Source organism: Corvus moneduloides, chromosome 2 (genome assembly GCF_009650955.1).
Source record: "Corvus moneduloides isolate bCorMon1 chromosome 2, bCorMon1.pri, whole genome shotgun sequence".
Taxonomy (NCBI): Eukaryota; Metazoa; Chordata; class Aves; order Passeriformes; family Corvidae; genus Corvus; species Corvus moneduloides.
Genome location: NC_045477.1, coordinates 122,216,024 through 122,269,065, shown reverse-complemented (window position 1 = coordinate 122,269,065; position 53,042 = coordinate 122,216,024). Strand labels below are relative to the sequence as shown.

The 53,042-nt window shown below is 45.8% G+C and overlaps 1 protein-coding gene and 1 long non-coding RNA gene across 3 annotated transcripts; both read left to right on the top strand.

The window, feature by feature from the left end:
• The first annotated feature begins 6,741 nt into the window (after nt 1-6,741).
• On the top strand, nt 6,742-41,087 carry RCAN1 (regulator of calcineurin 1). 2 transcript variants are annotated; one of them, XM_032101163.1, is made up of 4 exons: nt 6,742-7,004; nt 35,164-35,337; nt 36,108-36,267; nt 38,383-41,087. In XM_032101163.1, the coding sequence occupies exons 1-4, from the start codon at nt 6,819-6,821 to the stop codon at nt 38,544-38,546; spliced, it is 684 nt and encodes a 227-aa protein (XP_031957054.1). In that variant the 5' UTR covers nt 6,742-6,818; the 3' UTR covers nt 38,547-41,087. The 2 variants fall into 2 exon arrangements, with proteins under 2 accessions (XP_031957054.1, XP_031957055.1); XM_032101164.1 differs by lacking the exon at nt 6,742-7,004 and adding an exon at nt 33,214-33,537.
• Nucleotides 41,088-42,473: 1,386 nt separating this feature from the next.
• Nucleotides 42,474-44,168, top strand: LOC116436792. The gene is made up of 3 exons (XR_004237070.1): nt 42,474-42,893; nt 43,454-43,487; nt 43,784-44,168. It is a non-coding gene; the product is annotated as an uncharacterized LOC116436792 (long non-coding RNA).
• The last annotated feature ends 8,874 nt before the right edge of the window (nt 44,169-53,042 follow it).

The following is a 53,042-nucleotide window of genomic DNA, read 5'->3' as shown; positions in this document are numbered from 1 at the left end:
AAATGAGGCTGAACAAGCAGAGAGAAGAAGGAGATGCACCTTCATGCCGAATCCTACCGGTCCCTCTGTTCCCTCTGCTTTTATGCAGTTCCCGAATTCCCAGCATCCCACAGGGACCGAAGCCGCCCGGACTTAAATTCTGAACGAATCGTTCCAGAGTGTGTTAAAAAAACACGAGAAAAACAGCAACAAAGCTTGCAAAAAACCCCCCCCCAAAATTCTGTATTTTTCGCTATTTTAAAAGTCCTTTAAACCTGCTCATTGCCCGAAAGAATCTTTGATTTTCCTTTTATTTTGGTCAAGCAGCACTATTCTAATGAAGCAATAGAATAACGGAGCAGGCAAGGTAACAAACAGATGTGATATGCAGTTTTTTATTGTCAAGTATCATATCGAATTCGGAAGCAGCAAAGTCCTGGGATCTCTGGTGACTGCCCTGGAACCTCGTATTGGCTCATTTTGGACAACTCCAGGCTTTTGATTCTGCTTGGGAAATCCCTGTCGAGCTCCCTGCACGGAATTCCCTCCTCTCCATCGCTTCCAGAGGCTTTTCCAAGCATTCCTGAGCCCTCCCCGCGCCTTAGCAAAGGGACCCCCCCCTCGTTTAAAGACCCATCTTGCTCTGGCGGATTACTGCAGTGTTTAAAGCTAAGAGCCTTTGCAGGGCTGCGGGGCTCATTAAGGAACTGTGATTTCATTATTGCCATCTCCTCCCTCTCCCTCTGCTCCTGGCACATCCCGCGGCACGGAATTTGGGAGGTGAGTGGAAAACTGCTCCGACTTCAGCTGGATTTCACCTGCTCGAGGCAAAGAAAAGGCAGTCCTTAAAACCGAAACCCACGCCCCGAGTCGTTCTGCCGAGCGCCCAGGGCATCTTCACACTCAGCATTAAACAAATAAACTCCGTGCTCGATGTTTTCTGGGCTATAAACGCTGCTTTTCTCACATTGCTCTACGAAATGGTATAGCAAGCCTTAATTAGATCCATCAGAGCATTTTACTGGGGAGCCTGGAAATAACTCAAAACTTTTTGAAGCTCTAAGAGATTTGCTTCACTTTAAATAAAGTATCCAGATTGTTTTGAACTCTTTTTAACTCCTCCTACATCAAACTGTCAATTACTTTAAATGTTTCCTGGTTTACTGTGCCTGTTGCTTCTTGAAATAATTTCTTGGAATATAATCCCTAATCACAGCTCATTTGATTTTTTTTAGTAGTCTTACATTTCATTTCACCTTTCATAGCTTTTAATTCCCCCCCTCCTCCCCCATTCTGCACCATTCCCACTTGATCTTGGCTTTTATTCCAATTCTTTGGAAAACTCAGAGAACTTTTAAATTTAATATGGCTTTTAAAATAACTACTTCGGGATGTGGTTCAGGGGTGATGCTGGTGGTGCTGGGGTGACAGTGGGGCTGGATCATCCTGAAGGGCTCTTCCCACCTTGGTGAATTTATGATAATTATGGGTTTTGGGAATAAAACCTAGAATATTTCAAAGCAGTAACAAAATGATTTGAGTTGCTGATATAGAAGTAAGTTACATGAACAATTAAGAGTTACAATGATAATTTGTCTTTTTTACTAATGTCCATTTTATTTTATTTGCAGGCAGGTTATGCCACAATCTTCTCATTTTTCCTTCTCTGTTTCGTTTTCTTTTTCCCTTTTTCGTTCTTTTCTTTTCTTTTCTTTTCTTTTCTTTTCTTTTCTTTTCTTTTCTTTTCTTTTCTTTTCTTTTCTTTTCTTTTCTTTTCTTTTCTTTTCTTTTCTTTTCTTTCCTTCTCTGTTTCGTTTTCTTTTTCCCTTTTTCGTTCTTTTCTTTTCTTTTCTTTTCTTTTCTTTTCTTTTCTTTTCTTTTCTTTTCTTTCTCCTCTTTCTATTTCTTTCTCTTTTTGTTTCTTTCCTTTTCCTTTCTTTTTATTTTTCCTCTTTCTCATTCTTTTTAATATTTTTCTTTCCCATGTTTCCCTTTTCCTTTCCCTTTTCCTTTTTCCTTTTCTCAGAATTAGAACCCCAACCTTCCTCTTTCTCCTAACAGCTTTGACAGAGATTTTATTGAAATTTTGTTGCATTTATTTTATTATTTCCTTTCAGCAGCTCTGCCTGACAAACCCGTTTGTTCCGCAGCACTCGTGACCGAGCCGTGCTGTAAATCAGTAACCAGGGCTGTTACTGATTGCTCTGAAACCAATGGCTTTTACCTCTCCTGTTATTTCTCTTTCCTGCCTCATTTAGGAGTCGACTTACCGGGGCATAGTTGGAAAATCGGGAAGAGGAACGGGGTAACCTGGAATGAAAACAGATCCCGGAGATCTGGGGTGGCATCCAAGAGTGGCAGCGACCTCGGGAGTGCAGCGTGTCCCGGCACAATGGGAACAGAGGGAAAGGCATTCCAGAGCTGCTTCTCAGCTCCCCGGGAATGGGAAGGAGCAGAGAGAGCCACGGGAGGAGGGAGATGCCGGTGAAAGAGAAGAGATTGTACTGATAACACCGAACAAAGCCACTGATCTGCATCAGGGACAGGAGCTTCCTGCGTTCTGCCTCTTCCAACCCTCCCTAGCAGCCTCAGCTTCAGCGCTTTTCCAGCCTCCTACCAGCACCAGCGTAGGGAAAACTGAACTCCACTGTGCTGGTTTTGTTTAATGGCATTTTATTTCCATGCTTCATTAGAAGTGGCCCACAGGACCTCACAGAGTTCCACAAGTGCCGGTGCCAGGGGCTGCTCCTGGGTCGGGGCAATCCCGGACACGAGCACAGACTGGGAGCAGCCCTGTGGGGAAGGACCTGGGGGTTCTGATCTGCAGTTGTGTCCTGCATCACCAGAACTGTGGGCAGCAGGAAATGGATTGGGATGGTGCCCCTGTGCCCCTGTGCCCAGGTGAGAGCCCACCTGCAGAGCTGCCCCAGCCCTGGGCCCAGCACAGGGAGGACGTGGAGCTGCTGGAGAGAGGCCAGAGGAGGCACCAGGATGAGCAGAGGGATGGAGCAGCTCTGCTGGGAGGAAAGGCTGCGAGAGCTGGGATTGTTCAGCCTGGAGAGGAGAAGCTTTGGGCTGAGCTCAGTGTGGCCTTGCAGGGCCTGAAGGAGCTGCAGGAAAGCTGGAGAGAGACAATTCCCAAGGCATGGAGGGCCAGGAGCCAGGGAATGGCTTCCCAGTGCCAGAGGGCAGGGCTGGATGGGAGATTGGGCAGGAATTGTTCCCTGGGAGGGTGGGCAGGCCCTGGCACAGGGTGCCCAGAGCAGCTGGGGCTGCCCCTGGATCCCTGGCAGTGTCCAAGGCCAGGCTGGACACTGGGGCTTGGAGCAGCCTGGGACAGTGGGAGGTGTCCCTGCCATGGCAGGGGTGGGATGAGATGAATTTTAAGGTCCCTCCAACCCAAATCATTCCAAGATTCTGTGATTCTTCCCTGCCCTGGGACAACTCCTGCTTTTCCCAAATGCAGTTTGACCCTTCCAGTCAGTGGCTCCTTCCCAGGTTGCCCAAAGGGCTTTGCCTCCTGTTTGCTGCATCCCTCCTGAGAGCCTCCTTTTCTGGGATAGTTCACAAAAAATCCTATTCAGTAAAGTCTCCCATTTACCTCTTTGAGGTGCTTTTTATGTGCCAAGCAGCCCCTCTGTGCTCATTTCTCTCAGATGTTCCCCTTAAAAGAGTCTCCCACAGACAGAAGTCTGAGCCTCTCTAACACTAGCCAGACATTTAAAGTGAGTTTATAAAGTACCCAAAATCTCACTATTTTAATTTAACCTTACTTTGAGCAAAGCACCTGCCCTCCAAAGGAAAACAGACGTAAGGGAAATCCCCAGCCCCATTTAACAGTTAAAATGTTGTTAAAGTTATGTTGTATTTCTCGCTTAAATCTGCCTGGGTCTCACTGGGGCCATTTGTTCATGTTCTGTAACAAAAACTCTCCCAGTGTTCCATGTTTTATGCTGGAGCCTCTCCTCACTATTCTTTTTGCTCAGCTAAGCAGATCCAGCCCTGCAAACATCTCAGGACTGTTTCTTTTTTTTCTCTTAGAGCTGCTAAAGGTGGTTTCACACCTGCTCCAAACTTCTCCCCAAGAAAAATGCTCATCTTAAAACACCACAGGTTTCATTTTTTTGTTGGCTTTTTTTTTTAATACATCACTTTTTAACATTTGTTGGCGTTTTTATCAACAGCATTCAAGGAATTCACCATTTACATTCACTATTTCCAGCTGTATTGGCTGAAAACATCTCATGACTCTGGCTCTCAAAGCAAAATGTCTGTAGCAGCACAACCTAAAGGTTCAGACTGGATTTTAGAAAAAAAAAATTATGGAATGAGCTGCCCAGGGAGTGCTGGAGTCGCTGTCTCTGGGAGTAGTCAGGAGGAGTCTGGATGTGGCCCTTGGGGACAGGCTTTGGGGTGCTGCTGGTGCTGCTGGGCTGATCTTAAAGGCCTCTTCCCACTTCGACAATTCTGGGATTCTGTGATGCTTATTCTTTCTCCAAACATTTTCCATTTAGTTACAGCCAATTTTTATTTTATTTTATTTTATTTTATTTTATTTTATTTTATTTTATTTTATTTTATATTTTATTTTACCTTTTTTTTTTTTCCCCCCTTCCTGGCCAGCTACTTTTCCCTTGAGAAATGGGGATTTTTTTTGAGGCGGATCCCTGCAATCAAAGCAGCCCTTTGGGGATCCCTGGAGGTTTCATTGTGCCGCTAGATGGTGGTGTCCGTGTTGGGAACGCTTCCCCGGCTCTGTTCCAGGGAGCACTTAGCGATCCAGCTTTTCCTGCGGGTAAATCATTAGCGTTAATCACTGTCACTTACATTGAACGATTGGCCCCAAACATTGCGGGGAAGATCCATTTTTTTTTTCCTGTCTCGCCACCTCTTCCAGTCAAAAGCGTCCGGCGCGTTCCCTTCCTATGCAACAAGAAAGGATGAACAATTAAACCCTAAGATTAGGGAGATTCAGGTTTATTTATTTTTTTTTCTGACGTCTGTGACTGAATTAAGGCTTACACTTTTAAGCTCTTAGGGCAGGGAGGTCCTTTGGCTCTGGAGTCCTGCAGGGCTTGGTGAGCATGATCTCAGTTGACCTTTAGCCTCAATTAATAGCAAAATAGAAATAATGACGTCTTTTCACCTTCAAATCTGACACCTGAATTGCAATAAGCAGCTTGTGCCATTAGAGCAGCAGCAGGTAATGAATATTTCACGGTGGTTTTCCTACCAGGGAGATGCCAGGCTGCAGTGACAGGAATTTATTGCTGGCAGGTTTTGCTTCTTGATTTTTTTAATTATTTGTAACAGGAGATTTCCATTTGGATTCCTCAGGTGGAATTTATACAGGGGGTTGGAGCTCCTGATGCAGAGAATCCAGAGAGATGCTCCTCAGAGAGGAAAGTGTCACCACTGCTGTGAGGAAGCAGCTCTGACGTCAAAGAATGTGGTTAAAAATGGCCTTAGTTTGGCTGGATTTAGCATTAAACAGTTTGGGCTTGTTCACTGAAGTTACTTTTCTTTTAAGAGACCATTTGCCTGCATTTGAGAACATAAAGATTTCTGTCACTTAGCACAAGTGATCACAGAAGTACCCCGTGTTTATCTTATCCCTCTGAAAAAGACTTAAATGGTTCAAAACTGATTAGAGAGTCTGAAGAAATTTGGTCCAGGATGTTTGGAGATGTGCGAATGTCACAATAACTCCATAAAAAACCCCTGTGACCTTTGAAGCTCATTCTTGGGCCTCCCCCCTGGAAGGTGGTGCTACATAGATGTAATAAGAAATATACAAATATACACATAATATTTTATTTTTTTAATATAGACATGTGCATGTATAGCATTAGATATAAAAACATAATAAATATATAATAAAAATGTTTGTCTAGGTCACTTAGGTCAGACTAACCAGCCAAGCACATTTGCAGAATACCAAGGGTAGGACAAGTTGCCCTTAGGGCAGGTAAGAGAATTACAACACACACAGTGGCAATTTTCAGCTGACTTGTTAGTCTTTGAGTAAGGAATTTTTATATTCATCCGGTATTTTTATATAAGTATTTGATATTTATATTATAGACCAGGTTTCTCTGAGCTCCATCCAAGCTGGCCTTGAACACTTCCAGGGATGGGGCATGGAGTACATGTCTTTTTCTCTCTGGCAATAATATAGTATTATATATACAGTAGATTATATATATACACACATACAATATAACATTATACATAGCATATTTTACATGTATTATATATACACCATATATTGTATATATTGCCACATATATGTACATCGTTATAGAAAGCACCTTTTTATATACTATACACTGTATATTAGATATATACCACATAGGCACACAGCATATTAAACACTGAACATTTTTATACAGAGTATGTTACATATACTGTATAAATATACTATATATACAGTACAGACACTACAGGGTATATGTATTATATACGGCATATTATAGACGGTAAACTTTCGTATGTTATATGATATACAGTGCACACGTATAATACACATGCAATTTGTACTACATGCACAGCACAGATAACACGTACAGTATATTTTACACATATAGTTTATTCCGTAGGTTGCATCCGCGCCGCTCCCTCACGGCGCTGCCCTCACCCAACATGGCGGACGCGGCCTCGCTCGCCACCTGTTGCCGCGGCGATGGCGGCTTCCTATTGGCTCAAAAAGCGCGGGGGGCGCAGCGGCGGCTTCCGATTGGCTGATGCTGGGCGGGGGCACAGGAAACAAGATGGCGGGCGGGGGGTGAGAGAAGTCGCCTCCACGACGTCGCCGCGGCCGCCTCCGCTAGCTCCTGGCCATGGAGGAGCCGCCGCTCCGGCAGCCGCTGCCGCCCGGGGAAGGCGAGGAGGAAGGGGAGGAGGAGGAGGAGACGGACGCGGAGTGGAGCTTCGTTGACGGCGAGATGGAGGCGCTGCGGGACCTGCCCACCGCCACCATCGCCTGCAACCTGGACCCACGCGTCTTCCAGGACGGCCCGTACCGGGTGAGCCGGGCCGGGAGCTGTGAGGGGAGCGCGGTGTACGGGGCCGGGGCTGTCGCGGTTCTCTGTGGCCGTCTCCGCCGTCGGGGGAATGAGGGGGCGAGGCTGTGGCTGCGCGTCCCCGCCCGCCCCCTCGGTCCTGCCGGGACCCGGTGCCGGGAGTCCCGTCCCGAGTCCGGGATGAGCTGATCCCGCTCCGCAACTCCCGGGCCGGGGGGTGGAGCCAGGGGGGTCGGGCTCTGCTGCCAGGGAACAGGGACAGGAGGAGAGGGAACGGCCTCAGGCTGGGCCAGGGGAGGCTCAGGGTGGACTGCAGCAGGAATTTCCCCATGGAAAGGGAGCTCAGGCCTTGGCAGGGGCTGCCCAGGGAGGTTTGGAGTGCCCATCCCTGGAGGTGTCCCAGGAAGGGCTGGAGGTGGCACTCAGTGCTCTGGGCTGGGGACAAGGTGGGCATGGGGCACGGCTTGGACTCCGTGGCTTTGGAGCTCTTTTCCAACCTCGGTGATGCCGTGATTTTGCGACTTTCAACGCCAACAGCTATTTTGCTTTGGTTCCTTTAATTCCTGAACCTGTAGTTCAGGGTGAAGCTCTACATAAAGCAGAAGTGAAATAAAATATCGCTGGACCAGCGCTGAGCATTGTGGTTAAGGTTCTGTTTGGTGCACCCGATGTTGTGGTTTTGGTCTTTTTTTCTTGTTTTTATTGTTGGTTTTGCTATCAAACCCTTCCATACTGAAGGAGATGCTTAGCTTTTGAACAGATTCGAATTGAACGGAATGGACTTGAAAAATTAGGCAATAATGGTAGTGATTTCTAATCCTGTTAAAATAAATTGGCTGTCTCGTTGTGAAAAACAGCTTGGAGTTGTTGCAGTGTCACAGCTCAGCCCTCCTGGCAGTCACAGTGCCATGGGCAGGGACACCTTCCACTATCCCAGGGTGCTCCAATTCCCATCCAGCCTGGCCTTGGACTCTTCCAGGGATAGGGCTCTGAACACTTGAACCATTTTTCAGTCTTTTTCCTCAATATTCCAATGAATCTCTATCTCCACTTACTTAAATCAGGACAAAGTTTAATATTTCCTTAACAGTACAACAAAAATTGTATTATCTACTTTTTTTTTTTGTATTCTTGCTGAGAGCTGCAGCAGGAAGGAATTTAGGCTGATTGCTTAAAATAATAAATTAATTTGAGTTTCATAATCTCAGCATAAACAGTGTTATCTTCACCGTGGATGACAACATGTACAGATACTGCATAAATTACATTTTTAAGGTAAAGAATGGGGGAGAATTGTCTTGAACTTGAATAAATACCTGTCTCCAGGAGGGAAGAAAAGTCTCAAAGTTTTATAAATAACACAAAAAAAAAGAAAGGTGGAGGTGCTTGGAACTCGGTGATTTATAAATGTGGTAGGTGCACACAAATTTTTTTAATAGATGAAAAATCAGTTTCGGTGTCTGGTCACTGAATTTCAGCTACTGAAATACATAATTTAGCTTCAGTTAATACAGGCAGGGAGCTGGGAAGAGCTAATAACTCTTTAAAGCTGGAAATAAGTGACTTTTATAGGAACACACATGGACTGGCTGCGTTTTTAATTTATTCTGTTGGCCAAATGTCAGGAAGTTGCAGAGAGAGAAAGTGGGACGAGGCCCTAAGGCTGTATCCCAGATTTTGGAAATGTGAAAGGTGCCCTCAGCTTTAGGATGGTGTAAGAAAAACAAGGTTGTCTTAAAAATGAGGAAAATAATGCATTCTCCCGTGGTGTATCCAGTTTTCCTCAGCATTTGGTGGTTCTGGTGCCCAAGGAAATGCAGATGTTTGTCACTCAAATGTGTCAGGTGATGGTGGTCACACTAAAATGTCACTGTCTGGACCACCTGAGAAAGATTCCAAGATAACTTTAAAAGGCTGCACTTGGTTAGGGGGTGAATTTTAAGAAAATTCACTTAGTTTGGTGTAGAAGGTGCACAGAAAAGTCAAGCCTGTGCAGCAAACACTTGTGTGGAACTTGGTGCTGATGAAGGGGTGAGTAAAGGGGTTGTAAAACACAACCTCACAGGTAGTGTTTGTAAATACTCTGTGAATTTTGGTGTGATCAGTGGGTTTGTTCTGTTCTGTGAACTTCCTGCTTTTTCCAGCATATGTAACACTCCTGAAATACCTTTTCTTCGGAGTTAATTTTTTTTTTCCCCTTCAGTGGGCCCCTTAATAATCCTGGATTACCCTACTTGAGGAGGGTTGATCCAATCAAAGGTGAGACAGGACAGCTACTGACAACTATTTCTATTTTGCCCTTCTCAAATAATGATTTGTACTGGAAACACTGCTTGAAAATTCCTGTTCTTCCTCCTTTTAAATTTTTTAATATTTTCTTATTGAGGTGTTGATAATCTCAGTTGAGAAATCTGAAGTTTTAAATGGTTTATGATCAGTCTCTTAAAAACAGACCCTCCTATCAGGGTAGTAGTTCTGCTAAATGACAGTTTGTTCTCTGCTTTAATCCTCATAAGAAATAAAAATACCTCTGGAATATTTTTTGATATCAGTCCCAAAATCTTCCAGAGAACACCTAAATACTTGCTCTCAAGTTTTTTGTTAAAGCACAATTCAGGAATACCTTTAAATTCTGCTTTTTTTTTTTTAATTGAAGTACAAAAAATTATCTCAAATGAAAACCTTTTTTCCTGATCTTCAAGTTGTCAAATTACCTTGGAAAATTCAGTTTTGGTTTTCTGAACTTTTACCTGGGACCTGCAGCTTTTTTGGTAGTTTTAATGTTGATTGTGTGCTTGAGGAATTGTAATTCTTTCTTCATCCAACGCACAGATGAGTTTCATTTTTAAAACTGTGCTCCTGTGTACTCATTTATTTCAAAAAAGACGTCAGTAGCGGATTTCCAGAGGCAGCAATTAGGTTTTTCTGTACCTTTCCATCCTCCTCATGTGATACTCCCATTTTTAAGAGCCTTTTTATGTCAGTAGAGGACACTTTGGGGCTTTTTTTATGGAATTTGTGCTGTCAAATTCCAAGTGCAGCGGGTAAAACACTTCCGTGGCTCCTGTTATCCCGAAGGGATGTGGCACGCTTCCCTGCTGACTTTCAGAGTTCTGGGCACAGCCACAGGAGGGCTAAAGAACTTCATGGCATAACTTCATTTATGCCTCTTGCTAAGTGGGTTACCCAAGTGTGCTCTGCCAGTTTCCATTTCCCCTTCATTGTGGGCACCTCTCATTTGGGAAGTGGCAAAGAGGAGCACAAAGAGTTTCTACAAAGAATTTCATTGCTGGGAAAATAATTGGGTTTTAGGGCTAAGAGAGATTTTTGATGGAGACAGTTTTCCTTAGAATGTGTGGAGTTCCTTGAATTCCTTTAAAATATTTCGAAGATTTTGGGGTGAGTCAAAGAGTCTCCATCTCTGGAAGTGTTCCAGAGGTGTCTGGATGTGGCACTTGAGGACATTTTAGGGTGATGATGGTGCTGCTGGGAACATCACTTCCACCCTTACTGATTCTATGACAATTACCTTAATCTGCTAATTTTTACAAGTTGCTGCAAGTTAATGAACGTAGCAGAAAGTTTTGCATAATTAACAAAAGCTTAAATTCATAGATAAACTGAAAGCAGGTTGTTCTATCATGGTAACAGTTTTTGTCTGGGAAATCTTTGCTGGAAAACTGAATTATTAAAGAAATTCAGCTTGCTGGAAGTGCACTAAAAGTTGGAGTTGAGCCAGTCTGTGTCCTCACAGAACCCCCAGAACTGGCTGGGAAACAGTCTCTGCAATTGTTTATTTAAAAACAAAATATATATATTATATTTATGCTTGAAGATAAAGCCTAACAAGGTGAGAAATTCCTGCAGTTGTATAACCCAGGAAAAGCAGAGCTGCAGGTGAGCTGAATCCTGGGAATACTTGTCCAGCTGCCAAATTCTTCTTTTCCTTCAGCTTTGTGTGGTTTCACTGCAGAAAAGCCTTTTGTGAACTCATCTGAAAATAAAGCTGTTAAATGAGCCTTGCTTTTAGACATTTTTAATTGCCCTGCAGACCACTGAAATAATCATGAGGTGGATTTTGGGGTTTTTAGGTACTTAAGGAATTACTTGTGCTTTACAGGAAGTTTAGCAGATTTCACAGGAGTATTTACAAAACTTTCTTTACAAATAGTACTCGATTTTCTGGTAATCTCTTCCTGCCTCAGCCACATGCCTCATAATCCTTTTACTTCAAGTTTGTTAAGCCTCTTAGATCACATTAAAAAGAAAACATTTTAGAAGTAGATTTCCAAAAAGATGAGTGTTTTTACATGTTTATAGATTTTTGTGACCACAACTCTGGTTTTGGCAAAATATTCCCCAATGGGAATGTAAAACTTAATTATTGGCATCTGCATATATTTTGAAAGTTTTCATTCTTTCTCTGCCAAAAAATCTCTTTTTTTTTGTGACAGTGTTCCTAGTTTTCAATGCTTTGCTTTCCAAAAAAAGCCCAGGGTTAAGATTGTGGTTCAAAATCACATCTCAGTAATCTGGATTTACTTTGAATAGTAAAACCATTTAAAAAAATTGGAAATCTTCCATTATGAAAAGTTTTGCTATAGAACCTCTGGCAGTATGTAGTTAAGTGGAGGAATTTTGAGCAGCTTCAGGTTTGTATCACACTTGGACCTTCTGTAGGTCTCTAGATCTGGTGAAAATAGCAACATAATTATTTCTGTCTCAAAAATCCACTCATTTAAGTCCTTAAAGTGGGATGATCAGTCAATGATTCAAGCAAACAATACAAATACTTTTATAGGTAGAAATAAAACTGAAATATATAATACTAATATATTTATTTAAATATTAAAATAACTCTTGCTGCACAGGCTGATTGTTGGGTGCCTTAAAAATATCTAAACCTGAAAAGCAACGTTGTAAAGGTGTCATAAATAGTCTCAATGTTGGAGATATTAACAAAAATTACTTCCATAGGATCCAGTGCTCCAATCATTAGCTCAAAATCTGGAAAAAAGATCCCACACGAGGTCTGAGCCTACCCCAGGATTAAGAGTTTAATCTTCCTGGAGTGGAAATTTAGGAAAACATTGTCTGGTGAAATCCCTGGGCACACCAAATCTACATCACAGTGCTGTGGAGAGCTTTTCCTTATTTCCTTTGTTTCTGGCTTTTGTAGGAGCAAATTGAGCTTTGTTCCCATACTGCCCCATAATGTTCATAAATTAAACATGAAAACAAGTGCAGAGTTCTAGAGGTGAGACTGGCTTGAAACTCATCCCAAACATCCCTCAATACCATCAGCATTAATAAATTATTAATATCAGCAGTGACTGCACTGTCCCACTCAGAATAGGCTTAGAATTATAAAAAGAAAGTATTTCTAGCAGCGAAAGTTTAATTTTGTGATGGTTTATTGCTGAAGTTGTTTATTCAGTTGGGCAAGTTTCAATAAGCAGTGTTTATAAACTTATAGGTAATACTGGTTATAAATTAATAATGCTACTTGGTGTCATAACTGAAGGTCAGGAGAACTGAAAATGAGGAAAATAATTAAAAACCAATGATGCAAATTAATATATGTATATTAACCAGAAGTTCCAGTCAAGTCTGGGGTTTGTCCTTACATGTGAAAAAATGTAAAATCCCAGGATGGTTTGGGTTGGACGGGACCCCAAGGATGATCCAGCTTGAACCCTGCCTGGGCAGGGATACCTGACCTGGGTGTGTGGATTTGGTTTAATTTTGGGGTTTATTAATGGTATTTTAACACCTCCCTCAGTGGGCATTTTGGGTAGTTTTCATTGAGGCTGCTTTGGGGTTTTTATCTGTTGTTCTAAGTCTGACCAGCTGCTCTTTTTTTTCCTCCTAGAATATGGGAATATGCTGGGAATGATTGAAGCTGAAATACAGGCTGTGTTCAGTGACCCTGAAGTTGGGACTGAGGCCTAAATTAGGATTTTAAAAATTTTTGTGGGTGTAATGCATAATTAAACTATGGAAGTCATTGTCCTAGAACGTTTGGGAATCCTAATATTATAAACGGGGTGGGACTGGTTGATGAGTTGTATTTGCCAAGGACAGGGATTTAGGATATGACAATATCCTAAATAAAGTTTGTGGGGTTCTGTCAGCTTTAGACGGGAGAAGAGTAACCCATAAGTACCTGCTTTACACCTTTTGTCTCTTCCTCCCAGCATTTTTTACTGCCAGAGGTAGCCAGAATTAATTTCATGAATGATGGGAGTCATTATTTATTACTGGCCCCACTCATAAAAGCAGAGCTGTCAATACTCAGTGAATTTCTTTTATTAAAACGGAACCTCAGGGATGAACTTCCCTCTGCCCTGTGCAGATCTTCACATGGGTCACAAGTGAAGAGCTGGATTTGGTTTTGCTTTTTGAGGTTTTCTTTGGGGTTGTTTTCGTGCTGGCAAACACACTCTTGGTTATTGAGCTGAAAGTCCAAACCTCAGGAGTTGGATTTTAGTTCCTTTTTGTTGCTGAAATACAAAAGGCAGCAGGAAAATGCAACCCCCTGAGCTGTGAGAGAGCATCTCTGGTACAGCAGTGGTTTAGGTGTGGGAGTTCAGGGCTCTTTGATAAATGGGTTTATTGATAATGTCTGTATCACACAGCTTGGAAAAAAATAATCCTGCTATCATTAAAAAAAAAAAAAAGAAAAGAAAGTTTTTGCGTTTTAGATACAGCCAAGTAAACCAAAATCACTTGATTTTCTTGCATTGACTGAAAGTCTGTCTGGAAACTTCCCTGAAGGTTTGGGCCTGCTTTCAAAACAAGTGTCTGTTTGTATGGAGGCCTCTTAAAATTCAGGCTGTTTTCCAAGTAAGACCTGGCTGAAAGGCGAGGAGAGTTGTTCCTTTCTGTTCTGGAGATGCTGTTTCCTTTCTCTGCAGATAGGAAGCTGAGCTGCTGAACTGCCAGAAGAGGCAAGCTGTATTGTTATCATAAATTGATTTTTTTCCCTATTTCCATTTTTTTAGCCGTTCATAATTCATACAGTTAAACAAAACACTTCTGTGGGTTTGTAGTTAAAATATCCTCTCCCTTTCTGATAACCCAACGAGTGAGATAATATTATTAAATACCTTAAGAACGACTCCCATCTCTGATTATTTTAGGATAGAATTTTTGATAATTATTCAGAGCTGGCTCTGCTGAGAGCTGCAGTAGGAATATATCCATTACTATGGGGAAAAAAAGATGAAATAAGAACTAAAATGTCCATTTCTTGCAGGTTGTGATGTTCAATAGTAAGAGAGAGTTTCTTGTGGCAACCAGAACTTGAGGAGAGCGAATCAGTGGGAATTCCTGAGGTGTTTGCCCAGTTTCTGGGGTGTGTGGCCAGTGCTTTGCAGGATGCATTGGCCCTTGGGCCAGATCCCATCCAGCTGAGAGCCAGGATTGCCTGGCTCATGGAAACTCTGATTAAGGGCTTGAATTTTCCTGAGGCTCCAGGATGAAACAGCTGCTGGGGCAGGCGGTGGAAAGTATGAACAGCTCCTGCTGGGGTTGTGTAACCCAGAGAAAATTGGCTCAGAGCAGGTGAGATCAGTGGGGCCTCTCTAAATCCCTCTGGGTCCGTGTTCACACCTCATCACAGCACTGTGACCCCCCTAAAGGGAGCCCACCCCTACGGCAGGAGCAAAGCTTCCCATCTGCAGTGGGGTATGTTCCCCTTGGGAAAGGTTCACAATCTGTGTCAGGTATAGAGCAACTTTAAACGCATTTTACAAGTTTTTTCTGGGCTCTATCCCAACATAAAAGCTCTTTACCTCGCCCAGAGCAGCTGAAGTGCAGGAATTCTTCCCAGGAGGTGGTTTAAGGAGGGATTGTTCATGTTTCTTTCTTCCTAAGCTGCCAAAGTCGAATTCTCTTCTTATCTGCTACACTGCAATGATGTTTTCATCTCCCCTGGTGGAAAAAAGGCAAATCCAAGCATTTCTATAGCAGAAGTAGGAAGGAGATGCAGAACTGTGTTGGCTTTCAGCAAGTGTGAGTTCCTAACCCAAAACCCACTGTCTGGAATATTCAGGAATTTAAAATGTTTTCAGGACTTATTTTCTAATGCTGTTTTTTTTTGTCCCTTCAGTCAAAACAGGTGGGTTCTTGCCATATAAATAAATAAATTAAATGCATCCTCAAAGCTCTGTTGTTAAATACCTTAAAAGCTTTAAATGCCAGTGTGCTGCTGATGTGTCACTAATTAATGTATAAGAAAATTACAGTGTATCAGACATTAACCTCACCAAAAATGAAGGTTTTTTGGGATAAATTCCAGACTTTTCTGTGGCTCCTTTTATTATCTTTTATCATCTTACCGAAGCCTGGTTGGACAGGGCTTGGAGCAACCTGGGATAGTGGAAGGGGGGTTGGAATTAGATGATCTTCCAACCCAACCATTCCATGATCTTTATTAGTATTTTTTAAATGCTTTTGAAATTTCCAGGTGCACTTGATTTGTTCTTTGAAGTGCAGTAACTTGTAATTGCTTTGGGTTTTTTCCTACCCTCCCAGAACATTCTTAGAAAATATTTTTGAAATTTATCTTCCAGTCTTCCTTCTGTGACTGCAGTGGAAAATGTCATTCTTTAAAGATCACACAAATACCAGCCTGCTTCTGACCAGCTCCTGTGGTTTTCTAAAGCCTCCTGCATTTGTGTTTAATTTTTTATTTCCTTTTGTTTTTCCCTTAGTCACAGAGGATGTGTCAGAGGATGAACACGCAACTTTTGCTTGCCTGGGATGATATCTTTAATATTTGAATTAAACAAATCCTGCTGTCATGTTAGAAGGAGCTAGAAATTAAAACAGCCCCAAACACCTGCTGTTTTCATTCTTATCTTTGCTCTCCCTCAAGTTGTAGTTTTGGCATAAAGCAGCTGCATTTTTCATGATAATAAATTGTTAATTGCAGAAGTATTTTTCATCCTACTCCATCAGGATTATGGTCATATCTTCACTCAGTGGGACAGTTCTTGTACCTGTCACGGCTGAAAAAACACCATAAAAATGTAGAAAAATACTTTAGGGACAACTGCTGTACCTATTAGAATTTATTTATTATTTTTTTACTTTTCAGAAATGGCAGTTAAATGTGAAAAGAAAAAAAAAAATCCTAAACCGCTGACCCTGCAGATGATCCAGTCCTGAAGGTGTGTGGGAAAGCATGACATAGCTGCAAAGTGTTTGCCAATCAAAGGGAATTAACCAGTGTAAAATAATGTGCAGCTGGTTAATTCTTAGGCACTGCTGGGAGTCCATTTTCCCTTCCACAGTTCACAGGGGTGATTTTGGAGCTCTTTAGCTCTGGAAATGTTCAGAAAAATGTTTTTATTTAATGGAATCGTAGGATGGTGGGGTTGGAAGGGACATCATGTATGGTCTAATTCCCACCCCTGCCATGGCAGGGACACCTCCCACTGTGCCAGGCTGCTCCCAGCCCCAATGTCCAGCCTGGCCTTGGGCACTGCCAGGGATCCAGGGGCAGCCCCAGCTGCTCTGGGCACCCTGTGCCAGGGCCTGCCCACCCTGCCAGGGAACAATTCCTGCCCAATCTCCCATCCAGCCCTGCCCTCTGGCACTGGGAAGCCATTCCCTGGCTCCTGGCCCTCCAGCCCTTGTGGAATAGTGGACTTTGGTTAAATTAAGATTATTTTAGTGACTGTCTGTGGTAGATTCCCATGGATTCATCAGTGCAGGAAGTAAACAAAGAGTGAGATCAAGCCCATTGTACTTTGCAGTCTGGGGGGGATGAGGAGGAGTCTGGTGTGACACAGCTGGGACCTGGGTTGGTGCTATTTAGGGATCACTTTGGGCTGGGAAACAAATGCTGACAGTGGGGGCTATTTTTGAAAGGTGTTTATTTCTCACAGTTCATCAGCTACTGGAGTTATTTGTAGTAGATCCATCCTTTTCAGAGCCTTGGTGAGTAATGAAGCAGAAGGGATGGGATGCTTTAAAAGGTAAAATCTAACAAACTCCTGAAGAAATAAATTAAAAAAATCCTTGGTTCTAGGAGGAGCAGATGGAACGATGTGATTGAGTTGTTGATCACTCAGTGATTGCAAGTTGGAAAGCAGAGTTACTTAAATCTTCCTTCTGTGTCACCCTGTCCTGGACCAAATCTGGTTTAAACTCCCCCAGTTCAGTGTTTGGTGCTGATGGTTTAATCATCATTAGTAGGAGAGCAGTTCCCCCATCATTTTATCCTTAAAAACTGCCCAAGTGTAAACTCTAAGCACAAGGGAAAGGATCCTGTGAAAGCTGAGTGACAGGAGAACAAAATCCAGCTGCACCCATGAGGATCTGGGGAAAAAGATTGGATCAATAAATCTAAACCCAAACAATCACCATAAACAGAGAAGTGCTGAAAGACTTCAGTGTGTCAACCCAATGAGGTCGGCCTGAAAGTGAATAATCTTTATTTTTTTTAAAATAGATTGGATGTGGGACACCAAATTCACTAATGAGCAGAGATCTCTGACTGTATTTGTTTCATGAAATTGCAAATTATTGTTTAATCTCTCTTCCTCCCCAGTTATTTGGAGTCTCCCTTTCTTGCTGACTGTCCTGGTTAGGACTTTGCCTTGCAAATGGTCTGATTTGAAGACTCCCTAATTTGGCATTTCAATCTGTAAAGCCCTTGCAGTGGTGTTGAGGTTGCAAAGGTAGAACTGGAAATGCTGTTGTAAGCTCTTTTTTTGCTCTGCTGGACAAGTTGGAAATGTCAGCTGTAATTTTCTGCTTTGGATTTAGAAACAATCAAGGTGGAGGCTGTTGGATCAAGTGACTTTAAGAAGTGACCAGTTTGTGGTGGTTAAAGATATAAAATACAGTGTTTGTGAAACTCTGCCTCCTGAAAGGGTCTCTGTTAATCGTGCCCAGGCTGTTTTTATGGAGAACACTTGAGCACATTCATGTGCTTTCCTCCTAGTCCAGCTTGTGCAATTAAACACTCCAGGCTTTTTAGAGGAGTAGTTCAATCAAAACCCAGTCCATCTGGAAAAAATGATAAGCCTCAGCTGGTCACATGGGGATGGGCCTTATGTCAGTGTTTGCTGAAAAGCTGAGCACACAGTATGAGTTTTTCCTTTGACTGGGACATTGTTGTTGCAGGAGCTTAATGAGGTTCCTCAGAAATACCTTGGAGAGTGGCACCAACAGCAAACACACCAAGAATAGCTCAGGGCAGGGCCCTCATGGGAGCTTTGTACCTTTCTGCCTTCACTGGGGGAAAAGGATTGAGGGGGATTTTCCAAAACAGGGGTTGGGGGCTAAAAGAACCCGTAAACAAGAATTCTGAAAGCAGTCATGGGTCCCAGCACAGGGAGGACGTGGAGCTGCTGGAGAGAGGCCAGAGGAGGCACCAGGATGAGCAGAGGGATGGAGCAGCTCTGCTGGGAGGAAAGGCTGCGAGAGCTGGGATTGTTCAGCCTGGAGAGGAGAAGCTTTGGGGTGAGCTCAGTGTGGCCTTGCAGGGCCTGAAGGAGCTGCAGGAAACCTGGAGAGAGACAATTCCCAAGGGCTGGAGGGCCAGGAGCCAGGGAATGGCTTCCCAGTGCCAGAGGGCAGGGCTGGATGGGAGATTGGGCAGGAATTGTTCCCTGGGAGGGTGGGCAGGCCCTGGCACAGGGTGCCCAGAGCAGCTGGGGCTGCCCCTGGATCCCTGGCAGTGCCCAAGGCCAGGCTGGACATTGGGGCTGGGAGCAGCCTGGCACAGTGGGAGGTGTCCCTGCCATGGCAGGGGTGGCACTGGGTGGGCTTTGATGTCCCTTCCATCCCAAACCATTCCATGATTCATTTTAAGATCAAAACAGTTTTCCAGTGTTGTAAAATGTTCCAAGTGAAGGTTAAATAATAAATCTGATGGCGATAACACACTTGGATGGATTTTTTAAGGTTTCAAAGAATCCTTTTTTGGTTTGGGTTGGGAGGGACCTCAAAGCCCACCCAGTGCCACCCCTGCCATGGCAGGGACACCTCCCACTGTCCCAGGCTGCTCCAAGCCCCAATGTCCAGCCTGGCCTTGGGCACTGCCAGGGATCCAGGGGCAGCCACAGCCTCTCTGGGCAGTGATAGCAGAGGTTGTTTCCAGTGGAATTGCACAGAGGCAGCAACCCAGGTATAAATAATGTGGGAAATGTCCCAGAGAGCTTTAGTATCCCCATAACTGATCTGCATGGTAATCAAAGTGAGATTCCCTTGAATTTCTTTAGGAAAATGGGAGGAGATGAGGGGCCTGGGAACTACTTTGAAGACTTAATTTAAGTAGCACCCTCCAGACTCAGCTGAATCAGAGGCTGACCAGGACTTTGATCAGGTCTAAGTTGGTCTCACTGCTGTGTGTTGGGTTTAACTGGCACCTGAGGGATTTTAGAAACCAGTCAGGCAAGGAGTCTCAGGGAGCTTGTAATTATTTCACAGCCCCTCTATGTAAAAAAACTCTGTAATGTTGTGACTTCCAAGAAAATAATGACATTCAATAGGTGGTCCAAGTATTCAGGGAGGCTTCTTCTGAATTTCCTTTAAATAAAAGTAAAATTAAAAAAACCCTGGTTTTTAGGCTTCTAAGGCTGGAGTTCTAATAAATCAGGATATGTAGGGAATGGGGTGAAAGATATGTTGCAACATAAGTTTTGCTTTTTCTCATATTTAGGGGAAAAAATAATTAAATCAGAGCTGATAGAATGAAGTTGTTAAACTGCTGTTTGTCTCTAAAGAGAGGGAGAGGCACAAGGATTCACAGTTAAAAGCCAGCCCAGGAGAATCTCCTGCTTTCCATACCTTCCAGACTTTGGGAAATGTTTTCCAGGAAAGCTGAGTACAGCCGTGAATCACTTATGGAAAACCCAGTGGAAGGAATTAGTCAAAGAAATGCTGCAGTGGCCTATCAGGAAATGGGGCAGATTTCCATGATTTTATACAAATCATGGGACATCAATTTTAAAAAGCTCTCATTAAAAGAGCAAGCGAAAAGTTGCTGCTCATTGACTTTCTAAAAATGCTTATTTTGAAATAAATATGACTTTTAATGCCAGCCAAAAGGGCTTTTCTCTGAACTTGCTTTTCCTCCCTGTATTTTCCTGCTGGCATAATTAAGGAATTTGAGGGGAAACTGGCAGTGAATGGTGTCCTCACAGGCAGTAAACTGGCCAAGGATTTCTTTACTGGTTGCTAGTGAATTTATTATTTCATGTTATCAGTGTTAATTATCAGCCAAGTTCTCCAGTCTCTGCTTTGCCCCTGGAAATGCCTGGAAGTGTGTGAACTTCCATGGTTTTCCCACTGGCAGATGTGAGCTGAGCAGTGTTCATTACTCTGGTGTTACAGGGCCAAAAGAAACCAGAAGTGCCACAAAACAGTGGGGAGGGTGAGGGAGTGCAGCTTTCAGTGTTCCTTGGAGTGAATCCTGGGGCAATTTTTGTGATGGGGCTCTGGATCCAAATGTCTGGGGCAGCTCCTGGGGTTTGGAAAGGAGCTGCTTTGGAAAGAGTTGCTTCTATCCTTTCAGAGATGTGAAGGTGAATATTGAATGCCTGACAGATCCCACTTTTTGCAGCTCCCACTTCCTTGCCAAGAGCTGCCTCTGCCAAAGGTGGTGCATCCAAGATTTTTAGGGAGCTGCAGAGGAAGCTGGTTTGTGTTTGGGTTTTTCTTGATGGCTTGGTGAGGGTTTTTTGTTTTGTTGTGTGCTGGGTTTGGTGTTAGTGGTTTCTTTTCCTGTGGGAACAGCTTGTGCAGAAATATATTCTGGATTCAACCAGCCAGCTCAGGTGGAATAGGTTGAATATTTGTTATTAATAAATGAAAGCTGCTGCCTTTATTTTGTGTTCAGCTGTTCTGAACTGTCCTGCTCAGCTCCTGGGCTGCTTTGGGAACAGGGCAAAGTAATGGAATGGTGCTTAAACACCTTAAATTTCCTTGGAAAGTGGATGGTGCCTCACTTTCAGTTAGATCCACCTGAAGAAATTTTTGACCAGAAAGGGCTTTTAAAAGTTAATTCTCAGCCATTCAAGATCCCACAGAGATGAGCACTCTCCTCCTCTCCAGAGCCAAGCTTGACTCTCTCACTGCACCTCTCCATCCGTTGGAATTCTTATTTCTCCACAATTTTTGTCCACTTTCCAATGCCTCAGAGAACCATTTGGAGCTCTTCCTGTCACTTCTGGCCTTTGATTCTTAAAACCCAAAGCCTGCATCCTCTGCTTTTCATTTCTCCCTTGTCTTTTAACCCTTTTACTTGATGGAAATTTTCTAAGCGGCTCCAGACATTCCAATTTTTGGCCACTCTCTGATGATTTGGAGAAATGTCTCTCAAGATGACTTGAAGAAAACTCCCTCTGTCTTTAAGGGACATTTTCCTTCCCTGAAGGAACTCTTTCAAAGGCAAACTCAATACCTTTTTTTTCCAGATCATTCTTGAAAGGATTGTGTCCAGAGGAGATTATCCCTGAGTGATGTCTGAATAAGGGTTTGGGCTCCCAGTCCTTGGAGTGAGTGGAGAGTGCTCCTCAGAAATTCCCAGCCTTTTATCCTGCTCTTTGTTTTCCCCTTTCAGTGAGAACAAACTCCGTGTGGGCTTTCTAACATAACACCTTCCCCAGGCATTCAGCAGCCATAAATATTCCCTGTGTTTTCCAGAGAGACTCTGGCTACTCTGGGCTGAGTGGATTGGAGCTCCCAAGTGCGGGGTGGGGATGAGCAGGAAAGAATTCCAGTGCTGATCGGGCTTTCAGGTGGATTAGGGATAAATGAGCATCATAATTTTTCATCTCGGGTTCCTTTGTTCCAAAATACCAATTTTTGAACAAAGCAGAGAGATATCTGGATTTTCCTTAGAGGGTTTTGTTCTTCCCTCAGCAGGTTTGGTTGAAAATCCTGGATTGCACAGGCGTTGGAATGTTTTTCTAAATGGAATGATTTTTTTTAAGATGAGTAGAAAAATAATTGCTACTAAATACTGAAAATGAAAATGTTTATTCCTTTTGAGTACCCAGATGAGGGCAGAATTGTCATCAATTCCCTATGGATCATTTGAGTATATTCCCTGCAGGAGTGGAAACGTGTTGGAAAAAGCCTTTACATTTTGGAACATACCTGCCCCATTCAAAAGTTTTCTAAATGAGGCTGGTGGTTACTCAGATACTCTGTAGTGGAATTTCCAAATGCCCACTTTTGTGTTACCACTCATTGAACAGGAATTTAGTGTTTAATGGTTGGAAATGGAAGTGTAAGTCATGGATTTTTCCAAGGATGGAAGAAGCACAGTGTAGGTATTTATTTTTTCAGATGCTTGGCTGGAAAACTGTCTCCCATGGAATCTGTAAATGGCCCTTGTGTGACAGAGCACAACTCTGGATATTTTATTTGAATATATTTGGATCTCCTAATGCAAAAATGACACCAGCTCATGCATTTGAAGTTATTAAAATGTATCCTGTAAGTCTTCAGGAAAAACAGCTCCTTCTTGGCACTGCAGTTGGAATTTGCATTAAAAAACCATCAGGGTTTTTGTAATCCCTCAGTGGAGTCATTGTGGAGTGGCTGCAGGTTGTGTGGGAATTCAGCACTTGGCTTCCCAGGAGCCTCCCTGACGTCCACAGCTGCTCCCCATTCCCACCTCCTTGGGCAGAACTCGGGATCCCTCAGCATTCCAGCCTTCTGCTGGAAGGACACACAGCTCCAGGGAGCAGGCCTGCAAATAAATGTTTGTAATTGCAGTAGGAATTAATTGGAGTAGGATTTCTGCCCAGATTCCCCAGGGAATGGGCACGGCCCCGAGGCTGCCAGAGCTCCAGGAGTGTTTGGACAGCGCTGCCAGGGCACTGGGATTGTTGGGGTGTCCATGCAGGGCCAGGAGCTGGATCCATGATCTTATGGGTCCCTTCCACTCAGAATATTCCGTAGTTCTTCTTTATTCTTCTTTTGATATAATAGCAGTAGATACAGGAAATGTTCTGGAAGATTTTCTTTCTTCTGTCACAGAAACAGCTGTTGAACTCAGATCCAGAAAGTTAGGAAGTGAAACTGGAGCAAGCCTGGGTTGCACTTCACAGACCTCTGGAATAGGTGGGAATTTAAAGTGAAGGAGGAAGAAATAAGGTTGGAACTTTCAAGAAGTTTTTACAACAGTGTGTGGGGATAGGACATGAGGTAGTGGCTTCAAACTGATGGAGGGGAGGGAAGGTTTAGATTGGCTATAAGGAAAAGAAACTTCCCTGGGAGGGTGGGCAGGCCCTGGCACAGGGTGCCCAGAGCAGCTGGGGCTGCCCCTGGATCCCTGGCAGTGCCCAAGGCCAGGCTGGACATTGGGGCTTGGAGCAGCCTGGGATACTGGGAGGTGTCCCTGCCATGGCAGGGGTGGCACTGGGTGGTCTTTGATGTCCCTTCCATCCCCAACCAGTCTGGGATTAAATGGTAAACAAAATTGTCTTCCAGGTTTTAGGGTTCCCCTGAGGAAAACCTGCTTGTTCCAAATCATTCTCCACAGCTTTTTCATTTGCTGCACAGTAATCAGACTGCTGTTCCTTCAGCAAATGTCATCAGGGAGTAATAATAGCTCTGGGAGGGCTTGGATCAGCTGGATCCATCTGTGAGAGGGAGCAGCCCATGGAATGACACCTGTGTATTATCCTGGCTGTAAGGCTACACCCAATTCTCAAAAGCCATCTGGAACATCTGAGAAGCAGCCTCTGGGAGCAGGGACCACCAAGACCCTCCTCTGAAGAAAGGTGGCACTTGGCTGTTATTGGGGGGAGCAAATAGAATGTTCACTGCAGTGATGGCCCAGGCTGCCTGTTTTACTGCCCTGAGCCTTGAGGAACGTGCATCTGTCCTGGGGAAACTCCAACCTGCAGAATTTGAAGGCCTTCGATAGGAAAATGCAGGTGAAACTAAGAAGGGAAAACTCCCCTGGCCCAGCCTGAGGCCGTTCCCTCTCCTCCTGTCCCTGTTCCCTGGCAGCAGAGCCCGACCCCCCCGGCTGCCCCCTCCTGTCAGGGACTTGTGCAGAGCCACAAGGTCCCCCGCTAAAAAAGTTCCCTAATTCTCTTTCATGGGAAGAAGGGAAAGTTCCCCACAAACAATCCAGCAGTGTGCCATAACCCAGCCCCACAGCTGACAGTGCTTTACTCAAATCCCATCAAATCAAATCAGGGTGGTCAAAGCTCCCCCAATCCAGATGTCCCCAAAGGAAGCACATCCCTTCCCCATCCCTGCCTTCCATACTGGAGCTGGCAGCAGCAGTAGCCACAACATAAATGAGATACAGAACACTGAAGCAAAATATGGTTTATGATTTAAAAGCATCCAGAGCCAATAAGCTGAGATCAGCTTTGATCTCATGTGTAACAGCAGTGATAAAGACACAAGGTATTTTACAGGAGAGCAGTTTTCAGAAGTTAAATTCTGAGGTGTTTGTGTAAGGTTGGGATCCAGATTCAGATTCCAGTACCTGAAGGAGCTGCAAGAAAGATGGAGAGAGACTTTTCACAAGGGCTGGAGGGCCAGGAGCCAGGGAATGGCTTCCCAGTGCCAGAGGGCAGGGCTGGATGGGAGATTGGGCAGGAATTGTTCCCTGGGAGGGTGGGCAGGCCCTGGCACAGGGTGCCCAGAGCAGCTGGGGCTGCCCCTGGATCCCTGGCAGTGTCCAAGGCCAGGCTGGACATTGGGGCTTGGAGCAGCCTGGCACAGTGGGAGGTGTCCCTGCCATGGCAGGGGTGGCACTGGGTGGGCTCTAAGGTCCATCCCAACCCAATTCTGTGATTCCAAGACATATTAAAGACTCTGTCTTCAAAACACATATACACTCTATAATGTCTTTTAAATATTCCTTGAGGAAAAAAATATTTATTTGGCTCCCTGGCTTGATGACACACACAGTGATCATCACAGCAACACTAAAAGGCAGGTGGAAATTTTAGTTCAATATGATTCCATCTCCCCTGAAACTTTTCTGAGAAGACCAAAAAAGTCAAGGTATTTTTATCTCACTTTGTACATTCCAGATAATGAAGGAGGTAAAGACAAAAGGTCAGTACAGAGGAAAAAAAGCAAAAGGAATGAATCTGTGTCAGCCTGTCTGTATTCCCTACTCAACATCTAAATCAAGAGTCAATCAGTGCATATTAAAGGTTCAGGTAAAGCAATTAAAAAAGCCCAACTACTTTTTCTTTGAGCAACCAAAAGGCTTTGTTTCCAAATCTATTCTGAAAGTCAAAGGGGCTGGAGCATGTCCAGGGCAGGGAAGGGAGCTGGGAAGGGGCTGGAGCCCCAGGAGCGGCTGAGGGAGCTGGGAAAGGGGCTCAGGCTGGAGCAAAGGAGGCTCAGGGGGGACCTTGTGGCTCTGCACAAGTCCCTGACAGGAGGGGGCAGCCGGGGGGGTCGGGCTCTGCTGCCAGGGAACAGGGACAGGAGGAGAGGGAACGGCCTCAGGCTGGGCCAGGGCAGGCTCAGGGTGGACAGCAGCAGGAATTTCCCCATGGAAAGGGAGCTCAGGCCTTGGCAGGGGCTGCCCAGGGAGGTTTGGAGTGCCCGTCCCTGGAGGTGTCCCAGGAAGGGCTGGAGGTGGCACTCAGTGCTCTGGGCTGGGGACAAGGTGGGCATGGGGCACAGCTGGGCCTGGCTGGGCTGGGAGGGCTTTTCCAGCCCCAGGGATTCCAGGATGCCCTGAGCTTTGTTCTTGTCCCTTTCACCCCCATCCTCTCGTGAGCTGTCACAGCCTGTTGTGTTTGTGTGGGAGCTTCCATTCCCCATCACTTCATGGTTTGGCTGCTCAGGACTGTTCTCCTTGGGACACTGTCACCATTCCAGTAGATCTGGGTTAAATTCCTCTGCAATGTGGTCCCTGTCCAGTCCCTAAAGGTGGCACTTTGAGCCCTCCCTGTATCAGCCCCAGCATTCCCTGGCTGCCCCTGAGCCCTGGGTGATGTGCAGGGCTCCAGCTGTGCTCACTGTCAGAGCATGCAGGACATGCTCCAAGAATCCAGGAATCCAACTGGAAGCATGTGCCCTATTCCCTGGACCTCTCCCTCTGCTCAGTCTCACTTATTTATAACTTTACAGCTGTTCCCTCTTTATAAAACGAGTTCTTCATGCAGAATGTGCCCCCTCACTCAAGAAGTAATGAACCAGAGCCCCTTTTTGGTTTGGAGTGATGTGTTCGAGCATGTCCCTTCTTTCTGTCTTGACTTATTTCATCTTGCAGCTCCACAGATCTGTTAATTACTTTCTAGATTTATTTTTTCCCCTTTGAGCTATTAATTCAAATAAATAACCTTGAAAGGGTCAGACTGGAGCTGATTTTTCTTGGTTACAGTGGTAGGAATCTCTCGTGCTTCCTTTATTTCATAGTTACCCCGTGCTTGGGAGAAATCTCTTTTTATCTTGGGGGCTGCAGGAGCATTTTTAACAAATAACTTCCTTCAATTCTGCTGTAAAAAGTTTTTCTCCACTATGAAAAATGCCCTATTAACCAATTTTGGTTTCAAAGTCCTTGTCCTTTTTTAGTTCCTAACAAATAGAGGTGATCTTTGGAGAATTTCCATCTCTTCCCCCTTTTTTAATCTCCACTCTGAGGGAAGGATTTATATAGCCAGCTATATTTAGAGAAGCCTTCAGCAAGTTGGAGAGGAGTTGTTTGAGGATTTCCTGCCCTTCCCTTTCCATAGTTAGCTTTTCCTGGGGTGGCATGTGCACGGTTTCCGTGGTGAGCTGGAGACTGGATTTTTGTCCCTGTCACCTTCTTTCCTCCTTTCTGCCATAAATAGAAATAAAAATCAACACTGTAACTGCATATGGCCATAGGAATGTTCTTGTTTACTTTTGTTGTGGTTTATTGTCACCTTTGGCTTTTTCTTTTGTCTTTGGCTGTTTATTTCCTCTCACCCCAGCATATCATGGATTAATTATAATATTCCTGGACAGTGCTCTTCAGGAATTTTCATAGACTTTTAAAAAGCATCTTCTTGAAGGCTGTTTTGATGATCTGAAGCCAAATTCTCTCTCTGTGGTGAGGAGAATGTTTCTTGGATTGACTTTGCAAGAACTTTCTCCTTCCTTTTTCTAATCTCCCAACCCAATTACTGCAAAAGGTGTTTCATAATGTGCTCTTCCTTCTATAAATACATTACCTGTAGGTAATTTTGGAATGAAAGTAAAGCAGTTAATGAGTTTAAACAGAAGTAAAGACAGCAGAAATAGGCAGAGTTGTTTTAAAACCTCACTGACATTCATCCCTCTGTAACATCCCTCAGGTGTATCAAAGTGTTTGAGTCTTGTGTCTGTACTGAGTCTTGTGTCTTAAGGTGCAGAATCCTCAGAGCTTTTCCACTGGCTTTCCTATGGGTTTGCCTGACATCTTAGAAAACGTGTTTGGAATAGGAAAAGGTTTTCCTGGAACAGCTGGAAGTGTAAAACGGAGGTGACACAGCACCCCAGACACGTGGTCTTCAATTTTTATTGTCACCTGAGTTTATCCTCTGCAGTAAATATCTGTGTTCCCATACAGAGCGTGCCAGTGCTAACTGTGCTGACTTAATGCTCTGATAAATATTTCTGACAAGTTCTATTTCTGAAAAGATCTCAGAATTGGCCAGTAGTGGAGTTTCAGAGCCATGGGATCCTCCTTTCAGAGGAGTACTCGGCATAATTGCATGGAGCCCAGCCAGGCCTTTGTGCCCCCCCTATTCCATGGAATCAGATCCTTTCAAGTTTCTTAAGGCTGCACAAATGTTGGGCTCTGTTCTTCTGGCTGGGCATTCAGGGGGTGGAATATTTGCAGGGCTGTGAAATGCTGAGCAGTTGTGTTTGCTGGGGCACAGGTAAGGAGAGGAGCTGCTGCTGCTGCCCCGCCCAGCTCCGGCTCCGTGCCCCTTTTCCATGGTGTCACCGCGTGGGCGTTCCTGGGCTCCGGCCATGGCATGCTGTCATTTGGAAAACCAGTTTGTGGGCTTGTGTTGCTGTGCTCTGATTTCTTTACTGTAAATAAGTCTGCACATACTCCTTGTGCAGTTCATTCTGTGATACCACAGACTTCTGTTCTTGTTAACAAATTGGTTTGTGCAGATGATTTCCCTGCGGGAGGAATGTATTTATTTCACTCACATCACATTTCTGATGAATGAAGAAAATACAACATGGAATATGTAACTTTAAGACACAGCTTTTCATAACCACAAAGCAGAAGAAATTGTCACAGAATTACAGGATGGTTAAAGTTGGAAGGGACCTTAAAACTCATCCATCCTGCCATGGGCAGGGGACACCTTCCACTGCACCAGGCTGCTCCAAGCCCCGTCCAGGCTGCCCTTGGACACTTGCAGGGATGGAGCAGTCACAGCTTCTCTGGGAATCTGTGCCAGGGCCTCAATGCCCTGTGAGTAAAGAATTTCTTCCTAAAATTTCTTTAACATTATTACTGGGTGATAATTTTGCCTTCTCCTCCCTGTGTTTGTGAGCTGGGTGTGCTTGGCATGGGAAAAATTTATAGGGCTAAGTTAGAGGCATGAGTGGGTGTGCTGCCATTCCAGGCATTGCCAGTGCCAGGCTCCCTGGCTGCTGGAGGATTCTGAGGAGAAAAGTGTAGTTAAGTAGGATTGGTCTGCCAGGAGGGAATTTTACTTTATGAGAAATCCTGTCAGACTTGCAAAAAGAAATCGTGTCCAGGTTTCCTGTCAGACATCTTTCCCAGAGCAGCTGGGGCTGCCCCTGGATCCCTGGCAGTGCCCAAGGCCAGGCTGGACATTGGGGCTTGGAGCAGCCTGGGACAGTGGGAGGTGTCCCTGCCATGGCAGGGGTGGCACTGGATGGGATTTAGGGTCCTTGCAATCCAAACCAGTCTGGGAATTTTTGATTTTTGTTTTGGGGTTATTTTATTTGTGGGGAGCAGGGGAGTGGTTGGGAATGTGGATTCATTTTTGGCCAGTAAAATAAGACTAGGGCTTTTTCAGGGGGTTGGAGCTAAATGGTTTAATTCACTGCCCTCACTCCTGGCTCTGGTTGAGCCAGACAGCTCAGAATCATGGAGTAATTTGGGATGGGGCACAGCTTCTCTGGGCAACCTGTGCCAGGGCCTCCCCACCCTCACAGGGTGGAATTTTTTTCTAATATCTGATCCAGGTGTATGCCAGTGCCCACAGAGCTTCCTGACCCCAAATATGTGTGGATAGCTCTGGAACCTGTTTGTGCTCTTCTGTCTGCTCCTCCTCTCCTTTTCCAACCCCCAGGAAAATGAAACCAGTGTGATTTTCATTGTAGATAACTTCAAGATGTTTATCCCTGTCCTGAGGAAGGACTGAGGCAGGCTAATTAACATGGAGACAGGAATAGAAGCTAAGTGTTGATAGAAGAGCAGCAGGTCTGGAGTGGGAGTACAGGGATTACACAAAGAGCACTCTCCAAGGGCAGCTGCAAAACCTGCCAGGGAGGAGAGGAGAGAATGGGCTGGATTGTTCTGATGTATGGCCCGTGGGGGGTAATTTGATTGACTTAAGAGAATTCCCAATATATTTAACTTCACATTCATTTTCCTTCTCTGATTGTTTGCTTTGCTGTTGTAGTTATTGGCAATTTTGGGGACTTGTGACTGTTTTCTGTTTCTGTGGCCTCATTTCCTTCTCTTCTGTGCCGTACCTATTCCACTGCATGTGGAGATTAAATTGTGGAGCTAATTATGGCATTCAGTCATGCTGTGTTCCCACTATTTCATGTATTTATTGGGTTCTTTGTTTGCCCTTTCAGCCCCCAAAAATGTTCAAAAAATGGTCTCTGTCGTATTTCAGTGCTTGGGCAGTGCTGGGGGATCTGTCAGGTGCTGTTGGGGTTTGGGAGCACTTTAGGTCTTGGTTGAGCATCTTGTCTGCAATTTTGTAACTCAGCTTCCAGAACGTGAGCCCTGGAATCTGCAGCTTTCAAGGTGACACCTGAGGAAGCAGAGCTGACCCTGCTGTCCTGTCACACTGTTCTGGCCCCTCTGCTCTCATTCCCAAAGTGCAGTGGCATCATGGAACCATGGAGTGGTCTGGGTGGGAAAGGACCTCAAAGCCCATCCAGTGCCACCCCTGCCACGGGCAGGGACACCTCCCACTGTCCCAGGCTGCTCCAAGCCCCAATGTCCAGCCTGGCCTTGGGCACTGCCAGGGATCCAGGGGCAGCCCCAGCTGCTCTGGGCACCCTGTGCCAGGGCCTGCCCACCCTCCCAGGGAACAATTCCTGCCCAATCTCCCATCCAGCCCTGCCCTCTGGCACTGGGAAGCCATTCCCTGGCTCCTGGCCCTCCAGCCCTTGGGAATTGTCTCTCTCCAGCTTTCCTGCAGCTCCTTCAGGCCCTGCAAGGCCACACTGAGCTCACCCCAAAGCTTCTCCTCTCCAGGCTGAACAATCCCAGCTCTCGCAGCCTTTCCTCCCAGCAGAGCTGCTCCATCCCTCTGCTCATCCTGGTGCCTCCATGGACTCTCTCCAACATGTCCCTGTCCTTCCTGTGCAGGTGATCTTGCCCTTGTTCTCTCTCTGTACTTGCTAGGGAGTCTCAAAGGGAGGACAGGAAGCAGCAAACTCTCCAAAAGGAGATAAGGGAGAAGAAAAGCTGCCCTCTGATTATATCAGAACATCAAATCCAGGACTTCTGAGAGTGTTGCAATGTTCCTGTTCCAGGCAAGGTGTTTGCATGTGGGTACCAAACCTTCCAAGAGCTGACCCCGTGGAAGGAACATTGCAACACTCAGGCTGTGGCAATGGGGCTTTTGTAACTTTGCCTCTTGGTTTCCACATGAGCTCAGGGCTCTCCACACAGAGCTCTGCCTGGAACAGCCCTTCACCAACTGCCCCAGGGGCAGTGGGAATTGGGGCTTTTCTTTTGACAAAGTGCTTGAGTTTGGTGTTAATAACTCAGGGTGGTTTGTTTAATACACTGAGAGACCTGGCCTTGAGCTGGAGGAGGGCAGGGTTAGACGGGATCTTGGGCAGGAATTGTTCCCTGGGAGGGTGGGCAGGCCCTGGCACAGGGTGCCCAGAGCAGCTGGGGCTGCCCCTGGATCCCTGGCAGTGCCCAAGGCCAGGCTGGACATTGGGGCTTGGAGCAGCCTGGGCCAGTGGAAGGTGTCCCTGCTCAAGGCTTTAAGGTCCCTCCCAACCCAAACCTTTCTGTGATTCCATGACTTGGGACACAACCATGTCAAAAAACAAAGTGGAACATACTGGGGTTGATTCTTTGGGGTTTTAAACAGGCAAGTTAAATACATTGTGTGTATCAGTCGGACTTAAATGGTTCTTTTAAATCTGCAGAGAAGTGTGAAAAAATTGCTTTGTGAGGTGTTACATTTCTGAGAACCAGTTGGTTTGTTTATAGCCAGACTAGTCCTGAATTAGATGACAAAGTTCTGTTTGAAAGGTGGCCTCTGAAGTAATTTTCCCTGGCTCTCAGAAATGTGTAGGTGGCCTTGAAGGCTGCAATCAGAGAGATTTTTAATGTTTCACTCTTCATGAGCTCTGGGGACAGAAATGTCCCCCAGAGGTGCTGCAATGACCTGAGGCTGTTCCAGGTTAGAGCAGGAACCTGCTCTGCTTTCTTATCAGGAGCTGCAGCATTCCCTGGCATGTGGGCAGCCTGTTTGCCTTTATGCTCAGGTGATTCATGGCCATACTTTCCAGGTGAGCATCCTGACCTCTGGTTTATGGAGTCATGCCTGCTCCTTCCACATCCAAAGTCTCCAGGATACTTGCCAGCAAATTCCAGGTCAGGGACAGGATTTAGGATGTGCTCGGGGTGGTTTTCTGGGCTCAGGGGCGTCAGGGCTGGTTGTGAATCCTCTCCTGAAGTACCCGAGTTTCTGTGTGTGCTGTGTGTGTGCCCAGACCTGATTATTGCTGCGTCCCATCCTCACTGATGGAATTGATCCCTTTCTTCCTGGAAAGGGTGGTCAGCCTTTGGCAGGGGCTGCCCAGGGAGGTTTGGAGCCCCCACCCCTGCCGGTGTCCAGGGAACGTCTGGATGTGGTGCTCAGTGCTCTGGGCTGGGGACAGGGGGTGATGATTCAGTCACAGGTTGGACTTGATAGTCTTGAAGGGTTTTTCCAGCCTCAGTGATCCTGGGATTTTTAAGTGGGGACTTCCAAGAAAAGGTTCCAAGAAATTGGTTTGAGTATTCTTTTCATGCTGTGCTGACTTTTACACTGAGGTAGCCTAAGAGCAGCAGGGAGTTTGACTTTCAATGGGGATTTAAGCAAAGAATTCCCTAAAAATAGAGAACAGTCTTCACGTGAATAGTTTTATGTAGTTAAATATTGATGAAATTAGGTTTTAAACGTAGCACTGTGCATTGTTTGTAGGTGTTCCTTAAAACTTGGTGCTTCTGTCATAGCCCTGTGTTAAAGTAGAATGAACTAAAGGCACTTCAGATTTTGACTTCATTATAATTTTGTAGCTGAATGTGCATAGTAGAGTTCCAAAGAGTTTGTGAAAGCTTCAATTTAAAGTTCATTAATTACATGAAATGGTGATGAGTTTTTAAAATGGTTCTTGATTAAAAAAAAAACCAAACCAAAACCCACCAAAAAAAAAAAAAACCTCAAGAAAAGACCGCAAAAACCTGTGTTCTGTGCTGTGTTTTGGGAACGCTTTGAAAGTGGGAGACAGGTGTCCCAGAAAATGTCAGGAATTCAGGTTCCGTACCTGGTCCCTGCTGCTGTAGCTCAGGTTCTGGTAAAACCTTGCCACCAGATTGCTGAGCAAGCTCCTGTTAGGAAAAGAAGCCCAAACCAACCCCCAACAAAACCAGGCTGGGAAAGAGTTTTTAATAAGGTGAGAATGGTAATTAATCCACGGAGTTGCTTTGAAGAAGCTTCCAAATGAATCCTTGTGATGAGAGGAAAATTATTTTCCCAGATCAATCTCGAAGTTTCAACCTGTGGATTTTTTTGTTGCACAAGCTGCCGAGCTGAGGGATTCATTTCCCATCCCCAAAGAATCAGGAATGTGAGGCAGTTTTCCTGCTGCCTTCATTCCAGCCCTTTCCCGGAGCGGGGCTGCCGTGGCAGGAACATTTTCCATCGGGCAATGTCCCATTGCAGCGGGAGCAGCGCGGGCCGGGAGCTGCGTGGAATTACTGCCAGTGGAAACTATGCTGCAAGAAAGAGGCTGGGGAGCAGCTGCCGAGCTCGGCTCAGCTGGATTTTCCATGCTCCCGGTAATTAGCAGAGGGAAGCTGACTAATTGCTGACGTCACCTCTTTCCAGTGCCGCTTACATTTTGTTCCCGACTCCCTCCAAGCATGCGGGACTCTGCTCAGGAATTCGCTGTCACACACAGGATGCTCTGAGAGCTTTTTTTCACCAGGGGCTGGACTCTCTTGCCTTATAAACGCTGCCTGCAGCAGCCAGGGCTCCCGAAAATCCCGGGATTTCTGCGGGAATCGCTCGGGCCGAGCCCCAAAATGCATTTCCGCAATTTTCATTACAGTTTTAGCTCGCTCATCGCCTGCCTGGCAGATGGGGATGTCTTCACCCAGCCAGAAACGAGGGTAGGTTTGATGGGGTTATTTCTGGGAACTTCACTTTGGAGGTGCTGCTTTTTCCTTCCTTGGAAGGCAATTCCAGTGTGCTGTGAAAGGCTTGGAGCTTGGAGGTGTGCACCAGCCTGCTCTGATGGGAATGGCTCCAGCTCTGGGAATTATTCAATCTTAGCTGTGTGTGGCTGGGAAAATTATTTCAATTTTCTCTCCAGACTTCTTTGACTGTTTGGTGTATTCTGAATTTTCAGCAAATATTTAATTCTTATTTTGGTAGCAAGATCCACCAGTTTATAATTCATTTGATACTTTTCTTGGGATTTTTTTCCTGCTAAAACTATAAGAAGTCCTCTTGGATCTGTGTTTAACTGATTGGCAATATAAAAGAAATAATAAATAATGTAAATATAAAATAATATAAAATATTTATTGGTCCTGATACAGTGAATTGTTGACTGCTAAGATACCTTAAGGGCAAAAATAACATTTTTTTTAGTGTCATAGTGCCAAAGTGACATTTCTGACCACTGCAATCACATATTTAAATAAATTAAAAAAAAATATATATAAAACTGATCTCTCTGGGTTTAAATATGGAATGGGAACTTGGAAATGCAGTTTTTGGGTGTATTTTTCATGGTTGCATCTCAGCTCTGAGGCTCCCAAATTCCAGCTCTGTGTGGGGAGGGTTCTGCTCCTGTTTCAGAGCTCATTCTGAAGAAGCTGGAGAAGCAGAACAGCTCTGATTTTAAAATCTCTTTGAAATATAATGATTTTACACCCAGCTGTGGTGAGTTTGTGAAGTGGAGCTTCTCAGGGAGGAAGATGAAATTCTGAATTACTTCCTGCCTTCTTATGTAATTTCCCTGCTTTTTTTCCCCTCTACTAATTAAAAATATTACAGTAAAAACCCCTCAGTGAAGTAATGTTTATTTTGGCTCTGTCCTGAGTTTCTAGGAAGCTTTTCGTGGAGAGAAAATGTCTGGAAATGCCTCAAATTTGAATCCTGAACCCGTTGGAATAAAACACTTGGGAAGGGCCTGGCAGCTCCAGAGCCACCTCTTGTGTCTCTCCTTTGGCCTGGAATCCTGAAGAGAGAGTGGAAGCACTTTACATAAATGAAATGAAAAATAGCAGGAAAGCAGGAGATGTTCATGGACTTTATTCTGTGTGCTGAGTCACTGAAGAAAATCGCATTTAGCTTGACAATCAAATAGGATTTTTTCATTTTTCTCTATTAAAACTTGTATTGGTTCCCTTGAAATTTGCACATTTAGGCAAAGGCTTGGCAGACTTTTTTCAAGGCTTTTGGGTGTTAATTTTATATGAAACATTTCTTTTCAATATCTTAGCGTTGTGAAATTGGGGTGTCTCATCCAACACTTATTCCTGTTAATATAATAAGTGATAATATATAATAATATTGCTTGTTAATGATAATCATCTGCTTTAATGATGCAGAGGAAATAAGTGATAAGGCAGAAAGGTTCATTCTAGAAAGAAAAAGGAAAAAACCCAAATTAAGCTGTTACAATAATCTATATTTAAGAGTGGTCATTTGCCCTTATTAGTAACTTTTTAATTAATGTCTTTATTAATGTCTAAGACTGATTTTCTCCTCTGTTCCTTTCTCTCCAGGCCAAATTTGAATCCCTGTTCCGACCCTATGACAGGGACCTCACCTTCCAGTATTTTAAGAGCTTCAAAAGAGTGAGAATTAACTTCAGCAACCCTTTATCTGCAGCAGATGCTAGGATCCAGTTGGACAAGACAGAATTCCTTGGAAAAGAACTCAAACTCTATTTTGCTCAGGTAAAGCTTTTTGGGATTATCCTTGGGGGGATTCAAGCAGAATTTCCTCCTTCATGGTCATTTTTTCAGATTAATTAGAGGATCCAAGGTTGTTCCAGAGCTCCATGGATTTGGAGGCTGTTGGTATTTTCCATTTATTCTCCCTCTGAATTGAGTGGATAACCTTGGGTGGGAATCAGCACATTCCAAGAATTTAAAGGGCTGGGGGAGGCTGGTTGTGCTCTGCCAGCACCCAGGGAGTCCCTGAGGGATCCAAGGTTTGGAGCTGCCCATTCTGGGCTCTCCCTGCCCTTCCCGTTCTTGGGGATCTCCCCCAGAGCAGCTCTGGAGCTCGCTGGCCTCTGCTTCTACAGAAACCCTGGCTCTGGGAATCAGGCTGCTTTTCCAGCTGCTTTTCCAGCTGCTTTTCCCTCTGAAATGGAGTGGGAAAATGAATCCATGAGTGACCCCAGGGACAGCCCCCATGATCCAGGTTATTCCTATCCCTCCTGGAATTGCCTCACTCTCACTGGTGGGGGTGACTTCCAGCACCATTTCTCATTAGGCCTTAGAGGCCGTGTCCTCCTGCTCGAGTCTTGTAAGGGCAGATGTTTGATTTGAAGGGAAAAGCATCCCTTGGAATTTCCCTTGGAGCTGTGGTATCCTGGCTGGTGCTGCCACCCTGAGTGCTGGGCAGAGCATGACATCCGTGCCAGCCTTCCCATTCCTGCTGAGCCCTGCATTCATGGATCTTTCTCAGTGACACCTTTGGCTTCTCCCTTCTTTTCCAGACTTTGCACATTGGAAGCTCCCATCTGGCCCCCCCAAACCCAGACAAGCAGTTTCTGATCTCCCCTCCTGCCTCTCCTCCTGTGGATTGGAAACAAGTGGAGGATGCCACTCCAGTCATTAACTATGACCTTTTATATGCTATTTCCAAGCTAGGACCAGGTAAGAAGGTGTAAAAACAGAATTTTGGTTAGGGAAAACACCTCGAAAATTCCTGAATTTCTAAAACTTTTCCAAGAAATTTTTATTTCCATTTTCTTCTTATTTCCATTTTCTTCTTATTTCTGTTTGCCCCAGAGGAGGAAACTGCTACTGGGTGTAGGAGGAACTATCAACCTAAAATTCCTTGGAATTTGAGAGGGATAAATTCCTGCCACTTCTTTTCTCACTGATTAGTGATCACATCCCTTGAGTTCATTTTCTCCCATATTTTATGCAATTTTGTGAAATTTAATGAAAATTGGTGCAAATTAATCTTTCCTCAAGGACAACTCTGATTTAACCTGTTTGTAGCTGTATTATTAATTTTAGGGGAGAGAAAAATGGCCACATTTCATAACAGGATTAAAGAGAATAAAAACTGTGTCAGGTTCATTTTACTGGGGGATTTTTCAATTCCTGTGCACCTCCAGACTTAGGGAATTGTAAAGGATGGAGAAAAGGGCAGGGCACAGCTTTGACCTCCTGCATGTTGGGATTTAAATCTGTCCATGAAGAATCCTTCTAATTAAATATTCTTCATCATTTTTAATTATGAAATATTTCCATCAAAGATTTTATTGTTCCTGAAATGGGTTTTGGAAGCAGAGGTTGTTTTTGATGGAACAACTGGAATGAATAAATAATAACTAAATAACACAACAGCCTCTGCTTGTGTGGAAGTTCAGCTCCGTGATGCTGTTTCTTTACTCTTGAGTTTTCCTTTCAAATTTTAGGGATTCCAAAAAGAAAATTTAAAATAAATATCTAAAGGCTTTCCAGGCATTAAAAGTTGGTCCTTTTCCCCTGTTACTGAGCTCCTGGCTGATCTGCAATCCCTTTTCTGTGAGATTTTCCATGTTTATTGGGAATGTTGAGCCCTCTAAAGCTCTGCCCTGGACTGGGATGTTCCCTGGAACATGGAATTAATGATGGGTCCCAAGGAGCAGGCAGGGATTGCTCCAGCACTGTGTGTGTTCCCAAAGAACTGGAGGGAAGAGCTTTTTCCTCTGTGGAATTGCTCTTTGGGCCAGTTTTTCTTACCAAAATTCTGAGGGAAATGGAGCAAAGAGGCATTGTTGGGCTTTTCATGGAGAAGGAGAGGGATTGAGGATAAAGAAAAGAGGGAAAAAATGAAGGGAAGATGACCAGGGAAGAGATGAGAGGAAACCATTTGTTCTTTCCTTGATTTAATTTAATACCATTATTTAATGTCTTCTCTTACGGTTTATTTATTTTTATTTATTGTATTATTATTTAGTTATTAATAGTAATTAGTTATTAATAGTAATGATTTAACATCTGCTTTAAAGCAATGTTTTATATGATGGAAAACCTAGATCTCAAGGCAATGCTCACTGAAACCCTTCAGGATGCTCCATGCTGGCACCTCATGGCTTTTATAATTCTGTCACTCCCTTATATTCCTATTAGTTTTCTCTGGTTTTGTATTTCGAGTTCTTTTACTCAGAGTTTGGATTAAACCCAGGAGATGCCAGGCTTTTCTTCTTTACTGATGTTTGTTATTTTCTTACCTGTAACACAGGTGCCTCTTAGTTGGCAGGGTGGAAAATGGCCCTGAGTTCTCACTTCCAAGGTTTTTTAATGTCTAAATTAACCAATTATGAAATGCTAAGTAATATGTTTTTACTTACAGTCCAATTACTAACTTTTCATGTCCTGCAGTGCAGAACTTCTGGACCAGTACTTAACCCCTAGATTTATGAAGAACAAGGAGAGAGGAGACGACATAAACCCACACCCCAAATCCTCCATATTGTAGCCTATTATTACCTATATCCCCATAACCTAATTTTCTACATTTCTACGTATTCCACCCAGTGATACAACTTTCAATTACCCAGCAACAACCTCATTGTTACCACACAATTTAGGAAGCTTTTCCCAGGGTTTTGCATCGGATACAGTGTGTTTCTGAGGATCGCTGCCTCCCAGCACTGACAGGCTGAAATTCTCAGAACCCAGGGGTCCAACATTTTCCATATTGAAAGGCCTCATGTAACATTTCCTACAGGCTGGCTCCTTTTAAAGGCATTTTCCCAATGTTTTCCCTTCCAGGAGAGAAATACGAGCTCCATGCAGCCACTGCCACCACTCCCAGCGTTGTTGTCCATGTCTGTGAGAGTGACCAGGAAAATGATGTGGAAGAGGAGACCAAGAAACCCAAACCCAAAATTATCCAGACCCGGAGGCCGGATTATGCTCCTGCCCACCTGAGCTGAGCTGCTGCTGCTTTTTCCAAGGATTTGGAGTAGAAAACTGCCAGGGAAAAACCTTTACTGTGGAAACAGCAGCTCACACGTTTGGTGGCAGCGGCAGCAGCTGCGGTAGGAGAATTCCAAGCTAAGTTTGCTCAAAATGAAGGAATTCCATCCTTAGTTTTGCTGCCTCAGGTTGATCCACGGGCTGAGTGTATTCCCGGATCCCTAGGAACAAAGGATGGGGAGAAGGTGACATTTTGAGGCAAAACAGGACAAACTGGGGTTATTTTGGGGGAAAAGCAGCTGGGGGAAGCTTTCCTTGTTCTGTACTCCCATAAATCCTCCAGCTGATGATTGTTTGGAAAACCTTGGGATAACAGGGTTGGAAAGATGATGGGAATTTAACCCTTTTTCTTACACTAGGTTTTGTGCATGTTTCTTCTTGGTCTTCTAAAGTAATTTGCTTTATTTTCTAGAGTTTCCCCCAAGTTTCTGGAAATCTGGGAGTTGTTTCAAGTATTTATTATCTCAGCCTCCCAGAATTCCTCCTGGATGTGTATATACATGATATATTTATATCTGTTTTTATTGGCACTCGTTTTCCAGCAGGATACAATTCCTCCAGCACCTGCTTTTGGTGCTCTGGAAGTTGTGCTTCTAAAATTTTAACCTTTGTGAAATTCCTGCAAAGGGTTTTATCTGGCAAAGCAATGGAAAAACGTGCAATAGGAGAGTTCTGGAATACATGGATTTAAAATTATTTAAGTTCAGATAATTTATATATTCAATAGGATTCGTTTGGGAGCTTTGACTTGGGGGGGAAAAGAAAAGGACTCAAATAATGCTGATGGTGCATATTCAGAGCAGTGGGATTTTTCCAGTTAAAAAAAAAAAGAAAAAAAAGATGGATAAACTTGAATCTGCATTTTTGGGGAGCAAAGATTTGATAGGGATTGGAAAATTCCACCCAGGAACCAGTGAGGAGAGCTGGAGTGCCTTTTCCTTGTCCATTCCTACTCCAAGCTGCACACTTGGATCTTTTTCTACTGGCTTTGGATATCCACAAATCCAAACTTTCTTGAGCTTTGCTTCCAAACTCAGCTGGGATGAAATGCTTAATGCCAAGGAATGCTTATTTCAGCAGTGGGAATATGTGGGAGAAGCTTTAGGGGTTTTATATGGCAGTCTTCAAAGGCTCCAAAATGCAAATTCCAAGAAAGATGACAGAAATATTTTATTAGTGCTTTTTTAAACTGGAGATCCTCACCTTGCAACAGGGTTCAGTATTTTTTGGAAGAGATAGGAACTGCTATCCATGGAAAATACCACTTGGGGTCTTGGAAAAGGGATGTTTGAAGCCTCTCATTGTGTTTTTAGGAATCAAACTGTGGCTCCCTCTTGGTTTGCTTTTGCCACACAGTTGGTCTGAGAAGAGATTGAAGCAAGTTTTGATTGAAATGCCTGGTTCACACCTTGGTTTTTTTAAATAATACCTGTTTTAAAAAGAATGGAGCCATTCCAGGCTGAGGTGCAGGGAATCAAGGTGTTATGGAAGGCCTGGCATTCCTGACTGACACAGAAATCTGGGACTAGAGAGCAGGAATATATTGAATATTCTGCTCTAGCTTGGATTGTTAGTCCCTGGAAACTGGAACAAAGCCTGGTTTTGGTGTCTGAGTGGCCCTGGCTCCATGGGAACTGTTGAGAAGAGCTAATTCCATGGATTGCTGGAGCTGGACACACAGGAAAATGGGGTTATTTTGGGCTACCCTCAGCTGGCTCCATGTGCTGCATTCAACACCCAAAATAAAGGAATCAAGTGGAGAGAAACTTTGTAGGTTTGCCACAACTGCCTTGAAGCCTTTCCAAGATTTTTCCATGTTTCTCAAATGACTGCTGGACTTCATGTTCTCACCACATTCAATTAAAAACCTTTGGAATAATTCCTGTCCTGTCCTTTTTCCATGAAAAATCAAAACATGAGTTTGGCAGTAGAAACCCAGGTGGCTGCTGCTGCGTTTCCTACAAAAGCAGAGCTGCTTTTCAGTGAAAACCATCAATCAATCTCATTTTTGTCATTTTAATACCTGACCCCTGCCTGAGGTGGGAACCATGGAAATCTTGGAATGCTCACAGTGTGTTCCTGGTTGGATCTGCCACGTTCTGTCCTCATGACTCCGGTGTGCTGCTTGCTTTTTCTGGTTCTTTTATTTTTGTAATGTTCCACTGGATGCTTAGTTGGTATTTTATACACTTGTATAGCACGGGGCAGATTGAAATTAAAATATTTTCTTGTCTTCTTGTAAATGTCCTGGTATTTTCTGCATGGAGCCACTCCAGGTTCGGTGCCAAAATGGGAATTTTCAGCTTCCAAAGGGGCAGAATGCAGTGCCAGGCCCTCATAAATTGATTCCTAGAAAAGCTTTCCAGCCTTCAGAGAGCTGCAGGATCTCCAGATGTGAGAATCTGCTCATGAATAAAATCCAGTGGGGAATGTTCCAGTGAAAACCTGATTCTTCTGTGCCTGAAGTTCCTAATAAAGGTATCAACATCTTCCTGCTCCAGGATAATCCCTGTGCATTCATAAATATTTATATAAAAATGAATAATTTGGGGGGTTGCCCAGAGAGGTTCTGGATTGCCCATCCCTGGAAGTGTCCAAGGCCAGCTTGGATGGGGCTTGGAGCAACTTGGGACAGTGGAAGGTGGAATGAGGTGAGCTTTAAGGTCCCTCCAGCCCAAAGCATCCCATGATTCCATGATTTCTGAAGCTCCTGGAGTATGGAAATACATCAGTGTTTAAGTGGCTCTACTTGATAACTTGAAGTCTTTTTGTTGCAAGAGAAATTATGGCAAACCCATGAAGGCTTTGCTGTGGACAGGGATGGAAGTGCTGTCAGGGCAAAAAGGAGTTTCTGGTACCCACTTAAGGCTCTTCCTTGTTCTCAACGTGAAGGCAACGACCTCTGAAGGACCAAAGTTTGGTTTAAATCTGAGTTTTGTTTTCCAGAGCAGCACCAGGTGAAGTAACTTTGATATTTGAAATTGGACAAGTGGATCAGTCGTTCTCTGTGTAGTCCAGACTTGCCAGGGATGGGGAAGGAATGAACTGCAGCAGCTCTGGAACCATTTGGACAATTCCAGCAGGGATTTTGCCCTTGGCATTATCACCTGCCTGCTCAATTCCTGCTTTTTGCTTGTCCTGAGGAACACAAGTTCTTCTTCTTTGCTTTTATCCTGCCTGGCCCAACACACCTGAGAAACATTTGCCAGAAAATTACTCCTTGCTAATGCTTTTAATAATTCATAGTTGGATATAGAAAGACAAAACAATGATAAAAACATTCCCCAAGACACTGGTAAAGAAAGTTTTGACATTAAACTTTCAAATAATTCCGAATTTTGAACATGTTACAGGGAGTAAGGCAGGAGCACGGAGGTGGCTCCAATGACGAGGGACAGGATGGAGCTGGCAGGGCTGGGTTTATCTTCCTTGACACCATTTCCATTGCTAAGTGGGCACTGCCACATTCCAAACTCTGTCACATTGTGTCTCTGTGTGTTTTCCTGCCAGGAGTTCCTTTTGTTTGGAGTTTCTTTGAAGCGTGGCCCGGGAAGGGAACGGAGCTGGGGAAGGGGCTGGAAAACACATCCTGGGAGGAGCAGCTGAGGGAGCTGGGAAAGGGGCTCAGGCTGGAGCAAAGGAGGCTCAGGGGGGACCTCACTGCTCCCCACAAGTCCCTGCCAGGAGGGGCAGTGAGGGGGGGTCGGGCTCTGCTGCCGTGTGCCAAGGGAAAGGAGGAGAGGAAATGGCCTCAAATGGCACCAGGGGAGGCTCAGGTTGGAGATTGGAAACAATTTTTCCCTGCCAGAGTGGTGAGGCCTTGGGATGAGCTGCCCAGGGAGTGCTGGAGTCACTGTCTCTGGGAGTGCTCAGGAGGAGTCTGGATGTGGCCCTTGGGGACAGGCTTTGGGGTGCTGCTGGTGCTGCTGGGGTGGCACTGGGTGATCCTGGAGGGCTCTGCCCACCCTGATGATTCTGGGATTAGAGCCTTAAAACGGGACTAAGTTGCTAAATCTGAAAGGTTTACAGAGGTACGAGGAGGTGCCCATAGGTGGAGCTAAATACCCAACAATGGCTTTATCCTGGGTAAAACAAACTCCACACTCGGCCTGCAGCTCCGGCTCCCTTCCCCACAGCAGATACGGAAAAAGGGTTTGACATCCCTTCCAACCCTCACCATTCCATGATTTTACGATCCTGCCTTTACAAACTGCTGTAAGACACTTCTCTTCTTAAATCTCTTTGCTTTGAAGGAGCACGTGGGGCCACACAGAGGGAAAACTGGCTGGTTCCAGATGGAAAAGGTAAATTTTGGGTTCCACTTGTGGCTCTGTATAAGTGATCCTAATTCCCAGAGTGTGTGTGTGATTTAGTAACCATTTCATTCAAATAATTCCTTCTTGGAAGTTACTGTCAGGCTGATGGAAGAGGTTCAGCCTGGAGAAAAGGAGACTCCTGGGAGAACTTAAGAGCCCAGTCCAGAGCCTAAAGGGGAATATAAAAAAGGAGGGAGAGGAGTTTTTTACATGGGCAGAGAGTGCCAGGACAAGGGGAATGGTTTTAAATGGAAGGAGGGCAGGGTTAGATGGGATATTGGGAATAAATCCTTCCCGGTTTATCCTATTGGGAATAAATCCACCCTGAGGATGGGCAGGCCCTGGCACAGGGTGCCCAGAGCAGCTGGGGCTGCCCCTGGATCCCTGGCAGTGCCCAAGGCCAGGCTGGACACTGGGGCTTGGAGCAGCCTGGCACAGTGGGAGGTGTCCCTGCCCAGGACAGGATCCTTAAAATCCTTTCCAACCCAGTTACGGGATTCTATTAAGTGCCTTTAACAGCAGCATGGATTTTTTTTGACCTTTTCCAGGAGCTGAACCGTGCTGGATTGAGCCTTTGTTACAGTAAGTAAAGTAATGATCCATTTATTGGTGTTACTTGAGTGGGAAAATACAGGACCTGCCATAAAAAGCAGCTTTTCCTGCTAAGCAGCACAACCCTTCCCAAAACTCTGCCAGTCCCGTCCCTGGAAGGCTGTGGAAGCCTGGATAGCTCCATGTGCTGACAAGGCATGGAAAGTTCTTGCTGAATGCCTCTCCCACACACACAGTTTGGCACAGGGATGGCCTCTGCAATGTGCTGCACCTGCTTCTTAATCTCCTGGACAAATTCTGGCTGCTCAAGCACTCTCCTTAATCAGCAGGAGCTACTGGAGCCGGGACGTGCCGGAATGCCGGGCTGGGAGCTTCCTGACCTGCCCTGGGAGCTGCAATGGCACCACTGCCCTGTAATTAAAGTTGTGTCGAAGTTTCCATTCTGCTGCCCTGGAAGGAGAGAGTTCCCAGAGCTGAGCTCCTGGAGAAGGGAGGGTTACTCAGCAAATTGCTTCGGGCTTTTGCTGGGTGGTTTTTAATTAGGATTTTAATATCATGTGGATTTTTAGTGTTGTCTGAGACTTCAGAGTGAACACAGAGCTGGGGCTCATCCAAATGGATTCCAGAATTTCCTGGTGGGCACAGCAGCTCTGTGTCCCTTCTGGAAGATTCCTTGAGGAAACAGCCTCAAGCTGTGCCAGGGGAGGCTCAGGTTGGACACCAGGAGCAATTTCTTCCTGGAAAGGGAGGTCAGGCCTTGGGAAGAGCTGCCCAGGGAGGTCTGGAGTGCCCATCCCTGGAGGTGTCCCAGGAAGGGCTGGAGGTGGCACTCAGTGCTCTGGGCTGGGGACAAGGTGGGCATGGGGCACAGCTGGGCCTCACTGGGCTGGGAGGGCTTTTTCAGCCTCAGGGGTTCTGGGATTCTGGGATCTAGGAAATACAGGACAGGACCTCTTGGGCAGTGCCTTGTTTGAGCCAGAGCCACCTTCCACAGACTGGAAATGCAATTAAAATCCAGACTTTTCCCTGCAGCTTTCTTTCCTTTCTAACAAGAAGTCAAAGTCCTTCCAAGTGTCCTTCATCACAACTGCCCCATTTGCCTCCAGCCAGGACACTCCATGTCCTGCCAGGCAGCAGCTTTGACCTTCATTGTTCGAACCAGGAGGATCCTGCAATTCCCTCCCCCAGGAATTCTGTTCCCTGTGTGTTCTCCTTGCATCCTCTGCCTGCTCTCAAGGCACGGGGTTCAGACACAGCATCTCAAACACATCTTGAGAATGTGACTGGAGAAATGACTGGGCTGGACAGAACTCTCCTTGCAGCTCTTTGAGTTCACTGCTTGTTTCCGCAGCTCTTGAGGTCAGGAGCAGCAGCTGAGGAAGTGTTGGAATGGGATAGAAGATTGCAGAGGGGGCCGGGAGGAGGAGGGAAGGACTAATCAAACACTGTGATTAATTGTCCACAAAGCTCACGGTGATGCTTTTCCTTTGCAAACATCAGGCTCCAGAAAAAAATCGGTCTCAAGAGCTGCAGTGTGAGCAGAGACATTCGGCTGTGGGAGATACAGAGGCCAGGAAGAACAAATCCCTGAGCACAAGTGGGGTGGCCACAGGAACAACCCCAATCCATGGCTCAGCTCCCGGCTCCCTGGCACAGGGAAAGCTCTCAGAGCTCTTTACCAGAACACTTTGGAAATGAAATCCTACTGGAAATCCATTTCCTATACCCCAGGGCAGCCAGGATTGATGTGAATTCTGGGAAGTCGTGTCCTTTCTGGTGGCAGTGAGCGGGAAGAGGGATGTGTCGGGAAGAGGGATGGAGTGGGCAGCACTGCCAGCGTTTCCTCGGCACTAAACACCTTCGTTTGTCCTGCTGAGCTGCTCCAGCACTGCCCAGCCTGGCTGCTGGGGACAAGGAGAGGCACCGAGGGGCTGGATTTGCTCTATTCCCCGTGGGATAACTCATTGTTATATCCCAGGGACACTCCGGGGAGCTGCCACCTCCTGCCCAGGGGGGTGGGAAGGGACTCGGTGCCGTTTTGGTGCTGTTACCCAACCTCAGCATCAATCACCACAAAACCCAGTTCTGCTCGAGCTGACAGTGCAAAATCCAGATCCTGGCTCAGGGAATGCCAGACTCCTGATGATCCCCAGCCTGGCTGCCACTGGGGCTCTGTCAGCTGCTGCTTCCTTTGCTTCCAAACATCTCCCATTTCCCAGCGCTCCGTGGGATGAGTCGCTGCCAGAGGGAGCAGCAGATCCTGCACCAGCAAAGCAGCTCCACACAGAGGGACTGGGACAGAAACCACGTGGAGGGGTCCCACTGCAGGGGATCCCAGCATCTGGCCAGGGACAATCATGGAATCATGGAAGGGTTTGGGTTGGAAGGGACCTTAAATCTCATCCAGTGCCACCCCTGCCATGGGCAGGGACACCTCCCACTGTGCCAGGCTGCTCCAAGCCCCAATGTCCAGCCTGGCCTTGGGCACTGCCAGGGATCCAGGGGCAGCCCCAGCTGCTCTGGGCACCCTGTGCCAGGGCCTGCCCACCCTGCCAGGGAACAATTCCTGCCCAATCTCCCATCCAGCCCTGCCCTCTGGCACTGGGAAGCCATTCCCTGGCTCCTGGCCCTCCAGCCCTTGGGAATTGTCTCTCTCCAGGTTTCCTGCAGCTCCTTCAGGCCCTGCAAGGCCACACTGAGCTCAGCCCAAAGCTTCTCCTCTCCAGGCTGAACAATGCCAGCTCTCGCAGCCTTTCCTCCCAGCAGAGCTGCTCCATCCCTCTGCTCATCCTGGTGCCTCCTCTGGCCTCTCTCCAGCAGCTCCACGTCCTCCCTGTGCTGTCCCTGTGCATGTCCCCAGAGTCCCTGTGCATGTGCAGCCCCAGGAATAGGGATAAATCCATGCTCAGAGTCCCTGTGTTCCAACCCAACACATTTACTCAGTTCCAGCCTCAGTTTATTGCATATTATCAATCCAAGTGAAATGCCAGGGGATTTTTCCTTGGGAGACGGAACAGAAGGCTTTTGTGCTGGGTTTGCTGTGGGTGGAGCTGGGGAGGAAGCAATCCTCCTCCTTTGGACCTGGAGAAAACTCCCCAGTTATTTGCACTGACTTTGCCCTGAGTGCATTTGCTTTGTTGGCTGATGTCTGGGGCAAGGAGGGAAATCCTGGCACACCTTGAAAGGAAAAACAGCCTTGGTTTGACACTCCTGGCCAGGGGTGGCTGCTGGATGCCTGGCCCAGCCACCACTCGGTCTCTGCTCTCCAGATGGTGTTGGGAGGTCACAGAAGTGCAGATTGGATATTACAGGTTTTTTTTTTTCCTGGAAGAGTGGTGAGGCCTTGGGATGAGCTGCCCAGGGAGTGCTGGAGTCACTGTCTCTGGGAGTGCTCAGGAGGAGTGTGGATGTGGCCCTTGGGGTGATGCTGGTGGTGCTGGGTGACCTTGAACGTCTCTTCCAGCCCTGATGACTCTTTGACCCGTAAAAGCCACATTTGCAGGTAATTTATTGTTAATCTCAGTTTTAAAGAAAGCCAACCCCAAACCCAACCCAACCCATTCTGTGATCCAAAGCCACTGGAGAGTTTGGATGTTGGAGCTTTAATTAAAAAGAGAAGTGTTGATACCTTGATTATTTCGGGTTTGTTTCTTGGTATTTTAAGCAGTTTTGTGTCCTGGTTTATTGACTGGTGTGGTGAGCAGCCTCCAGATCATGGACACCTCTGCAAGGCCAGGTTGGACAGGGATTGGAACAACCTGGGATAGAGGAAGGTGTCCCTGGCCATGGCAGAGGGTAGAATGAGATGAAGTTTAAGGTCCCTCTCACCCCAAGCCATTCAGTAATTCCATTGATGGTATTGTGTACATGACTTTTTGGATGAGATTCCGAAGAAAAAAAATCCCATGGGAACATTTTTCTGTTCTATGGAAAAAGAAGGGGTTAAATTTGAACTTCAAGTGCAGTAGAGCAAGCAGAGATTTTGTTTTCCTGCCACTGCTGTGTCCTAGAAAGCTTCACTTTGAGGGACACCTCTCTGACTCTTTTCAGGAGGTTCCCTCATGTCCAATTAAATCATGGCTGTCAACATGTTTAATTAATTTGCCATCAGAAGCTTTATTACACTTAGTGAAGGATGAGAAGACCTAAGGATGTTAAAGCTCAGCTTTGCTAGGGCAGAGCTGAATGGAAGAGAATTCCAAACCGACACCAGCATCAAGGCAAAGGATTAAAGTGTTCCCCCACCTCCCAGCCCCTCGTCATTCCCAGTGGTCCTCACTGTCCAGAGCACTGCTGTGATGGCTGCAGGTGGTTAAAACTCCTAAATGGACAAGAATCCCACTTATTTTATTTTAATTTGGGTTAAAAGGTGATGCCACGCCAAGCTTTTTGACAGGAGTGGAGCTGGTCACACCACCAGGATAAAAAACATCCCCGTGGTGAGATCTGCTGGAAAATACGTGGATGGTAAATGCGTTGCATTAATGGGCTTTGATTAATGGATGGTGTTTGGAAACGAAACTTTCCAAACAAAAGGAATAATGTGCTATATCTGGCAGAGGGGTTGATGAACAGGAATTCACTTTTTCCATTTCCTCATGTGGAACAAAGAAAGGAGGCTTAAAATGAGTAAATCCTTTAGTCATGGCCTTATGAATGGCGTGGTGGAGTTATGGAATGGCTCAGTTGGAAGGGACCTTAAGGATCATCCAATTCCAGCCCCTGCCATGGGCAGGGACACCTCCCACTGTCCCAGATTGCTCCAAGCCCCAATGTCCAGCCTGGAACTGAACATTCCAGGGATGGGGCAGCCACAGATGTTCTGTGCCAGGGCCTCTCCAGCTTCACAGGAAAGATTACTTCCCAATTTCTAATCCAAAACTACTTTTAGGTTGGACAGCAGCAGGAATTTCCCCACGGAAAGGGAGCTCAGGCCTCGGCAGGGGCTGCCCAGGGAGGTTTGGAGTGCCCATCCCTGGAGGTGTCCCAGGAAGGGCTGGAGGTGGCACTCAGTGCTCTGGGCTGGGGACAAGGTGGGCATCGGGCACAGCTGGGCCTGACTGGGCTGGGAGGGCTTTTCCAGCCTCAGGGATTCCGGGATTCTGTGAAATGCAATGGGTTTTGTAGAAGTTTGGGATGTCCATGAAAGAACTGCTCTCCCATGGTAAGTTTGGGTTTTCCAAAGTGTCTTTGTGTGGATCTGAAGCTATTTTCATCCTCAGCTTTCCCTTTACCTGTCCCCTGTTTTCTGAGGGCATTTCCTTTTCAGTCATGAGGCAGCAGAGGTTTGGGAATTTTTTTAAGTAGGGAACCAGAGCAGTTCATTAAAACATCTCAGCAATGAAGCCCAACTCTTTTACAAACATGGTGACTGAGGTCAGCTCATCCCTCGCTTGTGCTGGTGCTATCCCTGGATCATGACTGAGGCAACAAACACAGGATGGGCAACACCAGTGGCTTTTTCAGTCCTGACTGAGATCCAGAACAGGATTCAGTCTTTCCTGCTGGCCAGTGAAGAATGGGAATCCTGAGTTCAGCACCAGTCTCTTAGTGAAAGCAGGAGGAATGTGTGGCAGCCTGATTTAAGGAGGGACAGTTTCAGTCTGTGCCTGGCCTATTGTTTGGAGTGGGAGGGAATTCAAAAAAACTGGGAAGACTTGTTTGCCCAGGAGGAAAAGAAATGCCTGAAGTAAGGAAAATATGGGGGCTGAGAGGAAAAAGCCCACGTGTGGATAAATGTACAGGTGAGAAGTGCAGGGGAAGGGCAGGAGCAGAGCAGGAGGGACCTGGGAGAGAGTCAGGGCTGGTGAGGGTGGTGGGACGGGCATCAGGGCAGTGCCTGGTCCTGTCCATCCACAGCATCCATGTGTGGGCACTCCAGAGGCCATGGAACCCCAGAATGGGTTGGGCTGGGAGGGACCTTGAAGATCCCATTCCACCCCTGCCATGGGCAGGGACACCTCCCACTGTCCCAGGCTGCTCCCAGCCCCAATGTCCAGCCTGGCCTTGGGCACTGCCAGGGATCCAGGGGCAGCCCCAGCTGCTCTGGGCACCCTGTGCCAGGGCCTGCCCACCCTCACAGCCAAGAATTCCTTCCTAATATCGAATTTGTCCTATCACTCCAGGCCCTTGTGAAAAGTCCCTCTCCAGCATTCCTGAAGCCCCTTCAGCTACTGGAAGGCTTCTGTAACGTCCTCCCAGGGCCACAACATCTCCAGTAGAGGCCTAAACCCAGCCCCTCCCTACAATGTCCTTTTTCTCTTCAGACATAAAAGAAAGAAAGGAAACCACGTTTATCAGTCATGCAAAGTTCAGCAGAAAGCTCAGGAGAAGGAAGGAGCCCTCTGAAGTTCAGAAGACTGGCTTGGAAAGGTTGTGGTTGCCCCATTCTTGGAAGTGTCCCAGGCCAGGCTGGACACTGGGGCTTGGAGCAGCCTGGGACAGTGGAAGGTGTCCCTGCCCATGGCAGGGGTGGGATGGGATGAATTTCAAGCTAAAAGGTTCACTTTGAGCAGTGCCTGGATGTCAGCAGGGGCAGCTGCAGCCTTGGGCACTTCGCAGAGCTCTGTCTCTGTCCCTCCTCAGGCACTGAAGGCAGACAATCACTCCAAAATCAGTTCATTATCATCAGCACTTCCTCCAGCTCTCGCATGCCTCTGTGGGAGTTTTTAGTTCAGCAGGAGCTGAGGAGGCCCAACCTTTGGGCAGTGTTGGACTTGGTCCTGGAGGTCTTTTCATTCAACTCCCCCAGCCCAGCCGTGGGCTGGGTCACAGCAACATCTCCTCCATTTTTATTACATTGAAATGAGGGAGATGACTTAAGGGGTTTTAAAGCTAAGCACTTAGAAATGGGAAGGGCTAATAAAATTAACACCACCATAACCAAAACCCAAACAATGTCTTTGATAACAGAGGGAATCTGGCTGCCGAAGCTCCCGGTGGGCGAAAGAGAACTGGAGGCTGAAAAGAGGTTTGAAAATCAGCTGCTGCCCTTTGCACGCAGGTTGTCTACTTGGGTGCGAATTTCCTTAATTTCGGCGTGGATGAACTTGCTCTTTGACGAAAGGTCCATACAGCAAAGTTCTTCAAACTCATTGCAGCTGTGGTCATGGGTGAGGAGAAGGAAATCGAGGGCAGCTCGTTTTGTAATGTTGCCTGCCTTGTTTTTTCTTCCTCAGGTAAAAGCTGGCTGAGGGCAAAGGATGTGGCTTGGGCTTTTTCCCTAGCCAGCAAGAAATCTGCTCCAGTTCTCCAAGGGCCTCAGCTGCCACCACCCACAGCAGGAAAATTGACAGGATAACTCTTTCAGAATGAGGCCAATTAGTGACCAAATCATCACAATCATCAGGGATTTTGTGAATAGAGTGTTTTGATCTAGCCTGATTAGCCAGATTATACCATTTGAGAAGTTGAGCCCTGTCTGGGGTGAGGGTGGTCAAATGCCACAGAGTGCAGGGGCCTCCTGTGAGAAATGGTGGGATTCTGTTCCATGCCCGGTCCCCACAGATGAAGAATAAACCCTCTGGCAGCACTTTGCTGTGACTGACGGAGCTGGAAACTGACAGGGCCATACTGTGACACCAGCCTGGGTTCTGTACATTTTATTGAAAGGGCTGACTGGGAATTGGTGTCTCGGCTTACTATAGTGCGAGTTAAAACAAAAGGCTGCCTCAGTGGACCCCTGAAGATGTAGTTCTCAGGGCTCCTGTATGGCTATTGGAAGTTTCCACATCCACCGGTCCCAGCGGTGGGGCTGGAGGCTGTGGGTGTCGTGAACAAACTCCTCAGCGTGCAAGGGAATACCAACAAGGCAGGAAGACATCGGGTCCTTCACCCTGCCTGTGCCCAAGCATATCCCTGTCTGGTTGAGGGCTTGGGCCAGCAATACCCACACGTTGTTTTGTGGCTGTGGTATGTTCCATGCCTCGCCTCGTTGGTGGTGGCACAGGAGGAGCTGCAGCAGCAGGTGGGACAGCAGCAGGTAGGAGGTCATCACGCAGTCAAGGGTGGTAGCTTTAGGAAAAGTACAACACAAATACAATTAACTTAAATAATGATGGCTCCCGTGGACTCCCCCTCTTTCAAAATAAAATGAGGGATCATTTTGGGAAGGGAAACACATTAGGGGGACTGGGAAGGGGAGGGTTTGTCTTTCAGGCCTGGAAGAGGAGTCTTTTTTTCAGGTGGTCTGGTTTTTCTCCTCTTCCAGGCTGTGGCAGCTTCTTTATTCTGTTTGGTATCTGTTGGTGGTTTCAAAAAAGGCTTGATCCACTTCCCAGGGATCCATTTTGGACCCTCTGGGGTGGAAACACACCCGTAGCCTCTACCCCAGGTGACCAGGGGGTATGGACCATGTATTTATAATGTGTCAGGATCTTTTATGAGGACCTCAGGTCTCTCAGTTAGTTTATGTTTGCCAGAGTTTGTGAAGTGTCTCATGATAAGAGGGTTGGGTTCCTCATAAGAACAGTTTAAAAAGTTTAAAGTGAACAACGCTTTAGAGAGTCTTAGGATGGGGGTGGCGATTTCATTGCCGCCTCTTTGTTGTTCCAACAGTTTTTTCAGTGTCTGATGTCTCCTTTCTACAATGGATTGGCCTGTGGGTGAGAGTGGAGCCAGGGCTCTGCAATTCCAGGCTAAATGCCCTGGTTTACCACACCTGTGACAGACCCAATTAGAATTCTTTTTGTCCTGGGGTGCTGTTGCTTCAGTGGCACTAGCAGTTCCTACTACATTCCCCCTTGTTTTTAAATTTGGCTGATGAATTGGCACCAATGTCGTGCAAGCATGAATCATCTGGTTTAGGGTCGGTGGAGGGTCAAATGGAAGATTTAAAATCACTCTTTTACAGGGTTCATTAGCATTAGCTTTTGCAATTTGAGTTATAATATGTTCCTTTGTTTTAGGGTCTTCCACTTCTTTCTCCACCACGAGCCTCGGTTTATCCACAAAATCAATAAATGGCTCATTTTGCAGTTGCTGAATCTCTGTATAACTCAGTTGAGGTGCCAATTTAGGAGGCATCATTAAGAACACTGGCTCAGCTGCTTGTTTCACAGCATTCAGGACCGGCTCTGGTGTATTTTGAGCCTGGTTCTGTGGCTTGGCTAATAACCCCTCACCGGTAAGGTGATCCGTGGAAACCCCTGCATTCTTTGGATCCTGCAGTAGGATCGGAAGGACCTCTCTCAGTTGCTTTCTCCAACCCTCTTCCCACATTTGGAATTCAGATGGGGAAAGCAAGCAGGAGAAAATGCTTTTGAGGTCATGCGGGACTATCACTGTAGTGGTGAGAGTTACCCGCAGGAGGTTCTTGAAATACTGACTCTCCCTCCCGAACTCCTTCTGGGCTTTGCAAAGCTCTTTGAGGCCTGAGGGGTCAAAATGTTTCCATGTGGGGTTATTGCCTGCTCTGTCATGGGTAACAGGAGCAGCGAAGGGGTAGGAGGGGGCTGAGGGGACTCCCAGACCCGATTTCAAGAGGCATCGGTTCTGATTTCTACCCTGTGGGGACCGGGAGTGTGGGAACTGGAAGGTCCCTCACAGTGGGAGGGAACTGAGGACAAGGAGGAGCGGTCACAGGAA

Coding starts and splice junctions, on each gene's coding strand:
- RCAN1 (XM_032101163.1), top strand. CDS start 6,819: ATGGAGGAGCCGCCGCTCCGGCAGCCGCTGCCGCCCGGGGAAGGCGAG. Junction 7,005..35,163: donor TCCAGGACGGCCCGTACCGG/GTGAGCCGGGCC, acceptor CTTTCTCTCCAG/GCCAAATTTGAATCCCTGTT. Junction 35,338..36,107: donor TCAAACTCTATTTTGCTCAG/GTAAAGCTTTTT, acceptor CTTCTTTTCCAG/ACTTTGCACATTGGAAGCTC.